The sequence below is a fragment of the Azolla caroliniana genome, unplaced genomic scaffold, assembly GCF_043228905.1.
Source record: "Azolla caroliniana isolate FFs.n. ecotype wild unplaced genomic scaffold, voAzoCaro1.0.p SCAF_13, whole genome shotgun sequence".
Taxonomy (NCBI): domain Eukaryota; kingdom Viridiplantae; phylum Streptophyta; class Polypodiopsida; order Salviniales; family Salviniaceae; genus Azolla; species Azolla caroliniana.
Window position 1 is genome coordinate 14,185,223 of NW_028230448.1, and position 56,892 is coordinate 14,242,114.

The 56,892-nt window shown below is 46.0% G+C and overlaps 2 protein-coding genes, 1 long non-coding RNA gene and 4 other non-coding genes across 7 annotated transcripts in view; 2 read left to right on the forward strand and 5 right to left on the reverse strand.

The window, feature by feature from the left end:
- Positions 1-7,350: 7,350 nt before the first annotated feature.
- LOC147856240 (pectate lyase 5-like) lies at positions 7,351-9,755 on the reverse strand. Its single transcript, XM_087329109.1, has 4 exons — positions 9,417-9,755; positions 8,487-9,101; positions 7,946-8,163; positions 7,351-7,774 (listed from the first exon to the last, which is right to left on the reverse strand). Exons 1-4 carry the CDS (start codon positions 9,753-9,755, stop codon positions 7,402-7,404), a joined length of 1,545 nt encoding a protein of 514 aa, XP_087185235.1. The 3' UTR covers positions 7,351-7,401.
- A 2,379-nt stretch (positions 9,756-12,134) lies between these two features.
- Positions 12,135-15,254, forward strand: LOC147856241 (pentatricopeptide repeat-containing protein At4g39530-like). Its single transcript, XM_087329730.1, has one exon. The coding sequence runs from the start codon at positions 12,159-12,161 to the stop codon at positions 14,538-14,540; it is 2,382 nt and encodes a 793-aa protein (XP_087185856.1). The 5' UTR covers positions 12,135-12,158; the 3' UTR covers positions 14,541-15,254.
- A 1,558-nt stretch (positions 15,255-16,812) lies between these two features.
- On the reverse strand, positions 16,813-16,897 carry TRNAS-UGA (transfer RNA serine (anticodon UGA)). The gene has a single exon. It is a non-coding gene; the product is annotated as a tRNA-Ser (tRNA).
- A 2,143-nt stretch (positions 16,898-19,040) lies between these two features.
- On the reverse strand, positions 19,041-19,121 carry TRNAS-CGA (transfer RNA serine (anticodon CGA)). Its single transcript has one exon. It is a non-coding gene; the product is annotated as a tRNA-Ser (tRNA).
- Positions 19,122-21,434: 2,313 nt separating this feature from the next.
- Positions 21,435-21,515, reverse strand: TRNAS-UGA (transfer RNA serine (anticodon UGA)). The gene has a single exon. It is a non-coding gene; the product is annotated as a tRNA-Ser (tRNA).
- A 14,020-nt stretch (positions 21,516-35,535) lies between these two features.
- On the reverse strand, positions 35,536-35,616 carry TRNAS-UGA (transfer RNA serine (anticodon UGA)). Its single transcript has one exon. It is a non-coding gene; the product is annotated as a tRNA-Ser (tRNA).
- Positions 35,617-53,282: 17,666 nt separating this feature from the next.
- The window catches only part of LOC147856246 (uncharacterized), a 13,031-nt gene continuing 9,421 nt past the window's right edge, over positions 53,283-56,892 (forward strand). Inside the window, exon 1 of the long non-coding RNA XR_015530737.1 lies at positions 53,283-53,443. This is a non-coding gene — a long non-coding RNA (uncharacterized LOC147856246). The remainder of the gene's footprint in view (positions 53,444-56,892) is intronic.

Here is a 56,892-nt window from a genome sequence, read left to right on the forward strand (position 1 = left end):
AGAGTTGATGGTGGTTGACACTTTAGGGAGACATGAATGGAAACAAGCTCTTAAATGTCTAAACATAACATGGTACATCCATGTGTGAACACAACTCTTTCAAAATTGAGAACATTTCACATGATCTACAACTAAAGATGATTTATTGATCAATAAACTTAACCTAAACAAGAAGATTAATAGTATTGGCCATATGGCAGGCTCTTATAAATTGATCACATATGTAAAGTAGTTAAAATATGGAATAAGGAAAAAGAAGGTACAATTTTGTTGATTACAAAACTAGCCATCCCATAAGATGCCGAATATTCAATACACAATCATGAAAGGATCCTTAAAGAACTGCATTGAATTTAAAGAGGAATGAAAGGAGAATGCATGTGATGGGGGTATGATCTCTCCACCATCACCTATAATAATATAAACACCGTGTAACACATCAAGAAAGGGGGGTATTAGTGGAGTTTATGTTGTGGTTACACTTTGTGTCAACTCTCCCCCACTTTATAATGAAATGTTTTAAGTAGTTATATGGTTATGGTTATTAAACACATATTCATACACCTGCCAAATTTTGCCGTATATAGCAACCTCAACATCCTAAGCTACCCTTGAAGCCTAAGTAGCTAACTTACTTGTCCAACATTAGCAAGATGGGGCAACTTCCGCCCTCTAGCTAGTTTATAATTGACTCTTCATCCACTGTCATACGAGCACAGTCGAGTGAAACATGTTTGATATTGTCAGTTATGAGTAGGTTGTTCATGATCAACACTATCCATTACATCCCCGATAACAAAAACAATTATAAAAAATAAGAATAAGTCCCCTAATAAAATATATGAGAAATATAGAATTTTGTCTTACCGTTGATTATAAAAACAAGGGTTTGATCTTATGGCTTCTTATTGGCATATATAATTGGTGTCATCTAGTTCACTATGCTTGAATATGCCACAAGTTTGTTTGATTCTAAATTTGCTTGGTCCTCAACTAATGATGAATATAAAATCAAGTGTTATAATTCCTAGCCAATTACACATGACCTATCCTCTTCTTCAACCATACCATAAAATATTGCTTAGTTCAATTGTTTTCTTTTATGTGATCCACCATTCTATGAATTAGATTTTGTTATGCACTCCTTTTGTTGAACATAGGCACGACGATTATATTGTGAGGATATGCCAACATCATAGTTTTTAAAATTATTAATATGTATATGACGAGGCATTTGTCTACATTCATATAAAGCATGTCAATTCACACGCCCAAAATGTTCACTTCTAAAGGGATATTTGATTCCTTGTCTAATGTTCAATCATACACAATGGACATAAGCACATTATATATAGTTACAAATTCCTTAATTTATTATTGCTCAACACCTAGTACTATTGAATGCATACATGAATATTTCGATCTATTTTCAAGATATTAATTCATAGACAATGAGGAATATAAGATGCATACTATTCACTTGTCTTTGTTGTCCTAGTTTCTAAACCATACAGAACAAATACTAATTGGACTTTAAAAAGTTGTTGAGACATACATAATTGACCAATGCATGTCGACCATGGAACTCCCCATTTTCATTCCTTTGTGCAAGGGACCTTATATTAGCCTCAAGCTTTGCCTTCATATTCTTGTCTAGTCATTGGGGCTAAGAAGACGTCTGTATTTTTTGTTAATATTCCCAACAATTTTATGTTGAAAAGTGTTTACTCTGTTCTATTTTGACTAGTCAATTGCATGTATAACACTAAGATGTACTCTCAAGTTGGATATATTTATTAGAATATGAACTTGAAGTTGAGGTAGTGTTACTCTTGAGCTCTCTAAGAAAAGGTTGAAATTGAAGTCCAAGATTTCACATTCTAGTGCTTGCTGAAAACACAAGAAAATTTGAGGATTCTACTTTAAAAGGCGATCACTTAGTTACAAAATTAGGTCTTTGGATTAAGGCGGGGATTCTTTGGAAGATTAATTGGTGAGTTTTCTTTAATAAAAAAGGAATTACAAGCTTTTATAAAGACTCTTTGTAATTGCTCGTAAATCATGAGTGGGATAAGCTATGAGTGAAGTTCTCTTAAGCTTTATCATTATCTTCACTATTGTAGATCACCAATCTTTCTTTTAATGTAGCTCTCATCATACAAAGGTGAGTTCGGAATGTTGGAGCTTAGGCTTTCTAAATATTTACGTGGCATTCTCAAAGGTGAGACAACATTTTAAGATGTAATCTCTTGTTTGATCTTATAAGCTATGTTGGCTCCTTAAAAAGACATTAATATATATTTCTTCTTCCTTTTTCCTCCTTATGGTGAATACTACCTAGTTGTATGTAAGCTCAAGGGAATGAGTTGTCAACTGCAATAAGTGAGGTAAGTTTTGAATGATGTATTTTTAGCATTGTTGTGGTCTTCACTAATTATGTATGCCCTTAAACAATGACATGTTTTCAAGTTGCTTTTTACGTTCTTGATTACATATTGAAAATGATTGTTGTGATTAAGAGGTTCCTTTTTATTATTTTATTATTTTATAAAGTCAAGATTCACCGTGGTATTAATGAAAAGATGCCCGAAGGCTACAAAGAATCCATACAATAAATTACAACCCTCCTACCCACATGAATTAACACGTATAGAAGTGGAAACCCTCATGCATGGTCCTTTCAAGAAAGGGGCCGGAAAAAGCCATCTTCGTGGAGTATATCTCCATTTTATCCTGTCCCCGAAAAAGGTGAAGACCTTTGCCTTTTTCCAAATTTCTCGAAATTGTTGTTGCTTGCAAAATACAACATCCGGCTCACCATGTATTGCCTCATATTGACCTTTTAGAGTATGTAGGAGCATCAACCATATCTCCTTAACTAACTCAACTGCATTCGGTTTGACTTTCTGAACTACACACTTACATCTTGCCTTCCATAATATCCAAACTACTAAAGAAGATACCGTGGACCAAACCTTGTCTATTTCATTTATTTCCATGATGTGAGAAAAATATACAAATTGAAGATAATTAAAACATTAACTTCATATCACGAAAGCGTAAATAATCACACCTCAAGAGAGCATGGAATGCATAAACTGATTGTAAGGCTTTAGATTATTTTGAAGGGTGGCGTAAGTTCACCCCCTTCACAAGATGAGAGTCTCGCCTCACTTCACTTTAAGCAGGAAAAATGTTTTATTGGTTGGGTAACCTAATGGCAATGTATTTCATTGCAAATCCTAGAATGACAACTCAACTAATCATTGTACTTGGCATATGTGCATGAATCATTCATTGCCTTTATGGTAGTTGCCATAGTTGCAAAAACAGTAAGTTCCCATCTTGATTTTTTAGATATGTTTTGACAAAACAAACCCTAGTTGGCTTACTAGACCTCACGTTTGCGTCTTTGCTACAAAATATTTGCCACTAGTGTTGTCCAACCTGACCTAAGGATTTAGTTTATCCCTTGAGGATAGTTGGCCTACCTATCCCAACATGTTTAATGATATGAGAAAGTGGACATTTGCAAGGCCTACAGTTAAGTTATGTGCACAAAGAATACGACGTCATGAGATTAGTTTATATATATATGTGTGTGTGTGTGTGTTTGTGAGGCTTGGAAATATGAACCTATGATTATGCTAAAATGACATGCCAATTACATACATATATAATTTGTTATTTTAATGTGTGTGTATATATATATATATATATAGATATAGATAGATAGATCAAATAGGGCTCCACGATATTAATATTCCACGATATATTTGAGGAGGATCTTGAAAGTTTCATTCCAGAAAGTTATCCTCAAAAGTTGTTTGTTATTGTCAATACTCAATACATTGTATATGGGTACAAAAGCTTATTGAAGTCTCAATGGAAAAACATAGGGTGATGACATGCAAAGGCCATACAGGCCATACGACAAAAATAGATTGGCTTTTGAAAAAGAAATTGTCAGAAATCTTATTACTACTTTACAAAAATGTCACTTCATATGCAACCTCTCGTTAGTGAAAGTGCTAAAGTGAACAAAACTATGGAAACATTGTTTACGTTATATAAGGTAGGTTATATTTTGATTATTACAACTATGTAATCCACTAAGTTTAGTTCATCCACTTTGATCTTAGAGTTTTTTTTATTCTGAAGAGAAATAAAGACAATTTAAGTAAAGCCCATGAATATGAATGTTGTGTCAAAGATTACATATTAATGGAAAGAAAAAGAAAATCCATCACTATACATAGGTCATAAATATGGTTCTCGAGGTTTCTAAATGTGTCTAGAAACACAAAGTACACATGTGTTGTAGTTATGATGCAAATTGACTCATCAACATGTTGTAACTTGTAACGAACTCTTTAACTATTAATATGCTTGTAAGATTGTTGATAAGGGTTTCCTTATGTTTTGGTTAACGAATAAATGTTAGTAAGAAATTTAAATGAATCTAACAAAACATCATAAATCCCATTTCTCTCATAATGTTTAAGGATATATATTCATTTCTATTGGATTGCCTAGTAGGCTGAATGCGAATCTCATTGCATCCACATGTTTCTTCCACAATAGCATTTCCCATTGTCTTTGGGAATGTCATGAGGCTACGGCTGTATGGAGAAGGGCATTATGATTGCTTTGCCATGCCTCTAGCTCATTTACCCTCAATTAGGGACATGCTTGTTGGAATTGTCTTGATGATGACGTAGAGAAATTTGATAGCACATGTACAACTATGTACAGAGGGGAGAATGGAACTATTCGATTGATCACTGGTAACAGTGCACCTAGAAGTAATGCCTAGAAGCAAAAAATTGAAGATCTATGGATGTTGATAGCACCCATTATCATATGGAACATTTGGACCGCAAGATGTACTAGGGTATTTTCAGCAAACAAACAACCTCCAGCAAAATCTATTAAGCTAATATGGCACATGTTAATAACTACATTGAGGGCCCAATATGAGCGGATTGATGGAATAGATGATGCTTCAGATTTAATGAGGCTGAATTTCAGAAAACGATGGTGTACTACACCGATGGCTACAAAAAATGGAGTGGATATACGATGGCAGTACGTAGTACTGAGATGGTTGTTCCCCCCTCCCATTAGATGATAGAGGGGCGGGCGTGAATGACACGACAAACATGGAGAAAAAACATGTGGGCTATTTAGTGTAAGATAAATAAGTGATGTAGCCCATATGGAAGTAGGTAATGTCTAAAGTTGTGTATTGTATGTCGTTTTAACTAATGGAGTATATTCTTCTTTGGAAAAAAAATATATAGTAAACCAAGAATCACACTTAATGATCCAAATAAAGTGAACACAGAGAAGCCTATCACCTAATATTTATATTATAGCTCACATTGTAGAAACTTTTATTGGGATGCCTATTGAACGTGGAGAATAGTAAGAAGAATATAATTGCTCTCCAACAATGAACATGGGTACGTCAAATTGACCCACCTACTACATGTAGCCATGTGTACTTACAATGAATAGACGAGGTAACAATACTAAATTATATTAGATTTCAATCACAATTATAATTTCCTCGATTGCAATCTTCATTTTTGTAAATTTCGACATATCCATACTTAAAATGTTCTGTACTTAACCAATGTTAACAAAATGTACAAGCCATGGTATTCGTTTTTTGGCAATTATTCTTTATCTCAATGTAGTAAAGATACTCGTAACAATATATCTGGCTAAATATGAGGACATTGGTGAATATATGTGTCAACTTGTCACATTACAATCTCGTGAGTGCAATTAAAGTATGTGTGGACATTTCCCTTAATTCTCCGATAGACACAATAGTACAAATTTCCCTCATCCACATTTGATTCTACAATTATTGGTGTATAATTAACTCCCACAAAATTGTGCCATGTCTATGGGATTATTGCAATAATGAAATCACATGTTTTCACTGTTTGAAACTTTATCCAAGGTGAAGTATCAACTTTATTAAGAATATTTGTACTTTGAATTAAAGCCATCATCTCGTGAAAGTGAAATTAAACTCAACGATATATCATATAATGCATTGCAAGAGAAACACGAGATCAACCATGCCATAGATGCATTTAAGACACTAAATATAAAAAAATATTGAATGTATGAAAGAAATAAGATGATTCATGTGCACAAATATTGTTTAGAATATATGCATGTGAACTTCTCGTGACATGAAAAAGGTGGACCAACTAGAAACCCTAAATAGTATGTAGGTTTTACAAAACAATTGCCTTGTTTAAGTTTTTGGTGTTTAACTAACATAGGTGGGATTATGTGTAACAATGCTAGCCACACACATGATGGTGGAATTGTTTCGATGGATTACATAACATGCATCTATAATTACCAAAATGCTATGGAATTAAAACATGAGATATATGTTAAGTACAACCATGGAAGCAACATTGCCTTTCGACATTATCATACAAGATAAGCTAGGCACTCCATATTTTTAAGTTGTGTAATTACTCGTCATAGTTTAATTAGTTTGAGATTGTAAACACAAAAAGTGTTTGATCCTAAGAATATGACTTTATGGAATCTCTAATGTCCACAACTCAAGAGTTGAGGATGATAACATATGACAAGATTGAAAGCCAATGCTAATAAAATGAGGGTCATAGAGGGAAGATATGAAGCTCGCAAAAAGAGTAAATGTTGAAAATATTCGAAAGGTGGGCGAGAAAAGTGCATTAACTTATCATACTTTAAACAACTTTTTATGAAGAAAATTATACTTCATGACATTCGAAAAACAAATGTTCACAAGGGCACGCCTTAACCAACTATCTATTACGAATCATATTGTTTGGCAATTTAATATTTCGAACTCATGTATGTGTTAGACAATGAAAGTGTTCTCAAATACAATGCATGTAGGATTAGTATGATTATTTTCCCAAAACATGCAAGAAGGTTATTAAGAACTTATATCTGGATGCCCCTCGATGAAACACATTGCCAAAACATTCCACCTATAGTCTTAATACATGTGCAATAATGAGCTTTGGACTTTGAGCTGAAAATAAGTATTGGCTCATCAAATTTATTTTTGGTAGAACCTTTCTCATGGAAACTATCAAGACAAGAGCATTCAAAAGCACGAGATAAGCAAGAGCGTACACATTTCGCTAGGTTTGAAGAGTTTGTTTCGAATACATATATCATTCCTTTGAGTTGCAAGGTTGCCTCTTTTTAGAAATGTATACATAAGGATATATGGATCATATTATTAGCATTATATTTTACATTATTTGCCATTTTTATATATAGAACATTATTCTAAGGCACAAGGGAGGGTGCCTAATCATTCATTGGTTATTTGAGGGTGAAGTTTCGAGATTAATGCCGGCAATTAGGTCAAGAGCGGAGGCAACGAAGGAGGTTAGCACCAAAGAGGGCACCTGAGCATTGTTGCACGAGGTTAGGGAGGGTTGCAGTGGGAGCAATGGGTGGTGAGGCGCCCGAAGCATATTGGGGCATCACAATGGCGGAGGCGACGAGGAATTGGTGGAACGTGGCACCTCCTTGGAGCACGTCATTGTAGGATTCGATGCGCGCCGACATGTCGAACGTCGCGGGGCTCCCGCTATACCACGGGGTTACTTCCTTGGCACGACTCCCGGCTTGGAACACGTTGCTCTCCGATCGCACCCGGCCATTTGCGCGCCCGCCAATGGCATAGTACCCCCAATTGGTGTACACATTATTGATCACGTGACACACGCCCCACCTAAGAGTGTAAATTGGTAATGTGCACATTGCAACAAACAAAGGAAGAAAGATTAGAGGTTTAGCTTACATATAAGATGTGGATCATGATGAGTCCAATACAAAAAGAAGAAGAAAAAAACACAGAAAAGAGAAGCAAGCGAGGTCCTTGTGGAGGTGTGATCACACGTACCTGCAATGGGGCATGCGTTGCATGGAGTCGCGGAACCAGTTGCGGTAGACGGTGACGCGCATCGACTTGTCTTCGGAGTCGGCGTCCGAGGCGCCGAGGAGCATGTTGAAGTTGTAGTTCTGGAGGTTGGAGTTGGAGATGGTTACGTCGGTGGAGCCTTGGAGGACGGACGCGAGGCCGAGCTCGCCGGCGAAGGAAGTGAGGTGGTCGACCCACACCTACAAGACAGCAAGAAGAAGAAGAAGAAGACAGGTTGAGGTGGCCAATTGGTTGGGTGGACATACTTCTTCAATAAAAACAAAGAGAGAGAGAGAGAGAGAAGGAGGTGGGTTGGTTTCACACTAGAGCGGGAGGAGCGTGTGGGGGGGGGGGCGGAGATTTTGGTTTCACACTTGGGCGGATGTGAGTGAGAGGTCGTGGGGTAGAGTTTTTGGTTTCACACTTGGGCTGCCGGAGGAGGTTTTGGTTTCACACTTGGGCGGACGGGGTGGAGTGTTTGCTGTCTTTGTTTTTTTTTTGTTTTTTTTGGGGGAACTCTCACCTTGGTGGTGCCGGAGAAGATGTGGAGCGTGTCGGAGCCCCTGATGTTGCTGATCTGTATGTTGTGGATGATGACGTTGGAGACGCCGCCGAGGACGAGGTTCCGGTTGATGACGGTGACGTTGACGCCGCGGCCGTCGATGGTGGTGTGGCTCTGCACCCACAGCATGTCCTGCAGGGAGATGACCATGCTGCGGGAGAACGTGATCCACACGCCGCCTTTGGTGCTCCGGGCCAGCTCCGTGCCGTAGCGCAGCGTCCCAGCCGCCGGGTTCAGGGGGTTGTCGCCCTCGCTCGTCACCACGTACTTCCCGCCCCTCAGCCCGCCCGTGACCCCCTTCGCGAACCCCACCGCGCACGACACTAGCCCGTACCCCTTCCCGCACTCCGCGAATTGGCACTTGGTCCCGTCCACTTCACCCGCCGCGCACCCCTGCACCTGCTCCGTCGCCACCACTTCCGCTTCTTCGGCCAATAATCCTGCCCTCCCTCCTCCTTCATCATCCCTCCCCAGAATGTCGAACCTTGAGGTCGCGATCTCCAGCTCGTTCTCTGCCGCCCTCAGATAATGCTGGACTTGCGACCCCACGTACGACAATCTCGTCGCCAAGGTGCTCTGCATTTTGGATCAATTAGCAACATTGCGTAATTACGAAGGAAAAGCGCAGATCAATGTTCACACACCGAAACCCATTTTTTCTGTTAAATCAAACATGCGCAACTCATTCTCAATCCACATATACAACCAAATAAATGCCTCCTCACATCTTTCATTCTCTTCTTTTCTAAATTTTTTTGTTTTGTTTTGTTTGGTTTGGTTTTGTTTTGTTTTGTTTTTGTTGCAGTGCATGGCGATGATCACTCAAACTATACATGTACATATATACATATTGATATATATATATATTTGTTATTTTTATTGGTTTGTCACCTCGACTTCATGGAGGCGGCCGAAGCAGTCGGAGGTGGCGGCGAGGCAATCCGAGACGCTGCGTTTGGCGTCGTCCCAGCGCTTGGAGGAGACGTGGGCGGCGGCGTCGTCGATGCTGCGTAGGGAGGACTGGAAGAGTGGGGCTAAGTCGTCGCTAGTCTTGGCGGAGGTGGGGAGGATGGCGGATTGGGCGTGGATGAGGAAGGATTTGGCGGTGTCCAGGTTTCTGGCCACAATGTCTTGGTTGAGGGAGGTGGCGGCGGAGGAGGAGGTGGCGGAGAAGAGCAAGAGGAGGAGGAGAGAGGATGGTAGCAACATGGTGGTGGGTGCCACCGCCATGCTTGATTGATTGATTAAATGATTGATTGGGGTGTGTGTGTCTGTCGGATATGGATTTGGATTGGTGGTGCCTTTTCTGCTGCTGCTTTTTTCTTCGGTGCCCTTTCTTCACCTTCTTATAAATGGGACGGCTGCTTTCGGAAGGCTGCTTTTTGCTTTTCCGCACAAAAGGTGCGCCCCTTCGCCTCCCCCTTCCGCCTTCTGCACCCCCCCCCCCTCCCGCGTCGCTTCGCATTCCCCTCACGTAGCAATTTTGATCCATCTCCATTAAAATGATTTATTTAGGGAAGTTGACATATTTAATTGGTTCATTGCATATTTTGCTATTATTTTATTAATTGTTTGATAATTGATTAATATGTTATCATATTATCAACTACATTGTTTTATTGAAAATTAGATCCTCTATATTTTTCAGTTTGTGCTCTCACTCACCGTCCATTGACACCCCACACAATGTCTTCCCAACACACACACACACACACACACACACACACACACACACACACACAATATTTACTTTCTCGTCCATCCCGCGAAGGGCTAACATGTTGGCTCGAAACGCCATCTAGATCAAGTACAAAAAACGTGGAAGCCCCTTGCATCCACGAGATGTTTTGTCAGGAGAGAAGAGTCTACACAAACAAATGGATCATTCGTGGGATTGTAATGTAGACTACATGTGAATATTAAGTGTCTCTAGCTTTACTATAGTCTCGTTCAGATCATGTTTTCCCAAGTTGTTACATCGATTCATTAACCCCTTGAAGCCTTGGCTTATGGTTCTCTCTTTTTATGTTTAGTCCATAACACTCTTTCATCTGTCTTGCGAAAACACATTATGGTATGTGCTCGTCCTGCGATGCGTGTGCGTTTCATTTTGGTTCAATAAATGATGGCAAGGAGGCGAAATGTAGGTTTTTATTTTGTTTTGTTTAAAAAATAAAATAAAGATTCAGCTTGGTATTGATGGAAAGATGCCCAAATGATACAAAAAACTCATACAATAAAATATAACCCTCATACCCACCTCAACCAACATGTCGAGTAGCAAAAGCCCTCATGCATGGTCCTTCCAAGATGGGGGTAGAAAAAGACATCTTGGTGTTTTCTTTCTTATCTAAAGCATGAACAAGAAGATTAGTGTAGAGAGATTAATATTGAATTGGTGCCATCACATTGGCAAAGTAGCATAGACCTACATGATGTGTTAATAAGGAAATGTGCATTTCCACATACAATGACCAATGTCGACATTAAATTTGACCCCCCTCCCCCAAAAAAATATACCTAATTGTGAAATTCTCCCTCACATCAATGAGAAAATTCCCAAATGGAGAGTGAAGCAACAAGAATTGATTGCCAGTTATTAGTGACTGATTGTTTGAACAAAGTCAACCACGGAAAACAAGAAGCAACATACTTTACTTCACTATGGAGATCATGACTTGCAAGGTTTCACACCAATCATGTTGTGTGTGTGTTACGCATTGAGATCTAGGAAATCACATTAGGGCAACACAATATTTTTGCGAATATTCCATTTTAAGTTGTAACGTAGCGAAGAAGGGGCCAAATCTGATTGTAAGAATTATTTGTCGTAAAAAGCACAAGCACATGGCCCACATGTCGATGAAGTAAAAGACTCTCATTATCACAAACACTCTCACTCTATAGTAGCATGGGTATTATCATATTTATTGGGGCTGAGGCTTGCACTTATGAGTCACATAGAGTGTGTGGAACCAACAATCAATAGCTGTGATGAGCAATAACACACTTAACACAAATGACAATTGATACTTTTGTAGGGTGTGTTGTGTGACTGAGAGTCACCAAATGTGAACATGCTTGAAAGCTTGCAATCAAGAGTCCTCAACTTTTTCCTTTTGCAATTTGTTCATCACAATGCCCTCATGACGAACAGAATCAATCCAGATATTTGAAAACCGCAAAATCTTGAACGAAGACGGTGGCCATTACGATGGAATCATCCCTAAAGTTTTTGTGGCACAAGTGTCCTCTTGTCAACAAATCATCACCACGATGAGTTTATGGATGTGTCCCCCCCCCCCCCCCCCCCCCCCCATGTGAGGTATGAAATCGCACGAGTGTGAAACAACAGAAGCTGAGATGAGCTTGATTGAAGCAATTGGTATCGGTCGGAGCATCTTCATTGTGATGTTGTTACACTTCCGGGCGAAACCCGACAAGAAGAAAACGTTAGTCCCGCCCGCGTTCCCCCGACCAATTGAAACGAGGTATTTCGACTAGGTAACAGGTAGCTTGCTGCCACGTGTACAATCATCCCCTCCTTCCCCTTCCATCTCTCAGATTCTTCTTCTTCTTCTTCTTCTTCTCCCTTCTGTCTCGTGAGGGAAGGCTGCTAAGAGTACAGAACCTATGGAAATAGTACTGTCTCCATCATCAGGAATCCATGTCACGCATGCCCCTGAGATTCTTATGCTTCCTGAATCGACAAATAAGAAGGAGAAGAAAAAGAAAAAGAAGCCGGACCAGGAGAAGAAAGGTTTGGCGTCTCTAAGTCTCCAGGAATCTCTCACTTCTCTGGAACTGGGTCTATTACCTAATCCCTCTGTCCAAGACTTTGCTTGTATGCTCCATAAGTGCAGAAAACAAGGGAATCCTCCAGAACAGGTACTTTCGCTTCAACACCACATCCAGAGCCACGGCTTCCAAACTAATCCATCTCTTGGAAACCGTCTCGTGCCTATGCTTGTCGAGATCGGTAGCTTATCATATGCTCAGAATGTCTTTGATGGATTATCTTATCATACAAAATCCTCGTGGAATGCACTTATATCTGGCTACGTCAAGCATGGAGAGCTTCAGTATGCTCTTTGTCTTTATCGGAAGAGCATTCGAGATAATGCCTCCATCGTATGTTTAACTGGTCCAACTTTTATTTCCTTACTTAAGGCTTGTGCTAATCTCAGCAATAGTATAACATGTTGTGAACTCCATGACCATATCATTAGACAAGGATTGCTAGACAGTGACTACTTTCTTGGAAGTGCATTGGTAGATGCTCTTGCTAAATGTGGTATGCTTGGGAAAGCGCTAGAAGTCTTTGAAAAACTTCCGGTTAGAGATGTGGTCTCATGGAATTCTCTCATTTCTGGGTATTCCACTCATGGATATGGTGCAAATGCTCTTGATTGCTTTGAACAAATGCAAAGAGAAGGATTCATTCCGACATCTGTCTCTTATGTTTGTGCATTAAATGCTTGTGGTAGTACTGGGGACATGTGTAAAGGAATGAAAGTACATGATGAGATAGCTCAAAAGGGATTGGAAATATGTCCACATATTGGGAGTGCTTTGGTTGATATGTATGCTATGTGTGGATTGTTTGAATCAGCGAAGAAAGTGATTGATAGACTTCAATGCCGGAATATTGTCTCCTGGACTGCTTTGATCAAAGGTTACATTCAACATGCTTATTGTGAAGAAGCACTTGCTTGCTTTGAGAAAATTCAAAGGGAGGGAATAACTCCCGATGCCATTGCTTTTACTTCCAGCTTGAAAGCATGTGCGCACATGGAAGCTCTAGACAAAGGCATGGGAATACATGCAGAGATTTTAAGAAGGGGTTTAGATGAGAACACTCTTATCTCTTGTGCGCTGGTTGACATGTATGCAAAGTGTGGTGCACTTCGAAAAGCACGGGAGGTGTTTGATAAGCTTCTCCTCAGAGATGTAGCCTTGTGGAATGCGTTGATTGCTGGTTATGTGGACCACGAATACGTTGAACAAGGGCTGAGATGTTTTGAGCAAATGCAAGATGAGAACATTCCTCCTGACGCAGTCACATTTATCGCTATTCTGAAAGCGTGTGCATACATGGCCGATTTAGAACAGGGAGAAAAAATACACCATGAGATCTCTAGAAGAGGGTTGGATAAAGACATGGTTGTTGGAAGTGCTTTGATTGATATGTATGCGGAATGTGGCTCACTTACTAAAGCAAGGGAGGTATTTGATAGTCTTTCAGCCCATGATATGGTTTCATGGACAGTGTTGATTGCAGGGTATGCCGAACATGGACATGGTGAGGAAGCTCTACAATGCTTTCAAGAGATGAAAGACGAGGGATTCTCACCAAGTGTGGTCACAATTGCTTGCACTTTAAAAGCTTGTGCAAGTATTGGATCATTAGACAAAGGTGAAAGGATTCATAATGAGGTTGCCACAAATTTGGAAAAAGAACACTTGATTAACAATGCATTGATTGATATGTATGCAAAATGTGGGTTATGTGCAAGAGCGGAGGACGTGTTTGACAAACTTGAGATCCGGGATGTAGTTTCATGGAACACACTTATGTGTGGATATGCTCAGCTTGGTGATTGTGAAATGGTTTTTCGTATCCTGCATCGCATGCTGGGTGAAGGTAGACGGCCAAACTCTGTAACGTTATTAACTGTACTGAATGCATGTAGTCATGCGGGGTTGGCAAATGATGGGAAAATATTCTTCGAGCTTCTCAGTAATGATGAGTACCCCCCATCACTTGAACACTATACATGTATGCTTGATCTACTTGGGCGTGCTGGACAATTAAAGGATGCGATATATATTGTCAGTAAAATGAGAGTTGATCCCGATATTGTAGTCTGGCATACTCTATTTGGTGCTTGTCAAAAATGGGGGAATGTGCATCTTGCCGAAAAAGTGTTCAACCAGGCAGTTCAAGTAAACAAGATAGATGCTGCAGCCTATGTCAGTCTGGCGAATGTGTATGCTGATGACAATGATCTATGATTATATGTTCTGTAAGAATGAATAGTGACACTAATAGTGCTAGGGGGGTTTCCTAGTGGTTTGGATCCTGGTTGTAAGTTGGAAGTGCAACTCCTACACCCACTCATGGCTGTTGCAACTGGGATTGATCCTCCATTAAGAGTAAAACATTCACTGACAAGGTCCATGTTATACAGTATAAATAGAGGAGCAGGATGACAAACTCAGTTGGTTTTTGCCATGAAGGAAAGTAAATCAAGGGCATGCTGATTTTCCATCCTGAAGGATGGAAAGGAGTTCCTAGTTAATGAAATTAGTGAAGATGATACTCATAATCCGACCTTCCATGAAGCTCTACATTGGACGGAGGACACAAATGCTGTCACGACAATGAATGGCACAAAGGGAGGGAAAAAATCAACTAGAAGATCAGTTTATTTGTATAATATCTTGGAAGGACCTCTATTTGGTACACCGCATGTTTTAACTTGTGTTGATGTTCAGCTGATATATCTCGCAAGAAATGAAGACGCATCATGTCTATATTTTAGATGTTGTAATATTGATCAAAAGCATCCTAGTTTCTTTTGCATGGCTTCAATGAGGGCCATTTTAACAATTAAAGCAAGGAGACTTGGTGATGAGATGCCCTGACATGTTTCTCTACAGTATAGCATAATTCCCTTTCTTCTGTACAATGGTGAATGTGGAATGTGAACATACAAACAAAATGTATCAGCTTTGCATTCTTGTGATCTATTGATTTCTGATCCCTCTTTGATAAATATTTGAAGTAAGAGAGTTGGTCTTATATGCAATATATGCCATGGGTATGTTCAATCTTGCATACGTGAACACACTAAGATTAGGATACATTTCAAATATTTAATGTAAATATTGGTATGTGCCACATGTTAAATGGCAAACATACTCTTGTGGTCTAGAATGACCACACATATATCGAAGGAAAGCTGACCATGGATGTTCCAAAGAGGATCACCCTCACTTCACAATAGCTCTACATGAAATGCATGAAAACTTAAGATGTCATATTGTTTCACATGAAGTAATGACACTTAAGTCGTCTTTCAGAGAGACATGCCACCTTCATATATGATTATTATGGGGCATTGAGGTTAAAAGCAAATGCATTGTCTCACTCGTATGGGGTATCTTTCATGCAGCCCGTACAAAATTGGCCCATTGGGATTTACATTTAAACTTAAATCATTGGAATCTAAAGCAAGTACGTTGGATCCCTTCTCCTTATGAAAGCTACTTTGAACCTTGGATTCATTCCTTCTTGCAAAGAGAAGTCTTTTATACATATGCCGAATGAGGTTCTATTGATCTTTTTCTAAGATGGAAAACTCAACTTCCAAGGTTCATTGGTTAGATAGATAGACGCTTTTTAAGTGTCAATAGAGCAGCCAATATTGACCCTTGGGATTTGGTATACAAGTTTTATTGATGTGTGTTTCCTTCCTAAAAAGGGATATTCATAGTTTGAAGCACAAAGTCTCTATGCATGAATAAGGCATACACATAAGTGCTCAACCTTCTAGGTGGTGTCTTAAGCATGACACTCAAGTTATCACACCCTCTTAATGCATCATTGTAACTTTCACGAATTGCACTATATGTTGAGTAGTGAAAACCAAGTGATATTCATCCTCTACCATGCATTCATCATTCCTTTATTTTTGATGCCATAGTGCAACTTCAATACCTAGCTTGTGTGTTCCAAGTGCGAAGGAATGGAGGGCTCTATGAGAGTTAATACTCATGATTGGTAATGAGAAGATTAAATACGATTGTTAAGTATCCAACTCGGCCTTAACCATGTGGCCAAGCCGACCACTTTATGTAAATTATCTCAAGTTGATATTGTGGCAACATGGGGCAGGGTGACACTTGCGAAGAGTTGGTCAGTGATATTAACCCCAACAAAAAGAGGGTCGTAAGCTGCAAGTTTTGAACCCAACTGATTTCAAGTCTTTTGCCTTACCAAGTCGGCCAAGTTGACCGCTTTACGTAATCTCAAGTTGATATTGTGGCACATAGGGCAAGGTGGCACTTGCGAAGCGTATGTAAGTGATATTAACCCTAACAAAAGGAAAGTCGTCGGCTACAAGGTTCGAACCTATGCATGCGAACCAAACAGATTTGAATTTGTCGCCTTAGCCATTCGGCCAATCTAAAGGTTTTTATAATCTTCAGGTTATACATGATCCAGAGTAGAGCGACATTAGTGAACAACTGCTCAGTGATATTAACCCTGACAAAGGGTAGTCATCGACTGTAGGGTTCGAACCTACCTGCGCGAGCGAACCCAACAGATTTCAAGTCTGTCGCCTTAACCACTCGGCGAAGCCGACCGCTTTTTTCGTGATCTTCTTTTCTGAACTTGGCACAAAGAGCACGGTGGCACTTGCGACAACGTTGTTATTGATAGTAACTCTGACAAAAAGGGTTAGTCGTTGGTTGCAAGGTTCGAACCTGCGTGAGCGAACCCAACAAATTTCAAGTCTGTCACCTTAACCACTTGACCAAGCTGATCGCGTTTTCATAACTTTCTTTTCTTAGCATGGCACAAATAGCACGAACAACACGAACAACACTTGCGACGACGTTGTTATTGATAGCAACCCCGAAAAAAGGGGAGTCGTTGGCTGCAAGATTCGAACTTGCGCGGGCGAACCCAATAGATTTAAAGTTTGTCTGTAGGCATAGATTGACATATTCGCATTCGTCGGGTTTCCCATTCGAATGCAAACGAATACGAATACGAATGGGCGGTCAAGTATTCGTTTAACTTTAAAAAAAACAAAAAAAACTTTGTCTTTTTTAATTTTCTAGGATAAAAAAAAAGGAGCTTAAACAATAAATAGGGATAATAAAAGAGAGACTTGGGGATTTGTCATTATTAAATTTTTATAATAAATGTATAACTTATAAATTATAAGTATTTATTTTATTTTTAATAAATAAAATAAAAGCTCATTAATTTCTCACTTTTTATTCCCTCAAAATTTATGGATATTTTTATTTTGACATTAAAAATAGTACTTCAAACTAATAATATATTCAAAGTTTATACTAATCATATTTGTATAGTAAATATAAAAATATTCGTTTTTTAAAAATTGATTAATTAAAATAAGTTTCATAAACTGTCTTGACACTATAATTTATTAATGAATAATTGTTCTTTTTTTGGTAAAATAAATAAATAAATATTTTATATCTATTTTACAAAACGAATGGTTTTTTAATATTCTTAGGGCCATTTCATATTCTCGAATATAAAGAATATTGCACATGGAGAATATCACGAATATCACGCATGTGTCAATCTATGTCTGTAGGGTTCGTAATCTTCTTTTCCTAACCTTGCATAGACGGCACGACAGCACCAACGATGACGTGTTATTGATAGTAACCCCGACAAAACGGGAGTTGTCGGTTGTAGGTTTGAACTTGCGCGAGCTAACCCAACAGGTTTGAAGTCTTTCGCCTTAAACACTTGGCCAAACCGACGTCTTTTCCGCAATCTTATTTTCTTAACATGGCACAAAGGGCACGACGGTACCTACGACGACGTGGTTATTGATAGTAACCTAGACAAAAGGGAAGTCATCGACTGCAGGGTTCGAACCTGCGTGGGCGAACCCAATAGATTTCAAGTATGTCGCCATAGATTGACACATGCGTGATATTCGTCATATTCTCTATGCGTGATATTCACAATATTCGAGAATACGAAATGGCCCCAAGAATATTATAAAACCATTCATTTTATAAAATAAATATAAAAAACATTAATTAATTCATTTTTTATTTAAATAAATTTAATTCACTAAAAAAAGAACAATCATTCATTAATAGATTATAAACATATAATTAGTATTTACTCTCCTTTATAGTGTCAAATAAAAAATGGAGAAGTTTATGAACCTTTATTTTAATTAATTAATTAAAAAAACAAATATTTGTATAATTATTATAGAAATATGATTAGCATGAAGTCCAATTTTTAATGTCAAAATAAAAATATCCATAATTTTTGAAAGAATCAAAAGTGAGGAATTAATGAACCTTTATTTTATTTTATTTATTTATTAAAATTTAAATAAAATGAATACTTTTATATTTATTATAAAAATTTATTAATGTCAAGTCCCTCTTTTAGTGTCCCTTTTTAGTGTCAAGTCCTTTTTTTTTTTTCCTAGTAAATAGTTCTTGGACATTTTTGTGTGTGTGTGGGTAAAACGAATACTTGACCTTGCATTCGTATGCATATTCGTTTGCATTAGAATAGGAAACCCCACGAATGCGAATATGTTAATCTATGTCTATCGCCTTAACCACTCGGCCAAACCAATTGCTTTTCCATAATCTTATTTTTTTAACCTGGCAGAAAGGGCTTGGCGATACCTATGACGACGTGGTTATTGTAAGTAACCCTGACAAAAGGGGAGTCATGGTTATTGGTAGTAACCCCGACAAAAGTCAAGGAGTAGTCAGCTACAAGGTTAGAACTTGCGCAGGTGAACCCAACAGGTTTCGAGTCTGTCGCCTTAACCACTCGGCCAAGCTGACCACATTTTCATAATCCTCTTTTATTTACCTTCCACAAAGGGCACAACGACACCTATGATGATGTGGTTATTGATAGTAACCCCGACAAAATGGGAGTCGTCCATTGTAGGGTTCGAACTTACGTGGGTGAACCCAACAGATTTCAAGTTTGTCACCTTAACAACTCGGCCAAGCCGATTGCCTTTTCATAATCTTATTTTCTTAACTTGGCACAAAGGCTGTGACAACACCTATGATGACGTGCTTATTGATAGTAACCCTAATGAAAAGGGCCTCGTCGATCACAAGTTTCGAACCTGAGCGGGCGGATCCAACATATTTCAAGTGTGTCATCATAACCATTCGGCAAAGCCGACCGCTTTTTCATATTATTTTCTTAACATGGCACAAAGGGCATGGTAGCACTTACGACGACGTGATTATTTGTAGTAACCGTGACAAAGAGGAGAGTCGTTGGCTGCAGGGTTCAAACCTGCTCAGGGGAGGCCAACAGACTTCGAGTCTATCGCCTTAACCACTCGTCCAAGCCGATTGTTTTTTCATAATTTTTTTTGTTCTTCACCGTGCTCCTAGGGCACGATGGCACTTGTGAGGATGTGTTTATTGATAATAACCTCGACAAAAGGGGAGTCGTCGACTGCAGGGTTCGAACCTTCGCGGGCGAACCCAATTGATTACGAGTTTGTCATCTTAAGCACTTGGCCAAGACGAGCTCTCTTTCATATTCTTTTGTTCTTCACCTGACACAAAGGGCATGGTGACACTTGCGACAACGTCGGGCGAACACATTAGATTTCATGTCTGTCACCTTAACCACTCGACCAAGCCGACTGCTTTTTCGTATTCATGACAAATGGAGGGCTCATCGGCTACAGGCTTCGAACCTAAGCAGGTGAACCCAACATATTTCGAGTCTCTCGGCACAACAATACTTTCGACCACATAGGTAATGATAGTAACCCCCCATCCCCCTCTAGGGTTCGAACTTGCCGGGGGGAACCCAACAGATTTAAAGTTTGTAGCGTTGAATACGCGGCCAAACCGACGACTTTTGCATAAAATTAATGAAAGGGCACGTCAACATCTATGACGACGTGGTTATTAATAGTGCCCCTAACAAAATAGTAGTCATCGGTAGTAGTGTTTGATCGTGAGCTAGCGAACCCAATAGATTCCGAGTCTTCTTCTTAACTAGGCATAGAGGGCATGGTGGCACCTATGATGATGTGGTTATTGGTAGTAACCTGGACCAAAATGGTTGTCGTCGGATGCAAGGTTCGAACCTACACGGGTGAACCCAACAAATTTCAAGTCTGTCGCCTTAACCACTCAACCAAACTGACTAGTTATTTGCAATTTGATTTTCATAACTTTGAACAAAGGGTGTCGCGGCAGCTATGATAACGTGGTTATTGATAGTAACATTGACAAAAGGGGAGACGTTGACTGTAGTGTTAGATCGTGATCTAGCGAATCCAACTGATTTTGAGTCTTCGTCTTAACCACTCGGCCAAGGCAACCACATGTTCATCTTAAACTTGGCACGGAGGGCATGGCGACACCTATGATGATGTGGTTCTTGGTAGTAACCCGGACAAAAGGGGAGTCGTAGGCTGTAGGGTTGAACGTGCGTGGGCGAACCCAACAGATTTGGAGTCTGTCTCCTTAACCACTCGGCCAAGCACACCACATTTTCATAAAATCTAGTTTCGTTTGCCTTGGACAAAGAGCACAATGACATCTACATTGACTTGGTTGTTGACATAATCTTATCAAAATGGGTTTCATTGGCTGCTAGATTCAAACTTGTGCGGGCAAACACATTAGATTTCATGTTTGTCACCTTAACCACTCGACCAAGCCGATTGCTTTTTCGTAATCATGAGAAAAGGAGACTCATCGGCAGCAGGCTTCGAACCTAAGCAAGCGAACCCAACACATTTCGAGTCTCTCGGCACAACGATACTTTCGACCACATAGGTAATGATAGTAACCCCCCACCCCCCTCTAGGGTTTGAACTTGCCGGGGGGAACCCAACAAACAGATTTGAAGGTTGTAGCATTGAATACTCGGCCAAACCGACAACTTTTGCATAATATTAATTTGTTAACCTGGCACAAAGGGCACGTCGACATCTATGACGATGTGGCTATTGATAGTAACCCTAACAAAACATGTGTCATCGGTTGTAGTGTTTGATCGTGAGCTAGCGAATCCAATAGATTCCGAGTCTTCTTCTTAACCTGGCATAGAGGGCATGGTGGCACCTACGATGATGTAGTTATTGGTAGTAACTCGGACAAAAGGGTAGTCGTCGGCTGTAGGGTTCGAACCTACGTGGGCGAACCCAACAGATTTCAAGTCTGTCGCCTTAACCACTCGGCCAAACCGACTAGTTATTTGCAATATTATTTTCTTAACTTGGAACAAAGGGCGTCACGACAACTATGATAACATGGTTATTGATAGTAACATTGACAAAATGGGAGACGTCGGCTGTAGTGTTCGATCGTGGTCTAGAGAATCCAACAGATTTTGAGTCTTAGTCTTAACCACTCGGCCAAGGTAACCGCTTGTTCATCTTAAACTTGGCACGGAGGGCATGGCGGCACGTACGACGATGTGGTAATTGGTAGTAACCTGGACAAAAGGGGAGTCGTAGGCTGTAGGGTTGAACGTACAAGAGCGAACCCAACAGATTTTGAGTTTGTCGCCTTAACCACTTGGCCAAGCCAACTACATTTTCATAAAATCTAGTTTCGTTTGCCTTTGACAAAGAGCACAACGACATCTACGTTGACGTGGTTATTGATAGTAGCCCTATCAAAATGGGTTTCATTGGTTGCTAGGTTCAAACTTGTGCGGGCGAACACATTAGATTTCATGTCTGTCACCTTAACCACTTGACCAAGCCGACTGCTTTTTCGTATTCATGACAAATGGAGGGCTCATCGGCTGTAGGCTTTGAACCTAAGTAGGCGAATCCAACATATTTCGAGTCTCTCGGCACCATGATACTTTCGACCACATAGGTAATGATAGTACCCCCCCCCCCTCTAGGGTTCGAACTTGCCCGGGCGAACCCAACATATTTGAAGTTTGTAGTGTTGAATACTCGGCTAAACCGACGACTTTTCCGTAATATTAATTTGTTAACCTAGCACGTCGGCACCACTTGATTATTGATACTAACCCCGACAAAAGGGGAGTCGTCGGCTGCTAGGCTCAAACCTGCGCGGGCGAACCCAACATATTTCTAGTCTAATGCCTTACCCACTCGATCAAACCGACTACTTTTTTGCAATCTTATTTTTTTAACGTGGAACGAAGGACGTGGCGACAGCTATGATAACGTGGTTATTGATAGTAACACTAACAAAAGGGGAGACGTTGGTTGTAGTGTTCGATCGAGATCTAGCGAATCCAACATATTTCGAGTCTTGGTCTTAACCACTCAGCCAAGGCAACTGCTTGTGCATCTTAAACCTTTCATAGAGGGCATGGCGGCACCTACGACAATGTGGTTATTGGTAGTGACCCGGACAAAAGGGGAATCGTAGGCTGCAGGGTTGAACTTGCACGAGCGACCCCAACAGATTTCGAGTCTATTGCCTTAACCACTCGGCCAAGCCAACCACATTTTCATATAATCTAGTTTCGTTTTCCTTGGACAAAGAACACAACGACATCTACATTGACGTGGCTATTGATAATAACCCTGACAAAATTGGTTTCATCGGCTGTACGGTTTAAACTTGTGCGGGCGAACCCCTCAGATTTCATGTTTGTCACCTTGACCACTCGGACAAGCTGAATTCTTTTCATAATCCTGAGAAAAGGAGACTTATCGGCTGCAGGTTTCAAATCTAAGCCAGCGAACCCAACATATTTCAAGTCTCTCGACACAATGATACTTTCGACTACATAGGTAATGATAGTAACCCCCCCCTTCTATGGTGCGAACTTTCTCGGGCGAACCCAACAGATTTAAAGTTTGTAGCGTTGAATACTCGGCTGAACTGATCACTTTTCCATATGTTGAGGGGCAAGCTCAACTATATCCGGATCGGCTGAATAAGCCTGAGCTAGATCGATATCAATGCTCAAGGAAGAGGAAAGATCAAGGCCGCAAGCCGACGCTGAGGAGATGGATTTGCCCCACGAGTTGGAAGAAGATCAATATGACGGTACCACGGGAGAGGATGCGGAACATAATGCCCTCTTGGATTGCGGAGATAGAACGACCGAGGACAAGGCCGAGATACCGATCGCAGAATCGGAACGTTGGGACCGGCGGTTTCGGGCAGGTTAGCCTGAAACTCCGGACATTGAAAAAACAAGCCCAGGTGGGGCTTTTGCAATCGGGAAGAAGACGACCATCGACCACGAGGGGCCGGTGGCTACAGACAAGGACGTAAATAGGACGGACAATTCTTTGTGTCTTCCCACACTTGCTCCCAAGATGATGGCAGTCGGGCCTGAGTGCCCACGTGAGTCCCAAGAGGAGGAAGGCGGTGGCGTGAGACCGAGAATTGCCGACGAGATGATGCGAGGAAGGAGCAGACAAAAGCCCTCAGAACCGATTCCGGAGAACTCGGCATTCGGGCCTTCATGCCCACGTGAGACCAAGGAGATGGATGACGGTATCGATGAGTCCTGGCACGATGCCAGCGAAGATGGATGGGAAATGGCCCACGAGAAGGTCGACGAAGGAACCAAGAAACGACCCGACCGGGGACCAAACCGCGCGGCACTCCGACTCGGGTGGAGCGCGATCCGGTCGTGGATTATTAGACCGGGGCCAGAATCGACATGAAGGTGCCGATACAGAAGAGGGTGCGGAATGAGCCACCCTCTTTTACATGGGGAGAAAGACCGACCGAGCGAAGGTCGGGAATTGAAAGGAAGGTGATCAAGGGTTCAGAACGAGTCCGACAGGATCAACATCAGAGCCGAAACTCCTGACATTGGAGAATCAAGCAAACTCCTGACATTGGAGAATCAAGCCCATGCGGGGCTTGGTTGATCACAGAGCGGATGCTATCCACTGACACCACTAAAAGGGTCGGTGGCCTGGGACGAGTCGCCAGAAGATGTTACAAAATCGGTTACCCCACATCTTGTCTGGAGACTTCGGAAGTTCGGCCGACGTGGCAACGTGAGATCAAAAGAGATGGAAGATGGAGGCGGGAACGCAGCAAGGAGAGCGACGACGAGTCCGGGAGAAGTACAAGGGACGAAGTGGAGAGCGAAGACCAGTCCTATGGGTCACCTCACATTGGATCTAGAGACTTCGGCGGTTGGCATTGGATCCGATGTAAGACCAAGATACTGACGGTGGCGGTAGGAGGACGGGACCCGGCAATCCAGAGAATGACGAACGGACCCAGACGGGAACCGGGCGGGGCGGACTTCCGGATAACCGACCCGGAAGAGGGGAGAGAGCAGGCCTACGAAGAGGCCGGTGTCGTGGCGTGGCTTGCCTAGAAGCGTAGCGTTGCGTAGACAAAAGATATTGTGAAAGTGAGGAAGGAATCACTGGGATTATGGACGGAAGAGACGAAAGAGTAGAGATAGAGTAAATAGAGATCAACAAGATATGATAAGATAGGATATTGAATGATATTTGAAGGAATAAAAGAGATTTATAATTATTTGATGAAAGAGTTACAAAAGTGGTTGTAAGCGTCGTTGATCCTTCGAACTTGGTCTCACAAGATAATCACTCTTCTCTTTCTTGATAGTAGGCCACAACAATCTTCACTTCAATATTTTGATGAAGATAACGCTCGAACCGCCTCCCTCTTGTTGAGAGTTGACCACCACGATCGCCAAGCTAGAGCTCCACCTTTATGTTGAACTTCTTCCTTTCTTTCTCTATTTTATGGTATCTCTTATGTAATATATATTTGATTGATATCTCATACCTCTCCCCCTTTGATCTTCTCTTTCACCATTTAAATAGGTGCCCCCATGCATATGATGCATTGGAGGGTACAAGTCATGCATGTAGTGCATGAAATGCATGTGATGCATGATAGGCATCTCGCTCATTTGAGCTTTCATGTATGAAAAAATATATGGCATAAGAATAAACATGAAAATATGAGGTTGTGGGTTTGAGTCTCTCAAATATTATTGAATACAACATGTAACGTCGTTTTTATATCATGAAGCAAATCCTTTATTTTATATATATTATTAGTATAGAGTAAATGGTAAGATTTGAAAGCCATAGGGTGGGGTTATTGGTTCAAGTCCTCTCTTGTTCGTGTAATATAATATATTTATCTATATATATATATTATTTTTCTTTACATATATATAATATTATGATATGTGTTGTTAATATTATCTTTATATATAAAACATTATCAAATGTTATTTTAGTTACGTATTTATCTTATTGTAGACTTTTAATGTGAAGCTTTCATACTTCACGACATCCACCCCCTCTAGACCTACACATCCTCCGGCATGTGCCACTATCTTTCATCTTCATGTTGATCTATTGGAGGAGGTTCAAGCTCAAACATTTTCTTAAATACTTTTGTCCTCTTTCCAGCTACCACGTTTAGGATTAGTGTTCCATCCAATTGACTAAGCTTATAAGTAAAGTTATCATATACTTTTCTTACTATATAAGGCCCAAACCATCTTTCAGCAAACTTGCGGACGGTGCTATGTTGATTATCTAAACTGCTACCATACATGAGCACCCAATCTCCTTCTTCTATTTTCTTAGGTTGAATTCTATGAGTTTTATCAAAACAAATTTTATTCTTCAGTCGAGCCTCCTTCAATCGTTGGGCTGCTATTTCTATATCTTCAGGTCGATGCTCTAATTGTTGAATTCGCAAAGCAAGTAATTCTTCTATGCTCACCTCTTCTCTCCATGGAATAGATATCCATGACATAATTGATTCATCCATTGGCATGATGGGCTTTTGGCCAAGTATCAATTTAGCTGGCATGTATCCTGTTACCGAACTATGAGTTGTTCAATCCGCCCATAGTGCATAAGGTAGCATGCGTGGCCAATCTCTTATTTTACCTTTACAACTTTTCATGATTGCCTTAACTATTGGGCTATGTCCTCTTTCAATCTTTCCATTGGCTTCTGGATTATACGCAGTTGTAAGTGATAATTTGACCCCTATTCGGCTGAAGAATTCTCAAGCTTCATCAGAGTCAAGTTCTCCTCTATCTGCAATTATTTTACCAACACATCCGTAACGACATATTACATCTTCTAACAAAATTTACATACAACTCTAGTTGTTTTTTGTCGTAGTGGTCTTCCTTCTACTTGGTTTGTAAGGTCTTCTCTTGCTAGTACTAAATATCGCATTTGACCTTCCCCAGGTGGCATTGTCACTAGATCGACCATGTCAAGAAATACACGCTCCCGATGAACAACGCTCGGCCACAACCGAGCTTAGAATCAAACATAGAAAACCGGGAATGAATGCACAACACAATGGAGAGAAGAGTACACAGGATGTTTACGTGGAAAACCCAAACACGGGAAAAACCACGGCAGTCTACTGACTGCAAACTATCACTATATCACAATGATTACAACAGTGAGCTCACGGAGGCAACGACCTCGTGCTCACGATCTTCGCCACAGGCGGTGGTTACAACAGAGGAAACAACCTCTTCCTCTCTCTCTCTCTCTCTCTCTCTCTCTCTCTCTGTACACAGTTACGCGCTCAAATCTTGCGCCAACAAGAATGAAAACCACTATCTAAGTTTGCCCTAAGTCATATTTATACTAATATGACTTTTCTGCTATTTACAAATATAGCCCCGATGGACTCTCAGAAAGCATATTTACGAATATGTCCCTTCATCCGGTGAGCACTTCTCACCGGGCCTTCACCATCCGGCTCTAGCTAGGTACTCCTCATCTGGTTCTCACCGGGTCTTCCGTAGCTGGGTACTCCTCATCCGGTTTCGGCCTCGGCCGAGTTTCTCATCAGCACTGTTCTTCTCACTTCCCATCCGGAGGAACCTGTTTCCTAACAATTTGACCCCTATTCAGCTGAAGAATTCTCTAGCTTCATCATAGTCAAGTTCTCCTCTATCTGCAATTATTTTACCAACACACCCGTAACAACATATTACATCTTCTAACAAAAATTTACATACAACTCTCGTTGTTTTTTGTCGTAGTGGTCTTCCTTCTACTTGGTTTGTAAGGTCTTCTCTTGCTAGTACTAAATATCTCATTTGACCTTCCCCAAGTGGCATTGTCACTAGATCGACCATCCATTTATAATGCATTGATGATGAATATGTTGGTTTTAGCTCATCTCGATACCGGATAGTTGAATACCTCTGGCATACCTCACAGGTTTCCACAAATTTCGTTAAATCTTCATACATATGTGGCCACCAATACTTCTGCTTCGTTAATTCTGGGTTCATGGTTCTAATGTATGCAATCCACCGAAGCAGTGCAATATCCGGTGTGGTGCAACTTGCTATCATTCCGATGAGTGGCAAACAATTTGTTTCAACCACTACATCTGCTCCGATCAAGTAATCTCTATCTCTTTTTAATGCAGTAAGCAAAACCCACAATTCTCGTTTAACTTGTGCATAATTTCTTTGTCTTTCATTTAATATCTTTGCTCCAAATCTGATAGCATATCGATGTTGGTCTTCATCTTCTTGGTTGATAACCCAACCGATCCCGATTGGGCTAGTATCAACTGTTACTATAATTGGTCTTTCACCTTTGTAGTTTGGTTGACGCAGAACTGGTGCTTTCAATAATGCTTCTTTCAGTTGTTGAACAACTTGTGTATGTTCATCAGTCCAAATAAACTTCTTCCCTTTTCTTAAAAGTTGGTAGAGAGGATCTGAGACATGTGCAAAGTGTGGTAACCAAATATGATAAAACACACATGCACCCAAAAATCTTCTCACCTCTGTTACCGAGTCACAAACTTCCTTCATATTTTGTATTGCGTTAATTTTGATCGATGAAGGCTTCCTCCCATACCACCCACACATATGACCAACTATTAGAACTTTGTTTTGCCCAAAGCTAGATTTTGTTCCTAATAGTGTCAAATGTACCTACTCAAGCTTATTTAAAATGCTTTCACAATCATTAATGTGATTCATCACAAACTTTCTGCAACCATTTCCAACCATAGTCTCATCTTTCTCTCTTTCTAAGCATCCCTTAATAGGAATATCATCTAAAAATGGCATAGTTACCTTTGGGATGTATTCATGTAGAACTTTGTTCATTGCATTCATCATATGAGCAACTGAATTCGTCGCACCTTGAGGTAGAGTGCACATTCGAACCAACCCAATTGGTGTTTTCATTGTTGTGATATTGCGACTATCAATTGCTAGTTGAAATTGGTCGTATCTTGAATATAGGTCTCCCACAGAGTAAATCGCTCTTCCAGCAAACGCTTCCGCAAATTCATCAATGATTGGTCTGATTCCCACATTTAAGATTGTGACTTTGTTGACTGGTTGTAGATCTTGAATGAATCTTAGAGAACCATCATTCTTTGGAACTGTGAACCATCTATTGGAGTATGGTGCATTTGAAGGCTCTAAAATCTTCATCTTGACTTTATCCTTCAACAGCTCCAACAATTGAGGTAATCAAGCTCTCGGTACTGCAATATGTTTAAAATTCCAAGGAATATGAGGGATAGTAAATATTACCATTGGCGTCACCACCTTTGGATCTACACAACCAATCTCCTTAGCTTTGAATGTGAACACTATCCCATGCCTAAAGATCATTTCTTTGAAAGTTGCAATCTCTGATTGGAGAAAAAATTCACCCCCTCCGATTCTCAAGTTATTTATTGTCTCCGAAGTGAAGTGATGTCCGATCTTCTCTATTGGTCGAAGCATAGGCTCGGTTGCTGCTGCCTCCATTTTCTCTTCACTACCAATAGGTAATTGTACTGCAAACAGGTTTGACCGTTTTATCTATTGTTTTGTATTTTGTATTACATAAACTTTCTACTTCTTCATATTTACAATTATACCTATCAATCTCATAATACATATCAATTGAGTTTACATGTATCTTTCTAACATTCTCATCATCTTCTTTCAAGTACATTTCTAACTCTTCTAAAGTATTTGCAAAAGAAATTTCTTCCATAACACTTTCAATCTTCTCTTCCATTTCAAGTACTCCATTATCCTTCAATGCCTGCTGAAACAGATTAACATTCTTTTTCAAGTTCCTCTTGCATTCATACATCCTAGTCACACATATAACACCACTTTCAGAAACATGAAATGACTTATTCATATGTTGTAATGCCCTATATGAGGGTCTTTTAATAATGGGACTATTGCAACCCTCACTCGCAACAGTCCTAGTCAAAAACCTGATTATCAAAATCATCACAGTCTTTTGGTATTGAATGATCACGAAGCTCTTGCTTGTTCCTCTCATGATTTGGGCGAACTGTCATAAATTGTACAGTTCGTCGTCCATCTTGGCTACGGATTTTCGCATAGGTAGAACCATTGTCGAGGACTTTGGTCTCCATCCGTACCGCTGTAATGTATGGTTGCCCCAGGATTATTGGATAGGTAGATTCTTCCTGCACAAAGAAATGTTGATCTACCTCTATATCACCAATAATAACCTTTACATTTGGGCATGCACCAAATAAATCTTCCGTGACTGATGTGGCAGCTTTTACTCGCCAACCATGTTGAGTATCAATTGGCCATCTACCTTTCCTGTAAAAATCAGCACTCATTATATTTATTTCAGAACCATGATCAATAAGTGCCATCACGGGGTCTGGAACATTTCCAATCTTCACATGATGCTCAATAGTGGCTCTTGCCCAACATTTGCGAGAGTAATGGCTTCTTACATCTGTTGAATTTATCTTTGAGGTTGATGCATGTTGAGAGTCAACAACGATATTGTTTGACTCGTTGCTCACCACTTCATATGCCACCTTCGGATTTGTCTCTTTAACCTACTCATTTACTTGCTTCTTTCTTTGCACAATATCTATTATTTCATCATGAAATTCCTTTTTTGCAATACCTAGCACTTCTCTTAGTGTAAATTCTACTCGATTGTCTAGTATTCTCGTTTCTAAAACTTTCTTTAAATCTGTATCTTTTTCAATATTAGACATTAATTTGAATGAAGGACCAGATTTACCTTTTTCGACCTTTGCGTCCATCTCTTTTCTTTTGCTTTCTCTTGTCTCATGCTTTTTTGTTGAGCCAATCTCATCATCCGGCCTTTTCCTTTTTTCTTCAACTATCACCTCATGCTCTTGGTGTTCTTCCATCTGAGCATAGACCGTCATAGCATCTACTGGAACATCCCATCCAATGTTTTTACTTACAGAATCTCCGGCAACACGAAGGTCTTCCATCTTCATCTTTTGCTTTTGTGCGGTACTTACACCTTCTCCCGGAATGATGATCGGGATGGCATGTCATCGAGGCGCATTCCTGCCGTTGCTGAGTAGTACATTGAGGAAGCCTTCTTTGCTTTAGCTTCTTCAAATTTAACCTTAACACCACCATCACCAAAGTTCTTTGTACCGACTTCTAGTTTCAGTTAAATAAATGTTACCATTTTTCCAATACACCAAGTCTCGATTTTCCATGTCTTTATATTCCGCACAATCACGTAATCGATGTTCGAGACTATCACACCACATGCATCGAGGTCAAAATGGTTCCCTTGACCTCGAAGTCTGACCATTCTCAAGCTTTGCCACTTTAATTGTTAGATCTTTCATACTTTGAACTAAATCATCAAGCAAAGACTCACTCTTAGTTTCGATCATTTCTTGTGGTTGATGGACCATTTCGTGTGATGGTTCTCAACCAAGTCGTTGAACTTCGATGTTTTGCTCAAGCCGATTTGTGATTCCCACATGTGGTATTTGTAGCATTGCACCATTCCTTTGCATTCTTTTCATAAATTTATTACAAGCATTTGTTATCTCATTCCAATCTGCAGTTATACCATCCTCCGTATTTGGTACTTCAAGCATGAATTCCAATTCTTTTCTATATCTCTTGTCAACTGCCTGCAAAAATAAAGCAACCTTTTGCCAAGACAAAGAATTTCTTTCCTCTGGCTTTAAGTGTCCATACAATCTATCAAACTCTTTTTTCGTGTCAGCCACAGATAATCCTTTATTTTCTTTTAGGACCCATTCATGGAATGAACACATAGTAACGCGAGAGAAATCCTCACGAGCATATTCAGACACAAGTGCTTCTTTGAATGCATTCCAATCCAAACCATGCAATATTTGTATTTCACGAATTCTATCTCTTAATTCCATTTCCACTAATTTATAAAAGTTTGCTATCATATTGACATCATTCACAGCAAACATTTCCATTTCATCATAATATATATTGACATACTTTGAGATATTTGTGCCATCAAACACACCAATTTTCTCTCGGACTTCTCGTAAGGCATGAAATAATTGATCTTGATTCAATTTTTCAATAAACAACCTTACCGGATCCATTGTACTCGTACTTGTCATGCTGATGTTGATCTTTGCTTTAGATGTCTCTTCTACTTCCCCGTTTCACGTCGAGTTCACCAAATTGTGTCGTGGCGTGGCTTGCCTGGAAGCGTAGCGTTGCGTAGACAAAAGATATCGTGAAAGCGAGGAAGGAATCACTGGGATTATGGACGGAAGAGACGAAAGAGTAGAGATAGAGTAAATAGAGATCAACAAGATATGACAAGATAGGATATTGAATGATATTTGAAGGAATAAAAGAGATTTATAATTATTTGATGAAAGAGTTACAAAAGTGGTTGTAAGCGTCGTTGATCCTTCGAACTTGGTCTCACAAGATAATCACTCTTCTCTTTCTTGATAGTAGGCCACAACAATCTTCACTTCAATATTTTGATGAAGATAAGGCTCAAACCGCCTCCCTCTTGTTGAGAGTTAACTACCACGATCGCCAAGCTAGAGCTCCACCTTTATGTTGAACTTCTTCCTTTCTTTCTCTATTTTATGGTATCTCTTATGTAATATATATTTGATTGATATCTCATACCTCTCCCCCTTTGATATTCTCTTTCACCATTTAAATAGGTGCCCCCATGCATATGATGCATTGGAGGGTACAAGTCATGCATGTAGTGCATGAAATGCATGTGATGCATGATAGGCATCTCGCTCATTTGAGCTTTCATGTATGAAAAAATATATGGCATAAGAATAAACATGAAAATAAAGTTTTAAAAATAAAGGACCTAGCCTAATGGTAGGTGTGTTGACTTTGGTATATGAGGTTGTGGGTTTGAGTCTCTCAAATATTGTTGAATACCACATGTAACATCGTTTTTATATCATGAAGCAAATCCTTTATTTTATATATATATTTAGTATAGAGTAAATGGTAAGATTTGAAAAGTCATAGGATGGGGTTATTGGTTCAAGTCCTCTCTTGTTCGTGTAATATAATATATTTATCTATATATATGTATATATATATATTATTTTTCTTTACATATATATAATATTATGATGTGTTGTTAATATTATCTTTATATATAAAACATTATCAAATGTTATTTTAGTTACGTATTTATCTTATTTGTGACTTTTAATGTGAAGCTTTCGTACTTCACGACATTGGGAGCACGATACGTCAGTACCACGGGAGAGGGTGTGGAGCGAGCCACCCTCTCGACTTGCGGGCAAAGATGACTCGGGATAAGGATCGGAGATACGACGAGCCCGAGGAGGATCCTTCACACCAGTTCTAGAGACTCCGGCGGTCGGCCCAAGAGTCGGCGTGAGACCTAGAGTAAGGAACGGTGGCGGCGAGGGGACGAAGGCAAAGGGCTACTGAAGGGGCGGTCTACGGAGATCCTCACACCGATCCGGCAGTCGTGAAGATTTCCGGCTATAGTGTGAAACCGGGGTGGAATGGGCAAGTCGGTGGTGTGCAACATGTGCACATTTATTGTAGGAAAACGGTGTATAGAATAAGGGGGAGTATTTATCCCACATTGTAATGTCCCTCCCTCCTTGGGCTATAAAAGGAAGGGAGGGGTCTCTTGTGAAGGGGTTGCCCATTTTGAGTCGTAAGGGATACCATTTTGTCGAGGGTCATTTTGTTTTCTAGGGTGAGTAACTTCCTGTTGTTCTTCTCCTCTTGAGAAGTTGGGCGCCGCAGCCATGGTGAGAAAGCTCTATTAGGGTTAACTTCTTCTGAGTGTAGCCTGGCTCGAAGCCGGGGTTGTATCTTCTCACTTGTAATGTATATACTCATATCTGTTTGTGCATATTGGTGTATTTGGTGGTGTCGGGAGCATAGCCCCTTGTTTCCTGTGTATAAGAGTCGGTGTCGCGCACATGCTCTCTCTCTCTTTCTCTCTCTTTCTCTCTCTCTCTCTCTCTCTCATGTTCGGTTGCCTCCGGGATGTGTCCAGAGTTGGTTTTCTCGACATCCCTTCCTCCCTCGTCCGAGACCCCCGTGGTCCCGCCCCTTCTATAGGCATGCACGTAATAACACGACAACGGGACCGGACCGGACGAGGAGCGTGAGCGAGGCGGAGTGACTCCAAAACGAGCCAGGTGGTAGGACCGACTGCCATGGAGACTGACACTACGATCCGACTTCAAGTTGAGATTGAGGGGGAGTGTTGAGTGGCAAGCTCAACCGTATCCGGATCAGCTGAATAAGCTTGAGCCGGATCGGCATCCGGAAGGATGAGCCGGATTGGTGAGCCAGTTAGTTGGATCCAGCAGTAACTGGAAGCCTAGTAGCAGCCTAGATTACTAGGTAGTTAATACCTCGTAGTTAGTGTCAAATGCTCGAGTCAGCATTGAAGTACATCGTATTTCTGTTAGTCCTCTTAGGACTTGTATAAATAGTGCTATTGAGTACGTTGTATATACAAAGAATTATTATTGTTTTGTATTAGATTTTCAACGTTATGGTCATTCTCTGTCTCTCCTGCTTACACTCTGTGTTAATTTCTATCTCTCTCTGTGTCTATTGCTATCAGGCTGAGCCAGTTTATCTGACGCTTCCGCACCTTCGTTTTTACAAGGCATGGCAACACCTACGACGATGTGGTTCTTGGTAGTAACCCGGACAAAAGGAGGGTCGTAGGTTGTAGGGTTGAACGTGCGCGGGCGAACCCAACAGATTTCGAGTCTATCTCCTTAACCACTCGGCAAAGCACACCACATTTTCATCAAATCTAGTTTCGTTTGCCTTGGACAAGGAGCCCAACGATATCTACGTTGATGTGGTTATTGATGGTAACCCTCTCAAAATGGGTTTCATTGGCTGCTAGGTTCAAACTTGTGTGGGCAAACACATTACCTTTCATGTTAGTCACCTTAACCACTCGACCAAGCCGACTGCTTTTTCATAATCATGACAAAGGGAGACTCATCAGCAGCAGGCTTCGAACCTAAGCAGGCGAACCCAACATATTTCGAGTCCTTCGGCACAACGATACTTTCAACCACATAGGTAATGATAGTAACCCCCCGCCCCCCTCTAGGGTTTGAACTTGCCGGGCAATCGTGATCTAGCGAATCCAATAGATTTTGAGTCTTGTCTTAAGCACTCGGCCAAGGCAATCGCATGTTCATCTTAAATTTGGCACAAAGGGCATGGCGGCACCTACGACGATGTGGTTATTGGTAGTAACCCGGACAAAAGGGGAGTCGTAGGCTGCAGGGTTGAACGTGCGTGGGTGAACCCAACAGATTTGGAGTCTGTCGCCTTAACCACTCGGCGAAGGCAACCACATTTTCATAAAATCTAGTTTCGTTTGCGTTGGACAAAGAGCACAACGACATCTACGTTGACGTGGTTGTTGACATAACCTTATCAAAATGGGTTTCATTGGCTGCTAGGTTCAAACTTGTGCAAGTGAACACATTAGATTTCATGTCTGTCACCTAAACCACTTGACCAAGTCGATTGCTTTTTCGTAATCATGACAAAGGGAGACTCATCGGCTGCAGGCTTCGAACCTAAGTAGGCGAACCCAACATATTTTGAGTCTCTCGGCACAATGATACTTTCCACCACATAGGTAATGATAGTAACCCCCCGCCCCCCTCTAGGGTTCAAACTTGCCGGGGGGGACCCAATAGATTTGAAGGTTGTAGCGTTGAATACTCGGCCAAACCAATGACTTTTGCATTATATTAATTTCTTAACCTGGTACGAAGGGCATGTCGGCATTTATGACGACGACGTTATTGATAGTGACCCTAACAAAACAATAGTCATCGGTAGTAGTGTTTGATCGTTAGGTAGCGAATCCAACAGATTCCAAGTCTTCTTCTTAACCTGGCATAGAGGGCATGGTGGCACCTACGATGATGTGGTCATTGGTAGTAACCGGGACAAAAGGGTAGTCGTCGGCTGTAGGGTTCGAACCTACGCGGGCGAACCCAACAGATTTCAAGTCTGTCGCCTTAACCACTCAGCCAAACCGACTAGTTATTTGCAATCTTATTTTCTTAACTTGGAACAAAGGGGTCGTGGCAGCTATGATAACATGGTTATTGATAGTAACACTGACAAAAGGGGAGACTTCGGTTGTAGTGTTCAATCGTGATCTAGCAAATTCTACAGATTTTGAGTCTTTGTCTTAACCACTCGGCCAAGGCAACGACATGTTCATCTTAAACTTGGCACGGAGGGCATGGCGGCACCTACGACGATGTGGCTATTGGTAGTAACCTAGTGTCGTGGAGAAAACCGTCCCTAGGAGGAATTAGTGGATAGAGTGCGTGAACCGGCGCTTACACACGAGCACATGTTTTGATATATTTACATACATGGTTAAGTACAGGTCGATGATGTTATTATCCTAGGTAGCATGAATTCTTTAGGTAGGGAATTGAAGAGGATCTCTGTCCAAAAGGGCAGAGAATAACAGCGATTTAACAGTCTGTAAACGACTCTCTCTCTCCTTGTGCTATAAAAGGAGGGGGAAAGAGCTAAGTAGGGATCGCGCGTTTTTGAGAGGACGAAGTGCTATTGGACTGGGTATCGAGCTCTCTCCTCCACCATCGTTGTTGCAGGGGTTTTGGGTTAGGTTGGCTGCCTCTACTGTGTGAAAGCCCGCGTGTTTCCGGTACAGGCTCCACCACATACCAGTGCGTGTGTTCGTCTGTGTTGAGTCTGTCACAGGCTTGCCGGTTGTAACATTGCAAGCTGTAATCTATATTGATTTTGGAATTGATTCTTTCGTGTCAGTCTCTCTATGTTTCTGCGAGTCTCTCTTCTTCTTCTCTCTCACACTCCTCGGTTCAGGGCCCTCGCGGTGTCGTGAAGATTTTCGTCCACAAGCGGAAACCCGAGCAACGAGAGCCAAAGAGCGATGTGCAACGTTGCATACGTACATAATGTATTTGTAATAATAATAAAGGTATAAAGGTGATATGGTTGTACGCACATCCACTCGAGAGAGAGAGAGAGAGAGGTACTATGCGGTACATAGGTACCTAGTTGTTTGTGAGGAGGTGGGAGTTAAGGGGCCATCAATCTCACCCTCCCCCAAATCAAGGCAAATATCCCCTTTGAATGAAAGGGGATATTTTAGTCTCACTTTTGTAAGCGGTCTTCCCTCCTTGTGCTATAAAAGGAGAGAGAAGGCACCATTGTGGGGGTTGCCTATTTTGAGTGTCCGAGGTATACCACATAGGTCGAACGTTAGGGTTCGGTTAGGGTTTTCTTCTTGGGTTTTCCTTTAGGGTTTTTCATATAGTCGTTTGGTGCGGCCATGGCGGCCACCATTTGTTGTAATCATTCATTTCTTAATAGAACTTCTTGTTGAGTATCTTGATTGCATCTTCTTCTTCTATCATAATGTCATATATTCGTTCTCTTCTCCTCTTGAGCTATTCTTTCTCCTCCACTCCCTAGTCCAAGACCCCCGTGGTCCCGCCCTTCTACACGCACGCGCATAATAATGCGACATCTTTGGTGAACCCGACGTGAAGGGTGGCAAGGGAGCATGGAGATGGAAGAAGACTTCGACTTCGAGGAGATGATGGCAAAAATCGTGATGGAAGTCGGACGGAAGATGGCGAAGCGAGATGCGGCTCAATAAGCCGTCGAAAGGGTGGTCGATCGAGTCAGCTGGTTCAATGGGAATGAGGTCCCAAATTTTTGGGAGCCTACAAGGCCGAGATGGCGAAAGGGGGCGTAGATGAGGCGATGCGGCTAGAGTATTTTCCTCGAGTGGCGGCCGTATCGGTGCACAAGGAGGTCAAGGAGCTACGAGAAGCTCATTAGTCGTGGGTGTCCTTTGAGGGAGCCCTATTGGAGGCGTACGGGTACACGGAACTGGAAGGAAGAGGTCGACATGAGTTCGATCGGTGGGTGTGCCGGCAACATGATGCGAGGCGGTCAGCCACAACACGGCCCGCGAGTGGCGGAGAAGAGAGATCGGTGAGTGGGTACGCACTACCGCCGGAAGAGAGCTCAACGCAAAACGGTTCGGAGGAGCTCGACCTAGAAGCGCTAATACGGGAGGCATGCGAGCTTGTGAAGGGGAAAATCGAAGCCGAAGAAGGACTTATTATGGAGTCGGGCTGGAGGCGATCGGAGGATGAGGAGGCCGAAAGAGAATGGTACATCGGTACCACGGGAGAGGGTGCGGAGCGAGCCACCCTCTTGACATGCGGAGAAAGATCGACCGAGGACGAGGTCGGGGATGGTGAGGCGGCAATCGCCGATTCGAGCGGACATGAGGGAGTTCGGGCACGGAGGCCCGAAACATCGAGCGGGGAGAAGACGGGCGGTGGTGCCGCGACCTTACGCACACCGAGCCTAGAGACTCCGGCAACCGGCCCGAGAGTCGGTGTGAGACCTAGAGTGACAGGCGGTGGCGGCGACAAGGCGGGCGACCACGACGGCGACGATGTGGGAGAGGGTGCGGAAAGAGCGACTCTCTCGTCTTGCGGCGAATGGACGGCCATGGAGGCCGGTAACTACGGATTCGGGACATGGCGGCCCGAAACATCGAGGGAGGAGGAGACAAGCGGCGGTGCCGCGACCTTACGCACACCGGGCCTAGAGACTCCGGCAACCGGCCCGAGAGCCGGTGTGAGACATAGAGTGATGGACGGTGGCGGCGGCAAGGCGGGCAACCGAGACAACGGTAAGGAGACTGTGGAAGAGGAGGCAGCAAGCATAATTAATGCTTGCATATACGGAGGCGGGGTAGCCACCGACGACGATGTCCGAATGGAGGTGGCTACAGGCATAGCATCGATGAGCGGCGGCGTTGCTACCTTACACGCACCGGTTCAAGAGACCCCAGCGGACGGCCCGAGTGCCCGCGTGAGACCTAGGGTAATGAACGGTGGCAGCGGCAAGGCGGACGACCACGGCGACAATGTGGGAGAGGGTGCGGAGCGAGCGACCCTCTCGACTGGTGGAAAGAGGACGGCCATGGAAGAGGTCGATATCTACGGAGCAATGGACGCCACTTCGAGAGTGGGCGAGAGTTTCGGGACGCGGTTGCCCGAAACGTTTTACGAGGATTTCGCGAGCATACTCAAGGCTTGCGAAATCGAGGAAGAAGAGGAGACGAGCGGCGGTGCCGCGACCTTCCACACACCGGTCCTAGAGACTCCGGCAACCGGCCTGAGAGCCGGTGTGAGACCTAGAGAGACGGACGGTGGCGGCGGCAAGGTGGGCAACCGAAATGACGAAGAGGAGGTTTGTAGCGGACGGAGGCGAGATCCCTCGACACCGGGGCCGGAGACTTCGGCGGTTGTGCCCGAGCGCGGACATAAGAACGGGGAGATGGGCGGTGGCCGTGAGGATGAGAGGCCCGGAGTGGGCATGTGCGAAAGGACCGAAGGAGAGGTCCGGAGCGGCATCGAGGAGCGAGTCAGGAACTGACCCGACTGAAAGATGAGCCGGTCGGTAATCCGACCCGACCGGGAAGCAGAGCGGAAGAAGGGTGAAGCGGGGGCCTGTCAACCGGGCACGAACCGAAGGGAGCCGGCAAGACCGGGATTGTTTGATCGATTCGTAGCCGGCCGGGTACGGTTACGGTGGGAGCCGGTGAGAGCAAGAAGGAGGCCTAGTGGGCACGGTGATCACGGCTTGCTAGAAGACCGAGAGCGAGAGGGACCTTCCACACCCATTCTAGAGACTTCGGCGGTTGCGGATCAACGTGAGACCGGAGAGACGGCGGGTGGCGGCGAGGAGTCGGAGGCCGAAGCGGACAAAGTTATCGGAGCGGGTATCCGGTATGAGATGATGGACAAGCGGGTCCAAGATGGCGAGCTCAGGTCAGAACGGGCTATGGAGACAAAGGAAGAAGTGGCCGACGCGGAGGTCGGGTCTACGACGGATGAAGGGTGTAACACGAAGCATGCACTACGGTCGGTGAAGGGCCCAAGAACGAGCATGCATCCGAGAGAGCATCAACGAGTGATCGGAAACGGTGGACCGATTGAGCCTTTGAGAGGTGAGGACTCGGTGGTGAACTGAGAGTGGGAGGAACCCTCCACACCTACCCATGAGGCATCGGCGGTCGCGGATCGAAAGGGGAACGAAGATGCGGTGGGTGGCGGCGAGGAGTTGGAGACTGACGCGGAGGTCGGGCCTACGGCGGAAGCACGACACGAGACGCATGCGATACGGCCAGTGGAGGGCCAAGACACAAGCATGCATACGGCGGATGGGCGACAACGATTGACCGACGATGACGGTCGGGTCAAGCCTCCGAGAGGCAAGCGCGGGACGAAGGACGGCGCGGCGAAACACCAAGATCGACGACATGGGCCGAGCGCGATCGGCATGAGCGGAGAGTCGTATCTAGGAAAACGGAGGAGATGCGCGGAGAACAACGGGGTACACACCGGGAAGAGAAAGCGCGGCGGCTTCCCGGAGGGCATACAAGGCCAAGCGGGCCAAGAGGGCGCAAGTCGAGGCGAGGCGATAACGAGAGCCTCGAGGGACACCGACATGGAGGTCGGGATGACGATACGCTCTACTACGAGAGAGCACGGCGAAAGAGGGGAAAGCGAAAAACGCGTGATGGGGTCATCGAAGAAGCGAAGCACGAGCACGCTGTCGTGAAGAAAACCGTCCACAAGCGGAATCGGTGTACCGGACCGTAGGAACCGACTCTTCATGCACGTGCGCCTTATGTTGTACATAGGAGATCCTAGGTAGATTCGGTAGGTAGGAAGTAAAGGGGAAACGGCTCCTTCCTAGCCTATAAAAGGAGGGAGACGAGGAGGGGCGAGGGATCGCGGAGAGTCGAGGACGAAGTGCTGTCGGTTTGCGTGCGAAGGCTTCTCTCTCTCTCTCTTTCTGGTTGCAAATGCCATAGCTTCCTTCTGTGCAGGTTTCGGGAGGCCCGCGCTGCTCTGAGCAATGCCCGAGTGCTTCCGGCAGCACCTCCAACCTACTCATTCCCCTCTGTGCGTTTACGAACAGGTATCGGCATCTGTTCGCCGGCCTGTTCGGTTGTAACCGACTTCGTGTTATGTTGTCTTCGTGTTCTTGTTGTTTGTCTTGTCAATACATACATACTTTCGTGTCTTTCTGTGTCGCTGTCCCACTCGCGTCTTTGCGTCGAAGGGCCGTGTCCCTGTGAATCTACGCTCGCACGTAGTGGGTCTCTCTCTCTCTCTCTTACTCTTCGGTACAGGACCCCCGAGGTCCCGCCTCACTCCACGCATCCGCGAGGAATACCTCGACATATTTGGTGAACCCGACGTGAAAGAGGCGGCAGAAGAGCAGAAGATGAGGGGGTCGGATCTTGCAGAGGCCATGGCTTCGGCCGTGGATTGGATATTGAGCACACGCGAGGGCACCGGTGCCCTCGACAGAGCCATTGAGGGGGTCGTCGGTACGATCGGCCGTTTCAACGGAAAGGATGCTACGAAGTATTTGGCGTCCTACGGGGTGGAAATGCTGATGCGGGACATTCCGGAAGAGAGGCGTCTTGCCGGGTTCCCTCGAGTGGCGATGCCGAGCATCCATGCGGAGGTGCTCGAGGTACGGGCGGAGAGCCGTACCTGGGAGGAGTTCGAAGGCCGACTCCTAGAGAAATATGGGCTGGACGACGCGCTCCGGCTTTCGAAACGGGACTTCATGGAATGGGTGGAGTCCCTCGGCAAAGGAAGAAACGCGTCGGCACTCCTCCGGGAGTTCGAAGAACGCTTTGCGCGCCTTTCGGCGCTTGACCGAACCATTCTGGATACGAGCCGGGTCCTACTGTTCGTCAAGTCGGTGGACGAGCGGGACCGGGATCAAGTCGGCTCCCTGCTGGAAACTGAAGATGGGCTGGGCTGCGGTTAAGAGAGTCTGTGGCCGTTTCGACAAACGGCGAGAATGGGCTGACAACGGGGCGGCCGGTGCGGGCTCTGTTACAGCAAGGAGGCTTGAACCGGCACCGCAAGTGCGAAGGGAAGAAACCCGGGAATGGCTCGAAACCGGTTCGGCTTCGACCAGCATGGTCAATGGCTCATCCGGAGGAGCAGCGCTAGAGGAGTTGACGCGGGCGATAAAGGATCTCCAGATCGCCCAGACTCGAAGGGAAGGCGGCGAACCGGCTCGTGACCGACAGCCGGCAGCGGGGAACAAGTGCATGTGGTGCAACGAGGTCGGCCACATTCGGAAGGACTGTGGCGATTTCGCAGAGGCGTTGAGAAACCGGGTGGTATACCTGTGGGAAGGCCGGGTGCACGCTGGCGACACCAGGAGGGCCCTGAGCCGAAACGACGGGCGAGGAGGTATGAAGAGACTGATGGAAGAGGCAGCGGCCTGACACGTGGAGGCCATCCACTACTCAGCGTCAGCTGGTATTCGGGTCGGGGGCAGCGAGGCCCGAAAGGAGAGTAAAGACGGTTTCTGGTCGGCAATGCTGGAAGGCCTCGCCGGCGCGCGATTGAGGAAAGATGAAACGGACCGCGCTGAGAGACGGGTCCGGGAAATAACCGGGTGGAGCGATCCGGTCGAGGAGAAGATGGGCTTCGTAGAAGCCGCTTGCCGGAACTACGAGGCTCTGGTAGAAGAAAAACGAGTGGGGAAAGCCGGAGCGGCCAGGCCCTCACAACGGTACGAGACCCGATTCGGGCAACGACGGAACGATTCCGGTGGGCCCGGCCCGCAAGATAACCCCAGGAAGGGCGGGTACCGACTGGGGACAGAAATAGAAAGGACTACGGACCTACGAAAGGTCCTAGAAGAACGGATCCTCGACAGCAAAGTGGAGCTGTCATTACGGGAGGTGCTAGGGATCGCCAAGAAGGAGTTCCACGACTCCATTGTAGACATGGTGAAACGGAAGAGACTGTCGACGGAGACGGAACCGGAAAGACTGGTGGAGGTGCGGACGACGCACATCGACGACTCGGCGCTGGAAGATGAGTGGGCGGAGAGCCACTATTCGAGGCCGCACTGGGCCCGAGCGACCACGGAGACCCGGGTAAAAATCGGAGGTGTTCAGGAACCGGTGGTGGCGTTGGTGGACCACGGTTCGGAAATAAACCTAATGTCCATGGACTTCTATAAGAAGGGAAAGTGGCCGATCAACACCAGGCACGGGTGGAAGATACGGGCGGCGACGCGCCCCACCGAGGAACTGCACGGGGCCTGCCCGAATGTGCGAGTAAAGATCGACGACGTCGAGATTGACCAGCACTTCTTTGTACAGTAGACGTCCTCGCATCCGGTCATATTAGGGGAACCATACATCACGGCGGCGAGAATGGAGACCAAGGTGCTGGACAACGGTTCGGCCTACACGAGGGTCAAAAGCCAGGACGGGCGCCATTCGGTGCAATTTTTGACGGTGCGGCCGAACCACGAGAGAAACCGCGAATCCCTCGGTGGCGAGAGCCGGGAGGATTTTTAGAGAGGGCTGCCAAGGCGTGGGGCCGAGACAGCCCGGACACTCGGAAACGACCCCACGACTATACGATAGGTAGGGGATTTTGCTGTATGATAGTCGGCACCGTCGGCCGAGAAAAGACAAGGGCGGAAGTGCGACTTCGAGCGTGCGGAGTTCTCGGCCCGGACGAGGAAATCAGCGGAGCCGTGGAGGCGGTCTCCTTCGATGACACCTTGGGAATGCTGAGGAAGGTAGCCGGAGAAGACCTTAACGAAGACCGGACGATACTGGTATGTTCCGAAGAGATGTACGAAGTCATCGCGAACTTCAGTCGGGGGCTCGGGTCGGATCGGACGGCCCGAGTTAGCACAAAGTACAAGGCTGTGGACCGGAAGGTAAGGCCAGTCGCGGCACCCTTACCGGAGGGCAGCGAGTCCCGGATCAGAGGGGTTGCGTCGGACCCCAGTTTACGAGATCCGGCCTGCATAGGACACACCTTCACCGACGGAACACTCCGGGAGCTCAAAATCGGTGGGGGCGGGTTCCTACTGCCGGCGGAGGAAGACCGGTTTCGGAGAATGCTCGGAAGGCACGGGAAAGCCTTTGCATTCTCACCGGAAGAGATCGGGTGCGTAGACCCGACGATCGTGGAGCCGATGGTGATATTCACGGTACCGCATGTACCGTGGAATCTCAAGCCGATTCCAGTACCGAGAGCTCACATCCCGAAGTTGATGGAGCTATTGAGGCAGAAAGTCGATATGGGTATTCTCAAACCGTCGAGCGCGCCATACTCGAACCGATGGTTTACCGTACCAAAGAAAAACGGAACATTGCGCTTCATTTAGGACCTGCAGCCGGTCAACAGAGTGACCATCTGGAACGCAGGAATCAGACCGACCATAGACGAGTTCGCGGAGGCCTTCGCCGGAAGGTCGATTTACTCGGTCGGTGATCTGTACTTGGGGTATGACCAGTTCCAGCTAGCCGTGGAGAGCAGAGACATTACGACGATGCGAACTCCCCTCGGCCTAGTGCGAATGTGTACCCTGCCACAAGGAGGGACCAACTCGGTGGCCCACATGGTGAATGCAATGAACAAAGTACTGAGGGATTGCATCCCAGACATCACCATGCCGTTTTTGGACGACATCCCCATAAAGGGGTGCCCGGTGGAAGAGAAGGACGAGACACTCGGGCCGGACGGATGCCGGCGATTCGTAGCAACACACATCGACGACTGTGAGAAGGTGCTACAAAGGCTAGAGGATGCGAGGCACACCTTCTCCGGGGAGAAATCGGCCTTCGGGCAATCAGAAATCCTGGTGGTCGGGCATCTATGTGGACCATATGGCCGGAAGCCGTCTCCGGCAAAGGTAGAAGCCATCTCCTCGATGAAGACCGACTGTAGCTCGGTTACAGAAGTTCGGAGGTTCCTGGGGGCATGCGCGTTCTACCACATATGGATCCCGCATTACGCCCACGTTGCGGAGCCACTATACGGGTTGCTGAAGAAGGGGCAAAGATTCGAGTGGCGAGACGAGCACACGGGGTCGGTCTGGAAGCTGAAGGAAGCTCTTACGGCAGCACCGGCGCTCCGGAAGGCTGTCTACGAGAAGGGTACCCCGGTATACATAACGGTGGATACGAGCCCGACCGGGATCGGATGGGTCGTCAACCAAGAAGACGAGAACGGCACCCGGTTCCCGATCCGATTCGGCGCTAAGGTCCTCAGTGAGCGACAGCGAGGGTACGCCCAGGTTAAACGCGAACTCTGGGGTATCGTTTCGGCGGTAAAGGCGGACAAAGACTACCTGATCGGGACAGAAGTGATTATCGAGACGGATTGCCTGCCGATTCTCGGCATGGTTTCCGGATGTGTGACACCGGACCTGGCGATGCTCAGGTGGATAGCGTACATCAAGTCCCTGGACCCGGAGATACGACACATTTCCGGAAAGGACAACGCCATGGCCGACATGCTTTTGAGGGCGAGGTTTGATGACGAGGGCGGCATGGTTTCGGAGGACGAAGAAGTCGGCGTGGACTTCTTCGAGGCGGCGTACGTGATGACCGATGGGACGAGCACTCCGACACTTAACGACTTCGACGAGAGCAAGTACGACGGCGAGTGGCTCCAGATCGGTGGATTCTTGAGGACAATGACGCCGGATGCGTCATGGACGAAGGACGAGGCCAACCGGATCCGGAAGAAAGCTTACCGATTCTTTCTCCGGGACGGATACTTATGGAAGCACCCGAAGAAGAGGGACGGCGCTCCGCTCCGGGTGGTGGCGATGAAGGAAGAACAAGAGGAACTGCTGACGGCCTACCACGACAGCCCTTGGGCCGGACACCGTGGAACCTGGGCCACGTTCGAGAAGATAAAGGGGGAGTACTGGTGGCCGGGACTGTACCGGGACGTGCATCGATTCGTGAAAACTTGCGAGAGCTGTCAGATGCACTCCATAGTCCGACACCGGGACGAACTTCACCCTACGTACCCTCCGACCATCCACTTCAAATGGATGGTAGACCTGGTAACGATGCCGATAGGAGTAGGACAGATGCGGTATCTGGTCCTGGCTCGGGAAGATCTAATGAACCAGGTGGAAGGCCGGGCCCTTCAGAACAAAACGACTGCGGCCGTATGTCGGTTCCTGCTCGAGGACGTAATATGCCGGTACAGGTGCGTCGGGAAGATCGTGGCCGATCGCGGGGAGTTGGATGCCGAAGAGGCCGAGGAGCTGTTCGACCGGTTAGGGGTCAAGCTCTCGCTTACCACTGCGTACAATCCAGAGGCAAATGGGAAGGTGGAGCGCGGACACGGACCGATCGTCAAGGCGTTAGTTCGGGCATGCGGAGGTCAAGTCGGGAACTGGCCGCGGCTACTGCCTTACGCGTTGTGGGCTGACCGGACTACGCACAGTTCGGTAACCGGATTCATGCCGGCAGAGCTCATGTTTGGGCAGAAGCCGATCATGCCGATCGAACGTACGGTCTCCTCATGGGCAACCGTGGACTGGAGAGACGAGATGAGCCGGGAGGAACTGTTGACGGCGCGCATACGACAACTCGAGCGGAGACCGGAGGACGTGGAGCAGGCTGCGGAAAAGCTTCGGGTGGCCAGGACGAGGAACAAAGCCCGGTTCGACCGGACGCACCGGCTCCGACCGAAGAAGATCGAGGAAGGCGACTAGGTGCTAGTCTACGACAGCAGCCTCGACAACCAGCACCGAGCGACACGGAAGTTCGCAAGAAGGTGGTTCGGGCCTTACATGGTACAAAGCGCCAACGACAACGGGACGTACCATCTGGCGGAACTCGACGGTACGAGAATGGCGATACCGGTAGCTGGGAAGCGGATCAAGACGTTCAAGAAGCGTCACGACGACGAGCCGGATCCGGTTGACTTGGACCGCGACGACGAGCGATCCGAAACCGAGGAAGAACCGACGGGCGGAGGATGAAGGCTGGACCGGTTTTCTCCGTCCCAACACAATTTGGCGCATGCCGGTGGATGCGCGGTTAGGTGGGGGCGGATGTCGTGAAGAAAACCGTCCACAAGCGGAATCGGTGTACCAGAGCGTAGGAACTGACTCTTCATGCACGTGCGCCTTATGTTGTACATAGGAGATCCTAGGTAGATTCGGTAGGTAGGAAGTAAAGGGGAAACGATTCCTTCCTAGCCTATAAAAGGAGGGAGACGAGGAGGGGCGAGGGATCGCGGAGAGTCGAGGACGAAGTGCTGTCGGTTTGCGTGCGAAGGCTTCTCTCTCTCTCTCTTTCTGGTTGCAAACGCCATAGCTTCCTTCTGTGCAGGTTTCGGGAGGCCCGCGCTGCTATGAGGAATGCCCGAGTGCTTCCGGCAACACCTCCAACCTACTCATTCCCCTCTGTGCGTTTACGAACAGGTATCGGCATCTGTTCGCCGGCCTGTTCGGTTGTAACCGACTTCGTGTTATGTTGTCTTCGTGTTCTTGTTGTTTGTCTTGTCAATACATACATACTTTCGTGTCTTTCTGTGTCGCTGTCCCACTCGCGTCTTTGCGTCGAAGGGCCGTGTCCCTGTGAATCTACGCTCGCACGTAGTGGGTCTCTCTCTCTCTCTCTTACTCTTCGGTACAGGACCCCCGAGGTCCCGCCTCACTCCACGCATCCGCGAGGAATACCTCGACAGCGCATTCGGAGGGCAACGTTGACATACGGGGAAAGCCTACGGAAGGCAAGCGTGGTGTTGGAGACAAAGTCGTCAGTGCGGAAGATCAAGGAGCATTCGAGTGCTGCTGAATACCTGCGTATGACTGTTTCTATGTCGTTGCACAGAGAGAGAGTGAGAGAGAGAGAGAGGGACACAAAAGAGTTTCTTATTCCACAAAGTAATAATACAACATCCAACCTTACAAAAAGGTTACAAGGTCACTATATATAGTGACCGACTTAGGGAAACTACCCTTTATGCTAATTACATAAATGGCCAAAACGGGATAGTGTGAATACGTCCATTATACACATGTATTCGACACTCCCCCGTAATGGGCGTATACATGGGTTATCTAAGATTACAGGTATAGACTTAGGTTCTCGGACATATCAGCTTTGTTCGAGTCGGCAGGGTCCGAAGGCAGAAGACCGAACTGGTCGGGTCGGAACAGTTGAAGCCGATCATTAAGGAACTGATGTCGGTTGTCGGAAACCGTCCTGCGCTGTGTCCGGCTCTAACCGGACTGGTTTGTCGTTACGCCCATCTGATGCCGAAGAGACCGAAAGTGGTCTGCCGAGAGACACTTGGTCATTCCATCTGCGACATTGTCGGTTGTGGATATTTTCTCTAGACCGATTTTCCCTGAGATGACGCAGTCCCGAACGAAGTGATATCGAACGTCGATATGTTTGGAGGCGTTGTGGTGAACCGGATTTTTTGACCAGGCAACAGCACCTTGACTGTCGCTGTAGACAACTGGGGCCGAGTCATGGTCGACTTGTCGAAACGTGTGCGCCAGCCGACCGAGCCACAAAGCTTCTTTTGCTGCGTCGGACGCAGCTATATATTCTGCTTCGGTCGTTGAGGTCGCTGTGCACTCCTGAAGTTTCGACTTCCACGAGATTGCTCCATTGCCGAATTTGAAGCAGTATCCGGTTGTTGATTTCCGACTGTCTATACAGCCGGCGAAGTCCGAGTCGGTGTAACCGACTACGCCTGAGGTTCGGTTCGGACCGAAAAGAATGCCGTGGTCTTTTGTGCCAGCCAGATATCTGAACACATGCTTGACTGCGTTCCAATGCGATCGGCCAGGATTGTGCATAAATCTGCTAACGACTCCTACGGCGTGAGAAATATCAGGCCGTGTCGCGACCATCAGGTACATAAGGGAGCCGACTGCCGGTGCATACGGTACCGACTTCATATCTTCCCCGTCCGGACCGGATGTCGGGCAGTCTCGCTGAGAGAGCCGAAGATTCATAGGGAGCGGGGTTGAAGCAGATTTGGCTGATTGCATGTTGAAGCGTTCTAAGACACGTCCGATATAGTCGGTCTGAGACAAAAAAAGATGTCGTTTATCGCGATGCCGACTAATTTTCATGCCAAGGATGTGTCGTGCCGGACCGAGGTCCTTCATGGCAAACTTCAACCGCAGTTGCCGAATGAGATCGGCAAGTTCGCCCACGTGGCGTCCAGAAATTAGCATGTCGTCCACGTAAATGATGAGGAAGATGGGTGATCCATCTTGAGCTGTGTTGGTAAAGAGACAATGGTCCTCATCGCTTTTTGAGAAGCCGATCGATTGGATGAAGTCGTCGAACTTCTTGTACCATTGTCGTGGTGCCTGTTTGAGGCCGTATAGACTCTTCCTGAGTCGGCAGACTAGATGTTCTTGGCCGGTTGCCACGAAGCCTTTTGGCTGCTCCATATAAATTTCCTCGTCAAGATCACCATGGAGGAATGCTGTTTTGACATCTAGCTGAATCAGCTCCAAGTTGTCGGCTGCCACTACGCCGAGTAGAAAACGAAGGGTTGTCATTTTCACCACTGGTGAAAAAATCTCGTCGAAGTCGACGCCATATTCTTGTCGGAAGCCCTTCGCAACTAATCTGGCCTTGTACTTTGGGGTGGTCGAATCAGACGTCTCTTTTAGTCGATAAACCCACTTGCAAGGAAGAGCACGTCGGTTCCTAGGTAATTCGACCAGATCCCAAGTCTTGTTTGCCCGAATGGAGTGCATTTCCGACTCCATCGCCAGATGCCAGGTGGCGGAATCGACAGATGTCGATGCTTCTTCGTAAGACGTCGGTTCGCCGACGTCGGTGAAGAAAATTCCAGGAGAATACCTCTCCGGAGGTTGCGACAGTCTCTCGGATCGGCGAGGTAAGATTGGACTGGTCGCATCGGGTATCAAGGCCGGATGGTCCGAAAGCGGATTGTTCTGCTGTGCCGAGTCGGGGTTGTCCGAGTCGGTAGTGTAAGGTTCAGCTACCCGTGAAGCTGACCGTGTGTTGAGAGCAGGGCCTTCTTGAAGGGTCGGCACATCGGAAAATGTTACCCTTCGGACTTCGATCGGTTTTTCGACTGATGGATTCATAGCCGACTCGTTGAACACAACGTCCGAACTTCGAACGATTTGTCTGCGTTCGGGGTCCCAGAGTCAGTATCCCATTTCGCCGTCGGATCCATATCCGAGGAAAATGCATTTCCTGGACCGAGGTGCAAGTTTTCGGCGATCATCTTTCGGAATGAGGGCGTACGCCTCGCATCCGAAGATCCTCAGCTTGTCGTAATTCGGCTTACTGCCGATCCATAGTTCCTGAGGAATTTGAAGTCCTAGAGGTCTACTTGGCGACATATTGATTATGTGTACTGCCGTGAGTAGAGCCTCTGCCCAGAAGCCATCCGACAGTCCGGAGTGTTGGAGCATGGAAACTGTCCGTTCTTGGATTGTCCGATTCATTCGTTCTGCAATCCCGTTTTGCTCCGGACTGTGTGGTGCCGTAAGTTCACGTCGGATGCCGCGTTGTCGGCAGAATTTGACGAATTCTTCGGATTTAAACTCTCCCCCGTTGTCGGTTCGAAAGCATTTCAGCTTTCGGTCGGTTTGATTTTCCACCATAGCGAGCCAATCGGTGATGATCGAGAAGACACGATCTTTGGTGCGAATTGGATAAGCCCACACCTTTCGAGTCGAATCGTCAATAAAACTGACGAAGTAAGAGGCACCGCCAAGAGACTGATGCGGCATTGGGCCACAGACGTCCGAGTGGACCAAATCGAGAGGTCTCGTTTCTCTTGGTGCTGATGTCGGGTGTGATGCGGCTGCTTGTTTGCCATACTGGCAATGCTCGCAGAATTGATGGTCGGAGAAGGAGAGTTTAGGGATGTATCCGGCTCTAGATAGGTGCGTGATGCCGGCCTTGCTGAGGTGTCCTAATCTTCTGTGCCATAGTGATGACACAGGAATATCCACCAAAAACAGGTTACCCTCTCTGAGCGTAACATGTAACGGATACAGTGAGTGTATCTTGGGTCCTCTAGCAAGCAGGAGGTTCCCCCTGTGGAGTGTCCACCCTCCCGAAGAAAAACCGGCACGAATGCCGTCTTCATCTAGTTGTCCGACTGAGATCAATGGCCTTGAGAGCTCGGGTACATGTCGGACATTGTGGAGTACAAGTGTAGAGCCACCTGCAAGGTTGAGCTCTACTGTGCCGATTCCAATGATGTCACAGTGTTACGAGTTGCCTACCCGAACTGAGTCGGAGTGACGGATCGTATATTGCCGAAATTGGGATCGATGAGGAGTCACGTGAAATGACGCGCCCGAATCTAAGAGCCATGTGCTCGATTCTTCAGTCGTGAGTAGAACTTCTGATCCGACTGGATTTTCGATTGATAGTATATTCGGGTCGTCCGGTAGTACATCAGTTGAGAAGCTGACGTAATTGATCTCCTCATGCCGGCCACTCTTCTTGTCTGATTTCTGAGACTTGTCGTTCTTGTTCTTGAGTGCGCGGCAGTCGGCTTTGATGTGTCCGGGTTTCTTGCAATAGTTGCAGATTCGTTTATCCCGTGACTGGCTCCGTCTTCGCTGATTGTTCGGCGGCCGTGAGGAATCTCTTCCTCGTATGTTCGATCGGTTTGTCGAACCTTGTACTACGTAAGCGTCGTCTGTTGAGTCTTTGGCGAAAGACTTTCTCCGAGCTGCTTCGGTCAGGATTGCGCTCGTGACTTCGGAGTATTTAACAGCCGTGGTTGACGCGTTGCACACGGTTGTGACGAAAGTTTCCCATGATGAGGGAAGGCTGCTCATGAGTATCATTGCTCTGAGTTCATCCTCGATTGCCGTCCCCTGTGACGAGATTTGGGAGCTTATGCTTTCGTACTCATTGAGGTGTGCTTGAACCGAATCAGATTCTTTCATCCGCAAGTTGTAGAGGCGCCGGATCAGAAACATCTTCGTTGCGGCGACCTTCTTTTCGTAAGTGTCCGACAGTGTTTTCCACAGTTCGAATGCTGTCGTACACGATTGCACCGTAAAGTATACCGATTCCGATAGGTGCATCCGAATCGTGGCGCGGACAATTCTGTCCAGCTTCTGCCACTCAATTGGTTTGTATCCTTCTGGAGGTTCTTCATTTTCGATGGGATCGATTTGCCCCTTGACTATGAGATAGTCCTGCATTTGCTCCTTCCAGAAGTTGAAGTTCGATCCATCGAACTTTCGTAGACTCATTTCTGACGAGCCGGATGTTGATGCCATCAAATTTGGTTTCGGTTGACGAAGCTCGGTTCGGAGTTGACTACGAGCCTTGTTGGAGTGCAGCCGGTTGGCTCACCCGATATTGCTCTAGTCGGATTTGAACCCGAGTCGGTTCGGCTTCGGAACTTGCTCGAATTGACTCCGGTAGCTTGAGGGGCAGAACCGACTGGTCTTCCCGAATGTTGCCGAGTCGGAGTGAGCCCGGTTCGCTTCGGATATATATGCCGAATACCAATTATTGAAACCGATTATCTGGACCGATTCTGCTTCGGTTGACTGCAGCAACGAGAGAGACGGATCCAACTGATCCTCCCGAATGTCGATCAGCCAGATGAAGCACGAATTTGGGTTGTTGTCAATGTTGCACAAGGGGATTTCACCTCGAGCGGTTACGATCACAAGGAACAGAGTACAACCTGCTGGCTTACTCCAAGCGAAGATGATCTAACGCGATGAGATGCAAACCTCGTTTTTCTTCTTCTTCTCTCTTCGAATGACGCAGGAAACCGAATACTGTGCAGGCTGAGACGACGGCCGACAGCGGATTGAAGGACCGACTACTGTGCAGGCTCTGATACCAGATGTTGGAGACAAAGTCGTCAGTGCGGAAGATCAAGGAGCATTCGAGTGCTGCTGAATACCTGCGTATGACTGTTTCTATGTCGTTGCACAGAGAGAGAGTGAGAGAGAGAGAGAGGGACACAAAAGAGTTTCTTATTCCACAAAGTAATAATACAACATCCAACCTTACAAAAAGGTTACAAGGTCACTATATATAGTGACCGACTTAGGGCAACTACCCTTTATGCTAATTACATAAAAAGCCAAAACGGGATAGTGTGAATACGTCCATTATACACATGTATTCGACACGTGGGGCGGAGAGAGTCGGCACGCCGAGGTGTGCGGCACACAAAGGGCGAAATCCGGCATTCGACCGGGAGCGCATCCGGAGGATATACGAGGCGGACAAAGGAAGAGCAACCGGGTCGGCGACGACGTTCGGGAGGACTGAACGGGGAGGAAAGCACGGGCATCGGATACGGAGGGTCGGATGTAGTCGGTGGTTCAAGGACCCACGGTGGACGTGGCGGATCGGATGGCGTCGACGGTTCGAGACCATTCGGCGAGGATGGTGGGCCGGAAGACGGCGGTGGTTCGTGTGGATGGGTTGGTCTTGCTCGAAGTGGAAGACAAAGCCGGGCGGGCCCACGAGGACGCTAAGGACTCGGTCGATCGTCGTGGCCGAAAATCTCGTGTTCTCTCCCCTATGTTTTGGCACATACCGGAGGATGTGCGGTTAGGTGGGGGCGGATGTCGTGAAGATTTTCGTCCACAAGCGGAAACCCGAGCAACGAGAGCCAAAGAGCGATGTGCAACGTTGCATACGTACATAATGTATTTGTAATAATAATAAAGGTATAAAGGTGATATGGTTGTACGCACATCCACGCGAGAGAGAGAGAGAGAGAGGTACTATGCGGTACATGGGTACCTAGTTGTTTGTGAGGAGGTGGGAGTTAAGGGGCCATCAATCTCACCCTCCCCCAAATCAAGGCAAATATCCCCTTTGAATGAAAGGGGATATTTTAGTCTCACTTTTGTAAGCGGTCTTCCCTCCTTGTGCTATAAAAGGAGAGAGAAGGCACCATTGTGGGGGTTGCCTATTTTGAGTGTGCGAGGTATACCACATAGGTCGAACGTTAGGGTTCGGTTAGGGTTTTCTTCTTGGGTTTTCCTTTAGGGTTTTTCATATAGTCGTTTGGTGCGGCCATGGCGGCCACCATTTGCTGTAATCATTCATTTCTTAATAGAACTTCTTGTTGAGTATCTTGATTGCATCTTCTTCTTCTATCATAATGTCATATATTCGTTCTCTTCTCCTCTTGAGCTATTCTTTCTCCTCCACTCCCTAGTCCAAGACCCCCATGGTCCCGCCCTTCTACACGCACGTGCGTAATAACGCGATAGCGGTCCCGCCTTATTTCATACGTGTGAGCGTAACAACACGACATTAATTTGGTGAACCCGACGTGAATTAAGGTTGCAGAGGAATAAAAAATGAGGGGATCGGAGCTCGCCGAAGCCATGGTGGCAACAGTTGATCGGATAGTAAGTGCTTGCGAGGGCACGAGCGCCCTCGACAAGGCCATCGAAGCAATTGTCGGCACAATAGGCCGGTTCGATGGGAAGGACGCCACGAGTTATTTGGTGGCCTATCGGGCCGAAATTGTGATGAGGGGTATCCCGGAGGATAGGCGGCTAGCTGGGTTCCCTCGGGTAGTGACACCGGGCATCCACGTAGAGGTGCTCGAGGTGCAGGCTAGATGCCAGACCTCGGGGGAATTCGAAGCGCGGCTCCTCGAACGGTACAGGCTTGATGACACTCTTCGGTTGTTGAAGCGGGACTTTATGGATTGGGTGGGGACCCCAAGAAAGGGGAGGAATGCGTCGACGCTCCTCCGGGAGTTTGAGGAACGCTTCGCATGCCTCTCAGCACTGGACAAGACCGTATTGGACACGAGCCGTGTCCTTTTATTCGTCAAAGCTGTGGACGTGCGAGATCGGGAGCAAGTGGGTCTCCTGCTGGAGACGGACGATGGGCTGACGACCGACTGGGCCGTGGTAAAAGTGGTCTGCGGCCGTTTTGACAAATGGTGTGAGTGGGTCGACAAGGGCTCGTCGGTGGCATGAGCGGTTGCGGCAAGAAACCTCGAGGGACCCCCGCTGGCACGCAAGGAGGAAACCCGGGATTGCCTTGAGATAGGCACGTCCAGCGTGGTCAAGGGCCCGTCTGGCGGAGCGGCTTTGGAAGAACTGACGCAGATGGTACGAGACCTTTAGATTGCACAAGCGAGGAGGGACGGTGGCGTGCAGCCTCGCGATCGAAGGCCTCCGGGTGGGCATCGGTGCTTGTGGTGTGACGCGGTCGATCACATCCGGAAGGACTGCGTGGACTTCGCAGAAGAAATAAGGGCTAATGTGGTATACCTATGGAACAGGAGGGTGCACGCTAGTGACACCCGGAGAGCCCTGGAGCTGAATATCGGACGGGGAGGGATGAAGAGGTTGATGGAAGAAGCGGCGGCGCGCCACACGGAGACCATCCACTACTCGGCGTCGGCAGGAATCCCGGTCGGAAGTGACCAAGGCCGAGAGACGAAAGACTCCAGGTTTTGGCCGGTGGTGCTAGAAGGCCTCGCGGGCGTGCGGTTGAAAAGGGAGGAAGCGGACCGTGCAGAAAGACGGGTCCAGGAGGTCACCGGGTGGAGCGATCTGGTCAAAGAAAAGACCGGCTTTGTGGAAGCGGCATGCCAGAACTACGAAGTTCTAGTAGAAGACAATTGTGCGGGAAAAGCCAGAGGGGGTGGACCCTCGCATTGGTACGAGACCCGATCTGGGCCGAAGCAGAATGATGCCGGTGCTGCCGACACACCGGATAAAGCAAAGAAAGCCGGTTATTGATTGAGCACGGAGATAGAAAGAACGACGGACTTGCGGAAGGTCCTTGAGGAACGAATCCTCGACAGCAAGGTGGAGTTGTCGCTGAGGGAAGTGCTTGGGAAAGAATTCCATGACTCCATCGTGGACTTGGTGAAGCGAAAAAAGCTTTCGACGGAGCTGGAGTGGGAGAAGCCGGTGGAGGTGCGAACAACGCACCTAGAAGACATGGCCCTAGAAGACGAGTTGGCGGAAAGTCACTATTCAAAGCTGGAGTGGGCAAGAGCCACTACGGAGACCTCGGTTAGGATCGAGGACGTCCAGGAACCGGTGGTGGCATTGGTGGACCACAGTTCGGAAATCGACCTGATGTCTATGGACTTCTACAAGAAGGGCAAGTGGCCGATCAACACCAAGCATGGGTGGAAAATACGAGCGGCGACGCGCGCCATGGAGGAGCTACATGGGGCCTGCCTGAATGTACGGGTAAACATCGGTGATGTCGAGATTGACCAGCATTTCTTCGTGCAGGAGACATTGTCACATCCAGTGATACTCGGAGAACCGTACATTACGGTAGCACCCATGGAGACGAAAGTGCTAGATAACGGTTCGGCGTACGCGCACGTGAAGAGCCAAGACGGGGGACACTCCGTCCAGTTTCTGACGGTGCGACCGAACCATGAGCGCAACTGCAAGACCCTTGGCGGCGAAAGCTGAGGGAATTTTTAGAGAGGGCTATCAAGGCGTGGGGTCACTATCGTGGAGAAAACCGTCCCTAGGAGAAATCGATGGATGATATGCGTGAACCGGCCATGACACACGGGCACATGTTTTGATAGATTTATATACATAGTTAAGTACAGGCCGGAGATGTAACTATCATAGGTAGCACTAGTTCATTAAGTAGGGAATCAAGGAGAATAACAGGAATTTAACGGTCTGTACATTACTCTCTCCTTGTGCTATAAAGGGAGAGGAAAGGGGCTTGAGTAGGGATCGCGTGTTGAGTGGACGAAGTGCTGTCGGACTGGGAACCGAGCTCTCTCCTCCACCATCGCTGTCGCTTCTATAGGGATTTGGGTTAGGTTGGCTGCCTCTACTGCGTGAAAGCCCGCATGCTTCCGATAGAGGCTCCACCACGTATTTCAGGGCGTGCGTTCGTCTGTGTCTCGTTTATCATCGGCTTGCCGGTTGTAACATTGCAAGCTGTAACCTATATTGTTATTGGATTAGATTCTTTCATTTTTTTGTCTCTCTGTGTTTCTGCGAGTCTCTCTCTTTCTCTCTTTCTCGCTCAAATTCCTCGGTTTAGGGCCCCCGCGGTCCCGCCTTATTTCCTACGCGTGAGTGTAACAACACGACATAAATTTGGTGAACTCGACGTGAATTAAGGCGGCAGAGGAATAAAAATGAGGGGATCAGAGCTCGCCGAAGCCATGGCGGCAGTAGTGGATCGAATAGTAAGTGCTCGTGAGGGCACGAGCACCCTCGATAGGGCCATCGAAGCAATTGTCGGCACAATAGGCCGGTTCGATGGGAAGGCCGCCACAAGTTATTTGGTGGCCTACCGGGCCGAGATGGTGATGTGGGACATCCCGGAGGAAAGGTGTCTGGCTGGTTTCCCTCGGGTAGCAACACCAGGCATCCACGTAGAGGTGCTTGAGGTGCAGGCTGGATGCTGGACCTGGGGAGAATTGGAAGCGCAGC

Coding starts and splice junctions, on each gene's coding strand:
- LOC147856240 (XM_087329109.1), bottom strand. CDS start 9,755: ATGGCGGTGGCACCCACCACCATGTTGCTACCATCCTCTCTCCTCCTC. Junction 8,164..8,486: donor TCTTCTCCGGCACCACCAAG/GTGAGAGTTCCC, acceptor GCTGTCTTGTAG/GTGTGGGTCGACCACCTCAC. Junction 7,775..7,945: donor CAACGCATGCCCCATTGCAG/GTACGTGTGATC, acceptor TTACACTCTTAG/GTGGGGCGTGTGTCACGTGA.
- LOC147856241 (XM_087329730.1), top strand. CDS start 12,159: ATGGAAATAGTACTGTCTCCATCATCAGGAATCCATGTCACGCATGCC.